The following is a 72,089-nucleotide window of genomic DNA, read 5'->3' as shown; positions in this document are numbered from 1 at the left end:
CTTGAACCACTATCTATACAAACGGCAGAACCCAAAACCATCAAAATCACTGACTCAACATTACTTAAAAACCTAGGAGAAATCCCAAAAGCCAGTTGCTCTTGGGAGCGCGTTAAAACTCTGAATCGGACCTGGACCGCACGTCGAAAGTCCGATGACCGCGAAACTATAGGATTATGACCGCCTTATTGGGCTTGACAACCATTGCGAAAATCGAGCCCAAATAGTGTTCAGAAACACACATCTTGAGCCCTGAGCGAAGTGTGTGAGAAACGTGAATACCTTAGGAAAATGCATTGAAACTTAAGTGAATTAGGTCATTCGCTTGTGGGTGAAATTAAATATTTCAGACCATCAAATTCTAACTGAACTTCACCCATAGATCAGGAAAATTTCCCTGCACATATCCGTATAACTGTGGCCTTGATCGAGCGAGAACGATCGTTGATCTGACTTGGGTCCTCCACGGTCGATCCGCTAATCCGATTGTACCAAAATTATAACCTGGCTTAGATCCATGGTCGGAGAACTTACTTTGTGACATAGAATAGTAATGGACCCTCAGATGAGTCCCGTTTACCTGAAAAAGGCATCCTTTGGCTATAACTTACGTATACCATGGCCTTGGGGCCATTGTGTAAGACCCGTGTCCTAATCAGTACTGTTCCGTTGGCTTCCGCGGTCCTTCCGGTCGAATTCTGGCAACCTTCGCACCATATCCGATGATTACGCGCAATCCTAAGCTGAGTCCTGCATACTGAAGTCGGCTCGAACCGAAACTTGTATCTTAACGACCGCATCATTGCCGCGGTTCCAACGCCGCAACTCGCACACCGAACTGATACCCAGGCCAGGAGACGTGGGCCTGCGTTCATTCTGAAGAAACACCGCGCATTACGATTATCGAGGGAATCTCTATGTTAAGTCCCATCAATCAATCAATCAATCAATGTCAAGTACAACCATACCTCAAGTACAACCAACCCATCCCTCCTTTTCCCTTAAGTCAACTCTCTCTCCCCTCACCATCCCTCTTTTACAATTTTTCAAACAAACCCATCCCCTTTTTACAAAAAATTCAAACTCACCCATACCTCTTCATTACAACCACCACTCCATCCATCCCTTTAATCCCATCATTTCTCTCTCTCCCTTATTTCTCAAAACACTCTCCCAAGTAAAAAAAAAACTCCATACGTCCAAGCTTTTCCAAACTATCCCAAAGCAACAAGTGTGGCCTACCCTCTCATCTCCCATCTCAACCATTCATCTTTCATCAACCACCATTAAAAGTAAAGGCAAGGAGCTAAGGGACCAAGAAGAAGGAAGATAGGTGGGTGATCCACCGTTGATTTCAACTTTTGGGCCCACTTATTGGTGGGACCCATTATGATGTATGTATTGTGTTCATGAGGGGCCCATAGTGGTGGGGCCACCCTCCATCACCGTATCTCTCTCTCTCTCTCTCTCTCTCTCTCTGTTTCTTTCCCTTGAATGTTGTGGGCCCCACCGAATTGTGTTAGATCTAACCCATCCATCGGACGGAGTGGCTCACCACATATCAGGGAAATCCCACCCATTAGATCTAAACATATGTAATATATTTATATTACATATATATGTATAATATATATATATATATATATATATATATATATATATATATATATATATATATATATAAACATCCATGGTGGGCCACGTCCATGTGGGACCCACCATGATGCTCGTGTTCTATCCATGCCGTCCAGCATCCCTGGACGCTAGACAGACCATGGCTAACATGGTGTGCATGTACTGACATGGGTGTGTACTATTAAGCTAATAAAAAAAGGGTGCTTTTGAGGTGGGCCACTTATGTAGGACCCACCTTGATGTATGTAGATAATCCACGCCGTTTATTCCGTTGCTTAGCTCATTTTAGGCGTTGAGCCGAAAAATGAGTCCAATTTGATAATTGAGCGGGCCATACCATAGGAAATAGTAATTTTTACCGTTAAAAACCCACCCGATGATTTTACACACCGAAACATACCCAATATTGGGCTTGTTTTGTCAGTATTGAGCCATGGGATGCAATGACCGGGGCGAATTTTCCTGATGAGGGCCCACCTAGGAAATTCCTTAGAAAAATGATATTTCAAAAAAAATAAAAAATTTGCATGTGCAGCAGCGTCAGCTGCTGCTGTCAGAACGCATGCAGGCAGTGTCTGCGCGCTGACGTGCGGACGGCCTGACAGGGACCCACGGCCCTAGCCATGGGCCCCACTTTGATGGCTGTTGATGATCCACACCGTACATTAGTTGGGTCCCTCCTAGTAGTGGCCCCCTCCCAAAAATCAACCACATATGATGCTTAGGTGGCCCACATCATAGCGAATAGTGAAGATTGAACATCTGCCATTGAAACCCTTTTCGGGTGTCCAGAAGTTTTGGATTATTATGAAATTTGTTTTCCCACTTCATTTGGGTCCGTGTGACCTCATCAATGGACTGGATGACAGATAAACATCATCGTGGGCCCCAGGTCCATGTGACCTTATGATCAGTTTAGGTGGCAGATAAACATCACCGTGGGCCCCTGGTCAGTTTGGATGGCAAATAAATATTACAGTGGGCCCCCTGGTCCACGTGACCCTATCAACAGGTTGGATGGAAAACAAATACTATAATGGGCCCCATGTCCACATGACCTTATCAGCATGTTGGGTGGAAAATAAACATTTCGTGGGCCCCATGTCTGTGTGACCTTGTCAACAGGCTGGGTGAAAAATAAACATTATGGTAGGCCCCACATGGGACCCACTGATGTATGTTTTATAATCCACACCTTCCATAGTGTGGGCCGCACCATGAGGTATGTGCCTCATCTATGCCGTCCATCCTTCCCATATGGAATCCGCCATGATGCATGTGTTGCACCCAAACTGTCCAATCATTTTTAAGGCTTGAGACAAAAAATAAGACAGATCTATTTATCATGTGGACCACGATGCACGGTGAGGATTGAACATCTACCTTTGAAGTCCCTTGGGACCTTATGATCAGAATGAATGGGAAATAAATGTTATGGCAGGCCTTAGGGATTTTAATGGTGGGAATCATTATCACCACTTAAATTTGGGCATGCCCCATGAGATGTGGCCCACTTACCTTAATTATGGCCCATGTTATGAGGCCCATTGTAATGTATACAAGGCCCACTGGTGCGGCCCACTGGTGCGGCCCACTTGACGAATATAAGGCCCATGTAACCAAGCCCATCTTGATGTAGTTGCAGCCCATCCGTTGGGGCCTATCTTGATATATACAATACCCGTGTACATGAGGCCCATTTGATGTATTAGAGGCCCATGGGTCGAGGCCCAATAGGACGTACATAAGGCCCATTGTAGTGTGATTCTACCATGGTATATGTGTCGACCCTTATAGCGGGCTATGCTTTGGGAGCAATGATGATTTGATGTCCACATTGCAAGGATGATGTTGGTTAAATGTCCGCATTGTCACTCTCCTTAGGGCCCTTTGATAAGCCCATACCTGTAATGTGTAAGCCGTCTAGGCCCATCTTCGTTTTGATCAGAGCCCATCACCACATAACATGCTTAGTATAGATCCATGATTCATGATCATATGCATCATATGTATGCCTAATGTGAGGATTGACTTATCATTGCACATGCTTTCGGGTAGATTGTTTATGGACTCCCTGATAGGCGGAGTTGCCCTACATGAGCGCTCGGTACGTGCAGAATTGTTGCATGTCTGAAAGTATGATTCATGCACTTGCATTTATGTGATTGTGATTATTATATGCCCTAGCAACATCAGGGCCATAACCTCCACAGACACATCGTGGGTGGCTGGATTGGATACCGAAAATATTGTTACTAAGCATCGGTAAGCCATAGATGTCATTGGGTGAAAATTTCTAAACCCGATGGTACCAGAGGATTACTCCAACATCGAGACCGAGTGAACATATGAGCGCACAAGGGCCGAATACCAGGAGGCTGCGTCTCCCATTGTGTCGTGGTCGGTTGGAAAGGGGTGTGGCCTTACTCGCCCGAGGGTAGGGGCAATACTAGGCTGAGTTTGACCAGCTCGTGAATGGGTCCACTATCGACATGCCGGATAGGTATTGACAGACTATTGGTCAGGCAGATAGTGAGGTTTCTTACGCTCACTTGGACTGTGCGGCTAGGAGAGCGGCAGTGCCACTTGGAGTGTACTAAACTCTGGTGATTATCCAGAATGACAACTGTACTAATTTATGATGAGGATTGGCATGCTTGAGTTGCATCTCGCATCGCATGACTGGGTTATGGCCGATAGCATTCATATCTTACACCGCATAGCTTTGGTACGACTGATTGTATTCATGTACTCATCACCATGATTCCACATTACTGACATTGCATTCTGAGCACGCTTATATTGCGCACACACTTACAACACCCTCTAAGCTTTCTATAAGCTTATGCACGATCGATGCACGCAGGTGACGCCAGGACATAGTCGTAGCCTTGTCAGAGTTGGAGGGTGCAGTCGAGCTTTTGGAGTTCCTGCTATTATCATTACCTTGTATTTTTCTTTTACACACATTGTACTTAAAAGTTTTTGATCATCGTGGATTTTGTGATGGTGTTCTTATGGTTATTGTTTGTGGGTTATGCTTATGGTTATGCTCATTATGAATTAAATTGATATTAGAAATCCTCCTTTTAGCATCCCAGGATTGGAACCTGGTAAATAGGTGCCGGGAACCGAGAATGGGGTTCTACAGAGGCTTTCGGCACCGGATTCGGCGATCGGGAATTTTGTGAGCCCGGTTTTCAAGTTCGGGGTGTGACAGAAGTTGATATCATAGCATAACTTGGGAATAACCGAGAACAACACCACATGTTTGCTATGAGTTTAGGATGATTAAGTTTCGAGTGCGAAACCTTCCGATTGAATTCCCTATCGTGCGATTCTCAAGGTTGATTGGCGTCAATGTTCTTTTCTATAGGACATGTCGCCCAGGAGAGCGACCCAAGCGCACCCCCCTCTACCACCTGAGGCTCCAGCTTTACCACCTACGCCTCTCGTTCCACCCCTAGAGATCCCTGCTCCCCTACCTGAGGATGATGTTCCTCCACCCGATGCCGATGCGGATCCGACCGTGCTTGTGAGTGCCTCGCAGTTACAGCAGATGTTGCAGGCTGTGACTGCTACACTTCAGGGGCAGGGCAGGCGCCCAGTTGTTTCTCCAGCCCAAGCCAAGTAGGAGGGCGTGAGTGCCCTTCTTCGAGAGTTCAAACAGCTTGATCCCCCGCGTTTCCAGTGCGAGCCAGATCCGACTGTAGCCGAGAGATGGCGCTCCGATATGGAGAAGATCTTCGATACTATGTTATGTACGACCGAGCAACGGGTCCGGTTGACAGTATTTCTTTTCCAGAGCGAGGCCGAGCACTAGTGGACCTCTATTACCCGTGTTGCAGGACCTGATTATGTCTGGACATGAGAGGACTTTATCGACTGATTCGAGGAGCAGTACTTCCCTAACCACATTTAACGTCAGAGAGCACTGGACTTTGAGACTTTGGTGAAGGGGGACATGACCATGACACAGTACACGACCCGTTTTATGGTGCTATCAAGGTTCGCACCATATATGATTGATGATGAGGGGCGGAAGGCCTACAGTTTGGAGAACGACTTACGTTATGGCCTTTGAGGCTGTGTGATTGGGCACGAGCTCCTGACTTTTCAGGCAGTAGTGCGGAGGACCCAGATTTACGAGACTGAGTGGGCCGGCTCACAGGGTGATCGAAATCAGAGAAAAGGCCGGAAGAGGCAGGCTCCCTCCAGTAGCTCCCAGCAGCATCGACGACCACAGAGGTACATGAGCCACCCACCTGTTAGAGCACTAGCAGCCCCAGCAGAACCTCCAGCGTCACCCCAGCAGTCATTTTTAGGGGCTTGTTTTGGATGCGGTGGGACAGGGCACCGCCTGTCTGAGTTCCCTCACCCTCATCTGCAGCAGTCGAGAAGGCCACAATAGCTTCCAGCCTAGCAGCGGCCTCAGCAGCAGCCTCCAGCACAGTAGCGACCCCATCAGCAGCGACCGCAGCCACCTCAGCCGCCGAGGCCCCAGCAGCAGCAGAGACAGCAGTACAGGCCGCCGCAGAGGCAACAGCAGCACCAGGGACCTCAGAGGGGACAGGCACCTCCCCAGCCAGCTCAGGCTAGGTTCTACGAGACTCAGAAGGATCCGCAGTCATCTGGAGGAGTCATTGAGGGTATTCTTTCCGTCTCCGTATGTATCGCACGTGTACTGTTTGATTCCGATGCATCGCATTTGTTTATGTTCGAGGATTTTTGTCATTCGACTGGATTGCCGATAGAGTCTGCTCGCGAGGGGTTGACCTTGTCAACCCCCTTGGCAAAGACCACAATATTAGGCCATTTCTGTTCATCTTGCCTAGTTTTGGTTGGTGATATCTTTTTACCCACTGATTTATTTATACTACCGATGTCAGATTTCAACGTCATCCTAGGCATGGATTGGCTTGCCGAGTACCACACCATGTTAGACTGTTCCGTGAGGACCGACACATTCTTTATACCAGGCTTGCCGCAGTTCTAATTTGTTGCTGAGCCTAGAGGAGAGCCATTGTCATGCTTAATGTCCTGCGCCGTCAAGGAGCCTATTACCATTTGTATTGATCAGTGGCCGATTGTTTGCGATTTCCCCGACGTATTTCAGGAGATTCCGGGATTGTCGCCGCGCTGTCATATTGAGTTGCAGATAGATCTTATGCTTGGTACTGCGCCTATCTCGAAGGCCCCGTATCATATGACATCAATGGAGTTGCGTGAGCTGTAGTGGCATTTGGACGAGTTGCGTGAGTTGGGATTCATTCGTCCGAGCAGTTCACCTTGGGGAGTGCGGTACTCTTCATCAGGAAGAAGGATGGTTCGTTGAGGCTTTGCGTGGATTACCGCGAACTCAATCAAGTCACGATCAAGAATAAGTACCCGCTCCCGAGGATAGATGATTTATTTGATCAGTTGCAGGGTGCACAGTTTTTTTCAAAGATTGACTTGCGTTCTGGTTATCATCAGATTCGGGTTCGAGAGGAGGACATCCCGAAGACGGCTTTCAGGACGCATTACGGTCATTTTGAGTTTCAGGTCATGTCCTTTGGACTGACCAATGCACCCGCGATCTTCATGCAGTTGATGAATGAGGTCTTTCGTCCGTATCTCGATCAGTTTGTTGTGGTATTCATTGACGACATTTTGATCTATTCGAGGACCCGTGAGGAGCATGAGTAGCATTTGGAGATCGCTTTACAGACCCTCCGTACCCACCAGCTGTATTCGAAGCTGGAGAAGTGCAAGTTCTGGCAGGAGGAGGTGAGATTCCTTGGTCACGTGGTGATGAGGGAGGGTGTCGCAGTGGACCTCTCGAAGGTTGAGGCAGTGCGTCAGTGAGGTCAGCCCACGACTGCGTCCGAGATCCACAGTTTCCTTCATTTAGTGGGATACTATCGACGTTTCATTGAGGGTTTCTCCCGTATCGCAGCCCCGTTGACCAGGTTGACTCGGAAGGGCGCAAAGTTTATTTGGAGTGACACTTGTGAGCGAGCATTTGTGGAGCTGAAGGACCATCTGACGTTCGCTCCTGTCCTCACTCTTCCCTCTGGGAGTGATGGATTTGTTGTATTTGCCGATGCCTCACGTATTGGTTTAGGTGCTGGCAGGCCTGTAGCTTCGCGTCTCGTCGGCTCAAGGTCCATGAGCCGAACTACCCCACGCATGATTTGGAGCCGGCATCAGTTGTCTTCACATCAAGACACTCCATACGTCCAAGCTTTTCCAAACTATCCCAAAGCAACAAGTGTGGCCCACCCTCTCATCTCCCATCTCAACCATTCATCTTTCATCAACCACCATTAAAAGTAAAGGCAAGGAGCTAAGGAGGCTAAGGGACCAAGAAGAAGGAAGATAGGTAGGTGATCCACCGTTGATTTCAACTTTTGGGCCCACTTATTGGTGGGACCCATTATGATGTATGTATTGTGTTCATGAGGGGCCCATAGTGGCGGGGCCCCCCTCCATCACCGTATCTCTCTCTCTCTCTCTCTCTCCCTTAAATGTTGTGGGCCCCACCGAATTGTGTTAGATCTAATCCATCCATCGGACGGAGTGGCTCACCACATATCAAGGAAATCCCACCCACTAGAGCTAAAGATATGTAATATATTTATATTATATTTATATATATATATATATGTATATATATATATATATATATATATATATATATATATATATATATAAACATCCATGGTGGGCCACGTCCATGTGGGACCCACCATGATGCTCGTGTTCTATCCATGCCGTCCAGCGTCCCTGGACGCTGGACAGACCATGGCTAACATGGTGTGCGTGTACTGACATGGGTGTGTACTATTAAGCTAACAAAAAAAAAAGGGTGCTTTTGAGGTGGGCCACTCATGTAGGACCCACCTTGATGTATGGGACTGATCCACACCGTCTATCCCGTTACCCATATCATTTTAGCCGTTGAACCAAAACTTGAGACCAATCTGATAATCAAGCGGGCCATACCATAGGAAATAGTAATTTTTACCGTTAAAAACCCACCCGATGATTTTACACACCGAAACATACCCAATATTGGGCTTGTTTTGTCAGTATTGAGCCATGGGATGCAATGGCCGGGGCGGATTTTCCTGATGAGGGCCCCACCTAGGAAATTCCTTAGAAAAATGGAATTTAAAATAAAATAAAATAAAAACAACAACAGAAGGCAGCGCTGACGTTGCTGCTGCAGGGCGTCCGCAGGCAGCGCCAGCGGCTGGCAGACGGACGCATGATGGCTGTTGATGATCCACACCGTACATTTGTTGGGTCCCTCCTAGTAGTGGCCCACTCCCAAAAATCAGCCACATATGATGCTCAGGTGGCCCACATCACAACGAACAGTGAAGATTGAACATCTGCCATTGAAACCCTTTTTGGGTGTCCAGAAGTTTTGGATTATTATGAAATTTGTTTTCCCACTTCATTTGGGTCCGTGTGACCTCATCAATGGACTGGATGGCAGATAAACATCACCGTGGGCCCCAAGTCCACGTGACCTTATGATCAGTTTGGGTGGCAAATAAACATCACCGTGGGCCCCTGGTCAGTTGGGATGGCAAATAAATATTACAGTGGGCCCCTTGGTCCACGTGACCCTATTAACAGGTTGGATGGAAAACAAATACTATGGTGGGCCCCATGTCCACATGACCTTATCAGCACGTTGGGTGGAAAATAAACATTTCAGTGGGCCCCATGTCTGTGTGACCTTGTCAATAGGCTGGGTGGAAAATAAACATTATGGTAGGCCCCACATGGGACCCACTGATGTATGTTTTATAATCCACACCTTCCATAGTGTGGGCCCCACCATGAGGTATGTACCTCATCTATGCCGTCCATCCTTCCCATATGGAATCCGCCATGATGCATGTGTTGCACCCAAACTGTCCAATCATTTTTAAGGCTTGAGATAAAAATAAGACAGATCTATTTATCATGTGGACCACGATGCACGGTGAGGATTGAACAGCTACCATTGAAGTCCCTTGGGACCTTATGATCAGAATGAATGGGAAATAAATGTTATGGCAGGCCTTGGGGATTTTAATGGTGGGAATCATTATCACCACTTAAATTTGGGCGTGGCCCATGAGATGTGGCCCACTTACCTTAATTATGGCCCATGTTATGAGGCCCATTGTAATGTATACAAGGCCCACTGGTGCGGCCCACTTGACGAATATAAGGCCCATGTAACCAGGCCCATCTTGATGTAGTTGTGGCCCATCCGTTGGGGCCCATCTTGATATATACAATACCCGTGTACATGAGGCCCATTTGATGTATTGGAGGCCCATGGGTCGAGGCCCAATAGGACGTACATAAGGCCCGTTGTAGTGTGATTCCACCATGGTATATGTGTCGACCCTCATAGCAGGCTATGCTTTGGGAACAATGATGGTTTGATGTCTACATTGTAAGGATGATGTTGGTTAAATGTCTGCATTGTCACTCTCCCTAGGGCCCTTTGATAAGCTCATACCTGTAATGTGTAGGCCGTCTAGGCCCATCTTCGTTTTGATCAGAGCCCATCACCACATAACATGCTTAGTATAGATCCATGATTCATGATCATACACATCATATATATGCATGATGTAAGGATTGTTTGATCATTGCATATGCCTTCGGGTAGATTGTTTATGGACTCCCTGATGGGCGGAGTTGCCCTACATGAGCGCTCGGTACATGCAGGATTGTTGCATGTCTAAAAGTATGATTCATGCACTTGCATTTGTGTGATTGTGATTATTATATGCCCTAGCGATATCAGGGCCATAGCCTCCACAGACACATCGTGGGTGGCTGGATTTGATACCGAAAATATTGTTACTAAGCATCGGGGCGCCATAGATGTCCCTGGGTGAAAATTTCTAAACCCGATGGTACCAGAGATGACTCCAACGTCAAGATCGAGTGGATATATGAGCGCACGAGGGCCGAATACCAGGAGGTCGCATCTCCCACTGTGTCGTGGTCGGTTGGAAAGGAGTGTGACCTTACTCGCCCGAGGGTAAGGGTCAATATTAGGTTGAGTTTGACCAGCTCGTGAATGAGTCCACTATCGACATGCTGGATAGGTATTGATAGACTATTGTCAAGGCGGAAGTGAGGTTTCTTACACTCACTTGGACTGTGGGGCTAGGAGAGTGGTAGTGCCACTTGGAGTATACTAAACCCCGGTGATTATCCAGAATGACAACTATACTGATTTATGATGAGGATTGGCATGCTTGAGTTGCATCTCGCATCGCATGGCTGTGTTATGGCCGATAGCATTCATATCTTGCACTGCATAGCCTTGGTACGACTGATTGCATTCATATATTCATCACCATGATTCCTTATTATTCTGACCTTGCATTCTGAGCACACTTATATTGCGCACACACTTACACCACCCTCTAAGCTTTCTATAAGCTTATGCATGATTGATGTGTGCAGGTGACGCCAGGACGTAGCCGTAGCCTTGTCAGAGTTGGAGTGTGCAGTCAAGCTTTTGGAGTTCCTGTTATTATCATCACCTTGTATTTTCCTTTTACACACATTGTACTTAAAAGTTTTTTATCATAGTGGATTTTGTGATGGTGTTCTTGTGGTTATTGTTCGTGGGTTATGCTTATGGTTATGCTCAATATGAATTAAATTGGTATTAGAAATCTTCCTTGTAACATCACAGGATCGGAACCTGGTAAATGGGTGCTGAGAGCTGAGAATGGAGTTTTACGGAGGTTGTCGGCGCCGGATTCGGCGATCGGGAATTTTGTGAGCCCGGTTTCTAAGTTCGGGGCGTGACACATTGACATCAGTTCTGGGCCTATATAATGCCCTTAAACCACCCCATTCCCATATCATACGAATTTATCTAACCCTATGAGAGAGAAGAGAGAAGAGAGGAGAAAAGTGTGAGGGAAAGAAGAGAGATCCTTGGAGTTTGCTGCAGTGATTCGTTCCTGCTACTCTACACACTGAATCGCCTTTAGATCTAGCCGATCTGTTCTAACTACGACTTGGGTAAGAAATCCTAACCCTAATCTTGGTTTAGAAAACCGGATTGACTAATTGACGAAATAACTAACCTATTTCGTGATTTAGGTACCCGTTGTTTTGTATTGGGAACATAGGATTCGAACCACGTTCGAAACGAGAATTCCGACGGAAGGTGCTGACTATAAACGTTTAGGTTATGGTTTTCAAGGCTTTCAATGTCAGCTAATGATTTATTTCTGACTGGAATGCTGCCATATTGTTTAAGTTACGACGTTTTCATATATTATACATGTGTGAACTATGTTGAGTATATGATGCATTTCAAGTGTTTGTTGAAATGATTAAATGAACATGAAATTATTATTTGTGCTTATCATGACTGTAAACCCAGGATTCATGTTTGTCATTGGTATTACGATCACTCTATGTAAGGATTTGCCATAATACATGCTGTAACTAATCTAGTCTATGTATTTGGTATTGTGTAGTCTAAGTGTTTGATTAAATGTCTGAAGGAGAAATTGTTGATGATTTGTATTTAATAAGGGTATTGAGATAGGGTTTTCAATTACCTTATCTATATGTATAGCTTCCTTCATGTAATCTTAATTTCAGTTACGCAATTTATGGATGAAATGCGAATGGTTGGTAATATGTTTAATGTGTTCAATGAAATGCTCAAATGGAGAATTGATTGGAATTGTTTGTCAAATGCTGATATGATTAACACATGTATTTACATGCTATATTTGTGTAAGTTTGGGACTACGATGTGGTCCAGGCAATCAGTAACAGTTCCCGATTGAGTGACAGAATTAGTCTCGCCACATTCGATATGTTCAGTGAATCCGGGTCCTACGATGATTGTTGATAGTGGTTAGGCCACATGAAGTACTTATATGCTCCATGTCGATTAATTCAACGTGCGCTCGTACCAACCAAACTTATCTAATAAAACCGGTGGGCCTATTGTGTGTTTACCATGTATGGACATCTCTGCTTGAATCTAAGGTACCACCTTCCGATGAAAAGACCCAATTCAAGCATAGTACCACGATCCACTAAGACTCATGAGTCGGGCATAGTGGTATGGGACATCGTGGTCGAACTGTCGGCCTACGCTAGGGTGATGAGCCTCCCCGTAGTGACCAGTGAGCAACCTAAAACTCATGAGCCAAATACGGTGGTATGAGACACTGTATTCGAGCTGTTGGCCTACGCTGAGGTGACGAGCCTCCCCGTAGTGACCTTGAGTATAAACTCTTGAATTTGCCTATCCATTGCTTTCATTAGGGGTGATGTCCTACAACTTGCGTATCGTATATAATTAACTAAGATTGATGATCCTAGATAGATCTCTGTTTAGGGTTAGTGATATAAAGGGAGGTGCCTTAGCTTCCTAAATCTGCTGTATGAATAAGCCTAATTAAGCACTTGGCTAACATGACCATGCACCGCATTGCATGTGCTTTAGCGATGAAGGGCATGTTTAGGGAGTTTGTCATGCACGAATGATTAACTGAGTCGCTTGTGAGGGAGCTTCGTGTGAGTGTATGCATCATTACAGTATACCATCCATGCATTAACAAGAGTACTTAGGATATGATTGTTGTACTGCTTTATTATTACTACTTGACTGAATTGATAACATATTAACCTTTGCCTTATAGTACCACTGAGTTGATCACTCACTCCTACTCTGGGACGGTGTTTTAAAACACCAACCAGACTCTGTTGTAGATACAAGTGATGATGGAGTCTATACATCTGTGATGGATTTCTTTAATGAGGAGGAGTTCTCCTATGTACAGCTATTAGGCGGGTCTATATAGATCATGCACTAATCGACGGGATCACAGGGATTATATGGATTAGTCGGACATTCACATTTTGACATTTTGTATATTTTGAAACAAAACATGTATATATTCAGCCCGGTAACACACTCATACTCCGGAGGTTATGAAACACGTATATACTTTATATATTTATCTCAGTTTTCTACTTACTAAATTACATTAACTCTGGAGTATGATATGCTGATTTAATGTAATCCCTCTCATGTTGAATGCACTAATATGGACAACATTTAAACATCATTATCTATTTTGCATAAGTGATGCGTTAGATCTCGGGAGTTGAGCTTTGCTCGACCCTCGAAATTCGGGGCGTTACAACTACGATTGTCAATACGAAGTCTGAATATATAGTTGACTTTCCCCAAACGTCAACCATCGTCGTCGACTAAGGAGATGAAGAGGAAGAAATAGATGACAATCCTTGACCGTGACTCTCCAAAGCTCCAGAAGATGATCATCCTCTCGATTCACTCTTCCGTCTACTCAGCACCTTCCATCGATCATGAAACCTCTACTTGAACAAATTGAAGAACCACTCCACTTGAGAGCAACACATGAGGTCATCGTCTCTGACCAAGCAATGGAGGGGGTCCCAGTGACCGATGTCTCTCTTCCTCCCTTGTCACCGTAATGCCCTGGTTCTCGAAACCCGAGTATACTACTCATTTTTCAAAAATCCGAGTATTTACCTTTAAAGATAGCCAAATTTAACTTATATGTTTTCTTTTCTTTTCTTGTCTTTTTCATATTTAGCAGTTTAACGGAAGAGAAACAATCGAGCATAAAAGAAATTTGCATATGCATTCAAAATGTACGAGCGACTACCCCTAGGGCTTATACAAACTAATGTCTCAATATTAACAAATTCAAGGAATAAATAATGTAACATATAAAACAAAATAAAATGCATTTGGGCTTGAGTTGCAGAATCACGCTGCTTCTCTTGAGCAGATATAGCCATGCATCTTTGATATTGGTACCCGACTCCTCATTAATCTGAACATGAGTGTCATTGAAACCATATACACTATTTGTATAGTTATATGTTCAAAGAATAAGTGACCAGTTTAGTGTGAATTCCCCTCAAGATTACACACTATTGCATTAGTTAAGTATAGTTAAAATAAGCAGAAATAACAGTTCACATCATACAAACATTTGAGAAGTTTTGTTTAAATGTATGAATGCATGCACATGCTCACAGACATGGGGATGCACATCTAGCTAGCAAAAAGGTTGTCCAAGGAAAACTAGTCACCCGAAAAAGTACTCAAGGTATGCTTAAGGGCCACTAGACACCCGAAAAAGACCATGCAATGAGGACACCTAAGGCGAACTAACATCCCGAAAAAGTACTCTATGATACGACCAAGGAGAACTAGACACCCGAGAAAGTCCATGTGAGAAAGATAACCCATAGTAGCCAAATGCACATGACGATAACTTGTAAAATACTCAACGGTACGGCATATAGTGACCCAAGAAAACCTCGCGTCTTATATCAATCACCCAGTAAAATCCGCATGCCATAAAATGTATGATTAATCCAACCATTATTATTCCAATTGCAAATAGCCTTTTTAAGAAAGCTCAAATGTCACTATGAGGGCTCGTCACCTGGCACAGACTAACAGCTCGGGTATAGTGTCACCTGCCACCATCCCTGGCTCAATGAGACTCCAACTAGAATGTTTAATGGTAACCTCCTCAACTAGTGGCCAATTATAATGCAACAAGTGAAACTTATCATCACAGGGTTATACAAAATAATTCATCAAACCATATAGGGTAAATGTTCAACCAAAGCCTCATAGGCCAAATATTAAACCAAATCCACATAGGGCAAATGTTAAGTCAAAGCCGCATAGGGTAATTAGTCCATTCAAGGATGCGATAAAAAGGAATTATCCCCACAAGCCACAAAGGCATAAACAATCCATAAGATGGTAAGTCCACGATAAAATTTCATTTACTCCAATACACAAAATGGCCACTAAATCGAGGATCCATTGTAATCACAACCAATCGAGTAATATGCTAATATGGATATACATGTATAAGTAGAGTTTTCCATAAATTGATGTAACAATTTAAGTTTCTAGACAATCCATAAGTATGAGACGGTATTTAAGTGCAACATGTAAGTGTTTATACTAAATAATGTTGTGCAGCACTCCAATAATGCTAGTGAACCGAGATCCAATCTCCGATCTCACCCAAAAAATGATAAATAGAAAGAAATATAATCTAGAAAAAGAATTAAAGCATTCTAAACAAACCACAAGACATAATATACATGAAAAAACTCCAACAAGGGTAAAAAACCACAGGTACAAACTTCCACTATGAAGAACACGAGATTACAAGCAATATACTAACCTCTTGCCCTTGGATGTATCGAAAAAATCCTTTGCATACACCTTAGAATATTTTTTCCATCCCCTAGAATAACCTTAGGGCCTTTATTTATAGTTTAGGCAACTTTGCTTTCGCACTCTTGCGAAACCGCCTCAGATTTACGCAGTCCGCATCAAATCCGCCTACTAATCTGCGTAACCTCGACTAGTCGAGAGAGGTCCTCGATTGGTCGAGCAGGCCACTCGATCGGTTGAGCATGGGTCTCGACTGGTCGAGCACCACGGACCAAAAATCACTTTTGCTTGCTGGACTTTGAGTTGAGCGAACCCTCGACTGGTCTGTGGGATGCTCGACAGGTCGAGCAGTGCCCTGGTGTGGCTCCACACCTCAACAATCTCCCACTTGGAGACACATCATCATAAACCTTCGTCTTCTACATTCGGAGTGCACCACCTCCCCGTCTTCAAGCCTGAAGACCAATCAAACCTAAACAGAGCTTCAGCTTCTCCCGTGTGATCGCCTTGGTCAGTATATCCGCAGGATTCTCACTTGTATGGATCTTCTCCAGAGCAATCGATCCATCTTCCAGTAACAAACGTATGAAGTAATATCTAAAGTCAATATGCTTGATCCTTGAATGAAAGGCTGAATTTTTAGCCAAGTGTATTGCACTCTGACTGTCACTATACAGCTTGCAATCTGCTTGCTTCTTTTCCAACTTTTTCATGAAACCTTGCATCTACACCATCTCCTTGTACACTTCTGTAGCTACAACATATTCTGCTTTCATTGTACTGATAGATACTATTTTTTATAACTGAGAGACCCAATTGACTGCAACACTATCTAGAGTAAAGACATAAATTGTAGTGCTTCTTCTGCTGTCGATATCTCCTGCCAAATCTGAATCTACATAGTCCTGCAACTTGATTTTTGATCCTCCATAACACAGCCCTACATCCACAGTACCTACCAGGTATCTAAGGATCCACTTCATAGCTTCCCAATGTTCCTTCCCGAGGTTGTTCATGAACGTGCTAACAACTCTCACTGCTTGAGTAATGTCAGGTCTCGTGCTCACCATGGCATACATGAGACTCCCAATAGCTAACATATATGGGACTTTAGCCATGTATTCTCATTCCTCTTGCGTCTTTACACCTTGCTCATTAGAAAGATTGAAGTGGTTGGCTAATGGAGTGCTAACCGACTTAGCACCTCCCATACTGAATCGATCAAGTACCTTGGCTATGTACTCTGCTTGTGACAAAACCAGTTTCTTGTTTTTCCTGTCACGCTTTATCCTCATGCCTAGGATTTGTTTTGCAGCTCCTAAATCCTTCATGACAAATTCTCTAGACAGTTGTCTTTTGAGATCTGAGATGTCCTTCATGCTTGATCCGGCTATAATCATATCATCTACGTACAGAAGAAGAATGATGTATGACATATCAAACTTCTTCAAATAGCAACAATGGTCTGCATGACATCTCTTAAAACTATTTCCCAACATGAAATTATCGAACTTTTTGAACCACTGCCTCGGGACCTGCTTCAAACCATATAAACTCTTCTTTAGTGTACACACCTTGTTCTCCTTTCCTGGTGCCATGTATCCTGTTGGCTAATGCATATATATTTCTTCTTCAAGGTCCCTATGAAGAAAGGTTGTCTTAACATCTAACTGCTCTAGATGTAAGTCCTCTGTAGCCACTATACTCAAGACCATACGAATCGTAGACATTTTCACTACTGGTGAAAATATTTCAGTGAAGTAGATACCTGCCTTTGGTTGGAACCCTTTCACAACCAATCTGGCTTTATACCATTTCGATCCATCGCGGTCCTCCTTCAGTATGTAAACCTACTTGTTATGAAGAGTCTTCTTACCCTTAGGTAGAGTAACTAGCTCCCACGTACGATTAGACTCAAAAGAGTCCATCTCATCATCTATGGCCTGCTCGCACTTAACCCATGTATCTGACTGTAATGTCTCTTCAAAACACTCTGGTTCACCATTATCTGTCAGCAGTAGATAATGTAAGGAGGGTGAGTATCGAATCATGGGTCTCCTCTCCCGAGTAGACCTCCTCACAACCGGTGTTTGCGGTTCTACCTCATTATGCTCCTCTGCATGTTTATCCTATGACGCTGTAACACCCGTGTCCAGTAACTCTTCCAACTCTACGAATTCTTTCTCATCGGCCTTATTTTGCTGCACACTGTCCTTATGCATCACTTTTTCATTAAAGACTACGTCTTTACTTCTGATGATTTTTCAGTTTTCTGTATTCCAAAACGGTAGCGAAAATCATAATGCCCATAGCCTATAAACGTGTACTTCCTGGACTTCACATCCAACTTGTTTCTGTGCTCTGCATCAATGTGAACATATGAAGTGCAACCGAACACTTTAAAATGTGCAAGGTTCACTTCTTTCCTAGTCCACGTTTCTTCTGGTAGCTCACTATCCAATGGTACTGAGGGACTTCTATTGATGAGATATGCGGCAGTATTCACAACATCTGCCCAAAACGTCTTAGGCAACCCTACATGTAACTAGAGCTAGGCATCGGACCGAGTCAGATCAGATTGGGTCCAACTCAATTCGATCCGAAATGTAGGCAGGCTGATTCGAACTCGATCCGATCTGAGACTGGGTTCAGGAGTTCTGACTCGATCCAATCCGATTCTCGATTCGCATGACCCGAACCGAGTCCGACTCGATCAGGGAAACTGAGTCGGATCAGGTTGGGCACGATTCGGATCAAAGTTTTTAACAATGAAAATCATTATCCTCATTGCTATTTTCGGTGTGGTCCATTTGAGCTTTAGATATGATTCAAACTTTTCTCAAATTCTCTAAAATGATCACCAAGATTGAATAAACGGCATGGATATAATAAATACATCATTGTGGGGCCCATGTAATTTTCGTATCATTTGAGCCGTTCGTATAACTCGGAGCTTGAGGCGCATACTCCGCTCACCTTTACACAACACGTGGTGCAGACGTGCTGTGCACGAAAGCACAGTGGCAATGGCTTGCTTAGCAAGAAAGCACAGCGGTGTGCTGTGCACAGTGCATTGCACTATATTGACATTAGCAAGTTCTGTGGGTTTGATCATGGGGTATGTGTTATATCCAAACCGTTCATGCATTTGGCGAGCTCATCTTAAGGCTTGAGACTAAAAATAAGACAGATCTAACTATCAAGTGGACCACGCAAATTGTTCAAGTTGAAAATCATTATCTTTGGTGCTATTTGTTGTGTGATCCAAATGATCTTTGGATATTATTCATTTTTTGAATAATGTTGTATAATGATCTGTAAAAATATATAAATGGTGTAAATATAATAAATACATCACTGTGGCACCCATATAACTTTGATCTCCTTTGAACCGTTCGTACAACCCGGAGCTTGAGGAGCGTCAGACGTCACTCGTCAGTGCATCTTTGCAGGAGAGGGATTGGCTACTCCCCCTGCCACCAGCCAATGGCTGGTGGTCGGTGCTCTGTGGGCTCCACCATGATGTATGTGTTTCATCCATGACGTCCATCTATTTTTCTATATCATTTCATGATATTACAAAACAAATGAAGTATATCCCAATCTCAAGTGGACCACATTACAGGAAACAATGTTGAATGAACATTGACCATTAAAAACTTGTTGGGAGCCATAAAAGTATTGGATTAAGCTGATATTTGTTTTTTTTCCCTTCGTTTGGGTCTTTATGACCTAATCAACAGATTAGATGTCAAATAAACAGTATAGTGGGCCTTATGAGGATTTAAATGATGGATATCCAATCACTATTGTTTTCCTGTGGTGTGGTCCATCTGAGATCTATATCCCTCTTGTTTTTGGGATAAAGCCCTAAAATGATCTTTAAAAATGGATGAACGGGATGGATGAAATACATACATCATGGTGGGGCCCATAGAGCACCGACCACCAGCCACGGGGCTGGTGTCAGGGGGAGTAGCCAATCCGTTCCCTACAAAAGGCTTTCGCAGGAAGCTCCTGCACAAGTATTCTGGGTGGGGCCCACTACGATGTTTGTGAGAAATCAAACCCGTCCATCTATTTTTCAATCTCATTTTAGGACACATGAGAAAAAATAAGGTGGATCCAAAACTCAAATGGCCCACAAGAGATGAAAAAGTGGGGATTTATTTTTCACCATTGAAATATTTATATGGCCATCAAAGTTTTGTATCGGTCTAAGTTTTTAGTTTTCGGTGTTTTCACTTCATCCCAGTAAAAATGACCTTATAAGCAGTTTGGATGGCATATAAACATCAAGACAGATCCTAAGGTTTCAACGATAGGAATTCCTTTTCCCACTATTTTAGCTTGTATGGCCCAGTCGAGTTTTGGATCCTCCTAATTTTTGGTCACATAACCTAAAATGAGCTCAAAAAATGGATGGATGGGTTGGATTTCTCATAAACATCACGGTGGACCCCACCTTGCATCCCAGCACAGGAACTTCTTGAGAAAGCCTTCCGCAGTAGGCGACCTACAGCAGCTATATAGCTGGTGTGTACTGAGTAAACTCTATTGGGGCCCACTGTGAATGCATGTGGTTTATCCACTCTGGATTGGGTTGGGCCGGATCGGATCGGATCCATTCAGAATGGGTTTCGGATCGGATCGGTCCGGATTAACCACAATCCGAACTTAATCCGGAAAACATTCGGATCTGAATGACCCAACTCGACCCGCACCGATCTAGGTCGTCGGTTCGGATCGGATTAGGCCGGGTCGGGTCGGGTCGGGTCGGATCCACCGGATCGGGTCAGAAATGCCCAGCTGTACATGTAACCTCATGATCCTAGTGCACTCAAGGATAGTCCTGTTAATGCGCTCAGTCACACCGTTCTGCTGTGGTGTCCGTGGAATCATTTTCTGATGTTTGATTCCATTTGCTGCACAATACTCCTCAAACCTCTTATCACAGTACTCTCCCCCATTATCTGATCTGAGACATTTTACTGTTTTACCTGTCTCATTTTCTACCATTACTTTCCACTTCTTAAATACATCAAATACATCAGATTTATGCTTTAAGAAATAGACCCACAGTTTTCTACTAGCATCATCAATAAATGAAACAAAATAACATGAGCCACCAAGAGATGATACCTATGCCGATCCCCACACATTAGTGTCTATGGGTTCCAATAGATGTGTCTTTAGAGCGCGTCCTGTTTTTTTAAACTTACCCTCTTCTGCTTGTTATACGTGCGGTCCTCGTAGAATTCCAAGTTAATAGACTTTAGCCTTGGTAGCTTCCCTTTTGACAATAACACTTTCATTACTTTCTTACTCATATATCTCAACCTCTGATGCCATAACTGCCCATTTACTCCAGTTGATGCGACTGCGAGTGAACTATACGATCTTGAAGTCATGTACAAAGTACCTTCCTTCTTACCTCGATATATCACCAAGGCACCTTTTGTGATCTTCTAGGAATCACTAGTGAATGTCGTCACATATTCGGTATCGACTAACTGCCCCACTGAGAGTAAAAGCTACTGTGAATTGATGTCTGATGTTGAGGGTCAAATATTGCATATCAGACCCAGTTGTTGCCTAGATTTATGAACATGGTACCATTTAATAGCCCATTTTAATCATGTTTCTGTTGCAAGGTGGAATTGCAAGCTGGGACTGGATCGGGATGCTAAAAGCATGGAATTAACGTTCAATGATACCCAAGGTAAGGGACGGACTCCAGGGGACTAAGATCGATGGAATTACACACCAGAGATTCGAGAAAATCAAGTCATTCACGTTAAAGAGGTCCGAAATTGGTGAAGAATGCAAGATCACATAGTTCCCACCATCTAATTGGCTCAAAATTGCATGCATGGCCTAAGGGCCATAAATTAACCGTACATATCAAATTTCAGCCCTCGATCACTATGAAGTGGCCCAACAGCTTAGATCAGCCCATAGAATGATTTGGGGCCCACCGATCTCTGGATATGCCTTGATTTTGGTCTCATCTCCTTAAATTAGATGAGAAGTCGGATGGACGGAGCGAATTTTTGTAAAACATCAAGGTGGGCCCACTTTCAGAGGCATGCACACAGCAGGCGTACGCCCGCTGTGCATTAGACCAGGATCTTCCGGTTAACAAAGGAGACCCGTCTCCTTCTCCTTCTCGAGCACGGACAACCTGCAGACACCAGCGTCCGCCGATCTCACGTAGTGGGGTCCACCTTTCATCCAGATCATCCATCTGAACCGACCATCGAGTCCAGAGGGAGGGCGTGACCCTCACTTAGGTGAAATTTTGGCGCCATACACGTGTATACAGATTTTAACACTCCAAACGCAAGACGGACGGTAGGGAGAAAATTGTGGGCCACACTGAAATCAGCCCAAAACTGACCATCCACCTGGTTTTTCGAGAGGAAATCAATGGACGGTGTAGATTTCTTTGTAAAATCTGATAATGACCTCCACCGATCTTCGCAGAGGCCTCTGTTTCCGCAGGCCTTTTCGTCCGTGAAAAATGGCCGCTGTAGGCCGGTTCCGTGATCCCGATCACAGTCGGATTGATAATCCAGACCGTCCATTAGGATCCCACGGTCTCTATCATGAAAGCCTAGGTGACAGAATTGCAGAAGACAATGAATATCGATTTTCAACCGTTCAAAAGGAAGATGAACGGTGCAAGAAGAACTCTGTGGACCACACTGAAATCAGTCAAGAACTGTCCTTTCCCGACTAGTTTCTCGCCACGCTTCCAATGAACGGAGTGGATTTCTCCGTTAACTTCAATAATAGGCCTCGCTAGGTGAAACAGGGCTTGCACAAAGACCTGCTAAGTTCAGTTTCTCCACCGCCCCTGGCAGCCTATAAAAGAGAGAAGCCGATAGGAAGCTGGGAGAACGGGAGAGAGAGGGAGAGGTGGAGAGCAGCCGGGACAGGAGAAGGGAGGATCGGTTCTCGTTTTGGACGATTGAAAGGGTGAGCAATTGGCAGGAAGGAGGACTTGAGCTTGGATCTGGAGCAGGGAGAGAGATAGATAGTAACAGGTTTTTTTTCTTTTTTATCTTTGTTTAAGGGTTAGCCGCATCATGACGGGATATGCAATAACTGGGCTAAGAGGTGAAGCTTGTAGCCTGATGGGAGCTTTTTACTTATGTTTTTTTTTTTGTTTAAACTGAACTGATGTTGTTTTTAGTTTAATTAAAGGAATGTTTTTTTTGTCTTTAATGGTCTGTTGTGACTGAAATTACAATGGATCTGCAATGGCCTTGAATATCTCCTTTTCCCTTTTGATGTATATGACGTCAGGAAGCCCTGTTGTTCACCATCGTCTCCTGGGCATGGTCGGATGATGATACCCTTCCTAACTTTCATGCATTGTTGATTGGTTGGTAATTAGTTTAATTCTGTTGTTTGCTTTGCCTCCTGGGCATGGATTGATGATGGAATCCATTCTAATTCATATACTTTTCATCTCTTTAAAAACTATATTAAAAGAAGTTCAGTTTAGTTTACATGATGATGGCATAAGATCTCCCTGATCTCTACAAGTGGATCCTCTGAATCCCCAGTTTCCCTTCCTCTGAATTCCTTAAGTTTAGATTAATCTCTCACCATTATTCATCAACTTACATTGGATTTAGATTACATCTTTTTGCTAGTTCTATATCTAGTTAGTTTCAGATCACGTACAAGTTTCAGTCCCTGTGGATTCGACCTCGATCTTACCGAGTTTATTACTACATCACAACCCTATACTTGGGGAGTGAACATTCTTCCAATTTGGACTGACGGTTGCAATTCTCTAAAATTAATTAGGTTTAGAATTAATTTAATATTAGAATTTGACTAACTTTAGTTGTAGACTTTTTGATTTCTACAACTAACTTGTTTCGATGTTTTGTAGGATCCTGACATAAGTTCCTAAATTGGTAATTCCTTCCTAATTTCTCTACTTTTTCTACTTTTAAAATTAGGGTTTAAATTTTAGAAATCTTCTAATTCTAGTATTTTCCTATTTGTAGGAAGTAGTTTATTTTTAGAAATTTTCCTCTTTTATTTTTAGAAACTAGGTTAGTTATTTCCCTTTATAGAAATTAACTTTCTATTTTTATTTTTAGTAACTTTCTAATTTTAACTCTTTTAGAATCTAACTTTGTTTCCTAATTTACTTTTAGAAATTTTCTACTTGTAGAATTTTTGTTTAGAAACTAACCTTCCTATTTTGTAGGCCTTTAAGATAGAAATTTCTAATTCGGTAAGCTCCTTCCCTACTTTCTATTTTTCAGTTCTCTTTTAGTAATTTACTTTCTAGTTTAGGACTTTCCTAATTTATTTTAGAAATTTTCACTTTCTTTTAGGAATTCCTTCTTTTAGAAATCAGTTTACTGCTATCTTTCTTTTAAAGGATTGTTCTTCTCCTTTTTAGAATCTAACTTATTTTGTTTTATTTTGCAGGTTTTTAACTTAGGGACTCCAATTTGGTAATTTCTTTCCAACTCTCTCTTTCTTTCTAGATTTTCTTTTCCTTTCTTAGGATTAGGTTTTGAATTTAATTGAGGGCTGTGAGTGTTTCATGCCCAAGTGGGCCCGTGACAACACTCGACGTCTCTTGACTGAAGGAGGATTGGTTGAGGGGTTGACTATCCATCGCAGGACTAGACACCACTCGAAATCCCCTGAGTTAATTGAAGTTATGGCTGAAGACCAACCTCCTCTACTTCCACCCAGGGTGGAGGATACCCAAGATGAGAATGAGGTGCATCAGGCACTCCCGCCTCGTACTTTACGAGATTATCTACAACCGACGGGAGTGAGTACGCCCTCATGCATGATTTTTTCTGAAAACACAGGACAAATGGACATCAAGCCAGGAGTTATCCAACTCCTTCCCAAATTTCATGGACTTGAATCAGAAAGTCCATATTTACATTTGAAAGAGTTTGATGAGATTATAGCTACATTATATTTTCCTAATGTATCTAAGGATACAATCAGGCTGAAACTCTTTCCTTTTTCCTTAAAAGAGAAGGCTAAGACGTGGTTACATTCACTGCGTCCTAGATCCATTGGCACATGAAACGACATGCAGAGGGAATTCATAAAAAATTCTTCCCACATCATAAAACGATTACCCTCAGAAAAGCAATCATGAACTTTGCCCAAAAGGAAGATGAAACATTCTTCCAATGTTGGGAAAGGTTCAAAGATTTGGTCAGTTCATGCCCACAACACGGATTTGAAACGTGGCGCATTACAAATTTTTTCTATGATGGACTGACATCTTCCATGCGCCAAATGGTCGAGACAATGTGTAATGGAGAGTTCATTAATAAAGATGTTGACGAGGTATGGGATTACCTCGATAGTCTTGCTGAAAAAACACAATCATGGGACTATTACCCAAAGTCGAACACCACGTCTAGGCCGACTCAATTAAAGGAGAAAGGTGGATTATATCTCTTGAAAGAAGAGGATGATCTCAAGTGTAAAGTGACTACGCTCATAAGAAAAGTTGAGGCCATGGAAGGAAAGAAGGATAAGGTTAATGAAATTGTTTGCGGCATCTGTGATTGCAACATTCATACAACTGAAAATTGTCCTACAATACCCGCCTTTCGAGGAGTGTTGAATGAACAAGCTAATGCCGTAAACAACTATCAAAGACCTTTTACTGGACCTAACTCCAATACGTACAATCCTGGTTGGAAAAATCATCCAAACTTTAGTTGGAGGAATGGACAAACGGCTACCCCTCAAGGTTTCTTCAATCAAAATCCAAATCAAGTGAAACCTCAAGAGGAACCGGTTCAAAATTCCATATAAGAGCTGACTCAGGCAATGCGGGGAATTACAGATTTTATGCAAAAGATAGATTCTCGTATGACGGTTATAGAAAAGGGGATGCTTCCTGCACAACCTCTCCCCAACCCTAAACCGCAGTACGAGATTAGTGATCCCAGCTCTTCAAATCAGATGGGGCACGCTAAATCTATCACCACTCTTAGGAGTGGAAAGATCATTGATAAAACTCTTCCGGTTAGGCCCGAAATGCCTCAAGAATCGGAAGAGGACAACAATGATGGATCTAGTGATGCCCCGCAAAAATTAAAACCGGAACTTCTAGGGAAGCCAGTTGCTCCGTTCTCCCAATGGTTGGTTTCACCAAAACCTCTCTCTAACTCTCAAGATATCCTAGAGGTGTTGAAACAAGTGAAAGTCAACATTCCTCTACTTGATGTCGTGAAGCAAATACCTTCATATGCCAAATTCCTAAAAGACTTATGCACGACCAAACGACGGCAGAGTATTCAAAAGAAGATCTTCTTGACCGAGAAAGTGAGTGCCATCCTAAAGCAAGACGTGCCACAGAAATTCAAGGATCCCGGTAGCCCAACCATATCATGTGTAATCGGGGACCATCGAATTGATCATGCACTTCTTGACTTAGGAGCGAGCGTCAATCTGATTCCCTACGCGGTATACAAACAGTTAGGTTTGGGTGAATTAAAACCCACCCTAACCACACTACAACTTGCTGATCGCTCTGTTCGTGTACCAAGAGGGATAATTGAGGATGTGTTGGTCCAAGTTGATAGATTTTACTACCCTGTAGATTTTATCATCCTGGACACCGAACCCATCAATAACATGAGCACTCAGATCCCCGTCATTCTTGGTCGCCCATTCCTTGCCACCTCAAATGCAATTATCAATTGCAGGAATGGTGTTATGACTATGTCTTTTCGGAATATGACATTGGAGTCAAACATCTTTTTCAATAACGGCAGAAACTTAGAGGAGGATGACGATTTCCACGACATTAACATGATTGACTCTTTAGTGGAAGATACGACACCTCTAACCTTATCCTCTGACTCTCTAGAGACGTGCCTGGCCCACTCCCATGATTTTGATGATGACATGATTAGGGAGACGTGTGCCTTGCTTTGATACTGCACCGGTACTTGAAGTTATCCGGTGGAGGCCACAATTTGAAGAATTACCACAAACCGATATAATGCCTCTACCGTCTAACCTCAAGCCGCCGAAGCTTGACCTAAAACCTTTGCCCTCTGATTTGAAATATGCCTATTTAGGTCAAGATGAGACATACCCGGTGGTGATCTCTGCCCACCTGGAGAAAGAACAGGAGAGTATGCTCATATCTACTCTCATTGAGCATAAAGGAGCCCTGGGATGGACGATAGCGGACCTCAAGGGAATCGATCCCTCGATTTGTACTCACCGCATATATCTTGAGGATAATGCAAAAACCGCTCGGCAACCACAACGTAGACTAAATCCAAACATGAAGGAAGTGGTTAAGGCCGAGGTTCTTAAACTATTGGACGTGGGTATCATATACCCTATATCTGATAGTCAATGGGTGAGTCCAACTCAAGTGGTCCCTAAGAAGTCCGGAATCACCATCGTAGCCAATGCTAATAATGAACTCGTGCCAACTAGAGTCACTACTGGTTGGAGAATGTGCATTGACTACAAGAAGTTGAATACCATCACGAGGAAAGACCACTTTCCTTTACCATTCATTGATCAGATCCTGGAAAGGTTAGCTGGTCATTCCTATTACAGTTTCCTTGACGGGTATTCGGGCTACAACCAGATAGAGATAGCCCCTGAAGACCAGGAAAAGACCACATTTACATGTCCCTATGGCACCTTTGCCTATCGAAGGATGCCATTCGGACTATGTAATGCCCCTGCCACCTTTCAGCGATGTATGCTTAGTATCTTTTCTAATATGGTGGGGCAATATCTAGAGGTCTTCATGGACGATTTCTCTGTTTACGGTCCATCTTTCAGCAAGTGCTTGGAAAGTCTTAAATGTGTGCTGAAAAGATGTGAAGAAAAGAACTTGGTACTTAATTGGGAGAAGTGTCATTTCATGGTTCAGAAGGGAATTGTCCTTGGGCATATCATCTCGTCCAAGGGAATCGAGGTAGATAAGGCAAAAATCGATCTTATCTCTAACCTACCTCCACCCAAGAACATCAGAGACGTGCGATCCTTCTTAGGACACGCAGGATTTTACAGGCGATTCATAAAGGACTTTAGTCTTCTCTCTCGTCCTTTATGTAATCTTCTTCAAAAGGATGCTTCGTACGAGTGGACTAAGCAATGCCAGGAAGCTTTCACCAAGCTTAAGGGCATGTTAACCATTGCACCCTCATGCAGCCACCCAATTGGAGCCTTCCTTTTGAGCTTATGTGCGACGCTTGATTATGCTCTTGGGGCGGTTCTAGGCCGGAGAAAAGATAAGAGGCCCTACGTCATTCATTATGCAAGTAGAACTTTAAATTGCCCAAGTGAACTACTCGACTACGGAAAAGAAACTCCTAGCCGTAGTGTTCGCTTGGACAAATTTAGGTCCTACTTGATTGGATCCAAGATCATTATCTATACGAGATCATGCGGCACTTAAGTATCTTCTTTCTAAGAATGATTCTAAGCCCTACCGATACGATGGATCCTTCTACTCCAAGAATTTGATTTGGAAATTAAAGATAAAAATGGACAAGAGAACGTAGTGGCCCAACACCTTTCTCGCCTTAATACTTTTGATTCCCTTGAGATGACCCATATCAACGACATGTTCCCTGATGAACAGTGTTCAGAGTCTCCCATTCACCTTAGTTCGATATTGCTAATTATCTTGCTACAGGTGCCATACCGACACAGTGGACTGCGCAAGATAAGAAGAAATTTTTCACCGAGGTGCGCAACTTTTTCTGGGATGATCCTTATTTATTTAAATATTGCCCAGACCAAATCCTAAGGAGATGTGTACCAGACGATGAGCATCAGAGCGTCATCTCCTTCTGTCACTCACAGGCCTGTGGTGGTCACTTTTCTGCTAAAAAGACCACGGCCAAGATTCTGCAGTGTGGCTTTTACTAGCCCACTATGTTTAGGGACACTCATGAGTTTTGCAAAGCTTGTGAGCGTTGTCAGAAATTGGGAGCATTGTCCCGTCGAAATATGATGCCTTTGAATCCCATCCTTATCATTGAAGCATTTGATTGCTGGGGCATCGATTTCATGGGACCATTCCCCCAATCATTTGGAAATCTGTATATTTTGCTCGCTGTGGATTATGTCACTAAATGGGTCGAAGCAATTCCGTGTCGAACTAATGACCATCGCACGGTCATTAAATTCCTAAAAGAAAACATCCTTTCTCGATTCGGAACGCCTCGAGCCATCATTAGTGATGGGGGCTCACACTTTTGTAATAAACCATTTGAGAGCTTAATGAAGAAATACGGTATCTCTCATAAGGTGAGCACCCCGTACCACCCACAGACAAGTGGGCAAGCCGAGATTTCTAATAGGGAAATTAAACACATCTTGGAGAAAACGGTTAACCCTGATCGTAAGGATTGGTCAATCCGATTGACCGATGCCTTATGGGCATACCGTACTGCCTTTAAAACCCCTATTGGAATGTCTCCCTTTAGACTTGTCTATGGGAAAGCTTGTCACTTGCCTGTGGAGCTGGAACATAAAGCGTACTGGGCGATCAAAAATCTTAATTTCAATCTGGACAATGCTGGCTCGCTACGCAAACTTCAATTAAATGAACTTGAGGAAATCCGGAATGATGCGTATGATAATTCGAGAATTTACAAGGACAAGATGAAAGCAGTTCATGACCAACACATTTTGCAAAAATCATTTACGCCTAGTCAGAAGGTCCTTTTGTATAATTCTCGATTACATTTCTTTCCGGGTAAGCTTCGATCTCGTTGGACCGGCCCTTACATTGTTGTTGTTGTTTTTCCTCATGGGGCCGTTGAGATAAGAGATCCTGACAATGGCAAGGAGTTTAAAGTCAATGGACATCGATTGAAACCATTTGTCGAGAAATTTGATTTAGAGGACATGCCCATGCCCCTGACTGCTCCTGTTTACCAGGATTGATCTCCTAATCTGATGGAGGTATAGGTAGGTTTATCGCTTTCATAGGACTAGGGTAGTTGCTTTATTTGTCTGGCTGAAGACGGTAAACTTAGCGCTCCTGGGAGGCAACCCAGCTCTTCATTTCATTTCGTTTTTATCATTAGTTAGTTCAATGTTTGTGGGTAACATTACTGCAAACCCTCACGAGACTACAACTCGTCCACTAGGGGCAACCTAGGGGTTTAAAGGCTTGTTGCATACGCTAAATGCAATCGACAGCACCTACGAAAGTTGTATAGGTAGGATTTTATTTTTTGTTGTTTTTGTGTTGCCTTCTCTCTCGGGCTGACCGACGCCCATGCTACAATCTCTTGGAAAGTGTCTCTCGATTCATCATCCAGGTACTATCTTTCCATCACTTCATATTTACTTTTCGTTGTCCCAAGTGCATTGCATGCTCATATCATTTACATTGAGGACAATGTAGATTTTAGGTTGGGGGTGGGAGATCAGGTGACCTAATCAGCGTTTTCTTAGTCTTGAACAAAAACTTGTGAAAATTTTTAAATTTTTCTAGAATTTTTTGTGAATTCAAAGTGATTTTGACATCCAGCTGTGACTTAGAATTTCAAGATACGTGATGTTGGTAATTTATGACTCTGGGATTCAGTTATCTATTAGAGTTCACAATTAAGTTCGAATTGTTACTCCATAATTAGAAGTTTCAAACATTGATTGAGTCATGATTTCACAGGACACATCTCGCTTACACATTAAGATTTCAGTTCGACATTGAAGGGATAACTTGGTGATCATTAAACATGAAAGGAACCAACCTGAGAAATTGAAAGGATTGGGCGAATAATCTTCACCATAGGTTTGCTCCATATAGGTAAGGATTCGATTCCCCGTCTTGGCGTGAGTAAAAAAAAATAAATCAGAAATTAAAAGAATAAAAAGATAATGTGTAAGGCGAAGTTGGGTTATCGTGAATTTTCTTATTGGTTACCGATAATATCTTTAAATAGAGAGGTGAATCTTAATGTTGATAAGTCGAGATTAGACTATACATCCATGGAATTCAATGTTTAGAATTTTTCTAATTCCTGGAATAATACTTTGAACTTGATTATGAAGTTTACCGTGCGCCTGAGTCTAGGAGAAAGTAATACCCAACATTCATGAATCTGAGAATGCTCATATCTGGATTATTCTGCAAAAATCACTCGAGTTTATAGAAATTGTTCTGTAATTCTCAATTTACTTTTCGCATATTTTGCTCGGGACTAGCAAAATGCTAGTTGGGAGTTGGCTGTTGAGGGTCAAATAGTGCATATCAGTCTCAGTTGTTGCCTAGATTTATGAACATGGTGATTTAATCATGTTTGTGATGCAGGGCGTATCTACGAGCCTGGACTGGGAAAGGGTACTAAAAGCATGGATTTAACGCTCTAATGACACCAAAGCAAGGGACACACTCCGAAGAACCAAGACTGAAGAATTCACATGCCGGGGATCCGAGAAAATCAAGTCATTCACGTTAAAGAGGCCCGAAATTGGTGAAGAATGCAAGATCACATAGTTCCTGCCATCTGATTGGCTTAAAACTACATGCATGGCTTGAGGGCCAAAAATTAACCGTACATATAAAATTTTAGCCCTCAGATCACTATGGAAGTAGCCCAACAGTTAGATCAGCTTATAGAACAGCGATTTGGGGTCCACCTGATCTCTGGATATGCCTTGATTTTGGTCTCATCTCCTTAAATTAGATGAGAAGTCAGATGGACGGAGCGGATTTCATTAAAACATCAAGGTGGGGCCCATTTTACATGGCCGGTGTACACAGCAGGTGTACGTTGGACCAGGGTCTCCCGGTCAACAAAGGAGACCCGTCTCCTTCTCCTTCTCGAGCACAGACAACCAGCGGACCAGCATCCGCCGATCTCACGTAGTGGGGTCCACCTTTCATCCAGATCGTCCATCCGAACCGACCATTGAGTCCAGAGGGAGGGCGTGACCCTCACCTAGGTGAAATTTTTCTGAAAAAACATGGATCGGATTTTAACAGACAAAACACGGGACGAACGGTATGGAGAAAATTCATGGGCCACACCGAAATCACCCAAAATCGACCATTCCCGATTGGTTTTTCGAGGGGAAACCAATGGATGGTGTAGATTTCTTTGTAAAATTCTGATAATGACCTCCACCGATCTTCGCAGAGGCCTCTGTTTCCGCAGGCCTTTTCGTCCGTGAAAAAATGGCCTCTGTAGGCCGGTTCCGTGATCCCGATCACAGTCGGATTGATAATCCAGACCGTCCATTAGGATCCCACGGTCTCTATCATGAAAGCCTAGGTGACAGAATTGCAGAAGACAATGAATATCGGTTTTCAACCGTTCAAAAGGAAGATGAACGGTGCAAGAAGAACTTTGTGGACCACACTGAAATCAGTCCCGACTAGTTTCTCGCCACGCTTCCAATGAACGGAGTAGATTTCTCCGTTAACTTCAATAATAGGCCCCACCAATCAATCAACGCAAACACAGTAAAGAATTACGCACAGATCATCGCCTGCGTAAGAAAACTTACGCATGAAGTTTTTTTCAGCCGAGCCGATAGGAAGCTGGGAGAACGGGAGAGAGAGGGAGAGGTGGAGAGCAGCCGGGACAGGAGGAGGGAGGATCGGTTCTTGTTTTGGACGATTGAAAGGGTGAGCAATTGGTAGGAAGGAGGACTTGAGCTTGGATCTGGAGCAAGGAGAGAGATAGATAGTAACAGGTTTTTTTTTCTTTTTTATCTTTGTTTAAGGGTTAGCCACATCATGACGGGCTAAACCTCTTAGCTGGGGCTAAGAGGTGAAGCTTGTAGCCTGATGGGAGCTTTTTACTTATGCCTTTTTTTGTTTAAACTGAACTGATGTTGTTTTTAGTTTAATTAAAGGAATGTTTTTTTATCTTTAATGGTCTGTTGTGACTGAAATTACAATGGATCTGCAATGGCCTTGAATATCTCCTTTTCCCTTTTGATGTATATGACGTCAGGAAGCCCTGTTGTTCACCATCGTCTCCTGGTCATGGTCGGATGATGATACCCTTCCTAACTTTCATGCATTGTTGATTGGTTGGTAATTAGTTTAATTCTGTTGTTTGCTTTGCCTCCTGGGCATGGATTGATGATGGAATCCATTCTAATTCATATACCTTTCATCTCTTTAAAAACCATATTAAAAGAAGTTCAGTTTAGTTTACATGATGATGGCATAAGATCTCCCTGATCTGTACAAGTGAATCTTCTGAATCCTCAGTTTCCCTTCCTCTGAATTCCTTAAGTTTAGATTAATCTCTCACCATTATTCATCAATTTACATTGGATTTAGATTACATCTTTTGCTAGTTCTATACCTAGTTAGTTTCAGATCACGTACAAGTTTCAGTCCCTGTGGATTCGACCTCGGTCTTACCGAGTTTATTACTACATCACAACCCCATACTTGGGGAGTGAACATCGATGTCCAAAAAATATAACTAGGACACTTGTAAATGTTTATAAGGACTTAGAATGCAAGTCAAATTACATTCTAGGTAGACTCTTCTGAAGTCACTTGACACATAATCACGCAGAATTTCCTTACACGAAGTGGCATGAAACGAAGCACTTGAGTCTATGAGCCAAGACTCATTCCTCGCATCAAGAGATAAGATCAACACCTCTGTGTCACTCTCCTCAGATAGATTCACTGAATCATTCCCTCCTTGAGAGCTTCTTTCTTGTTTCTTAAACGCCCTGCAATCACGTTTCATGTGCCCCTTCTTCCCGCAATGCCAACATCCGTCTTTGTCTTTCGGTCCCTTGGACTTCTTCCTCGACTTAGAACATCTGTATTTATTGCCTCCTTTGTTCAGTGATCTTCCTCTTCCTTCAACATTTAGAGCATTCCCTAAATCCCTTAAAATTTCTGATGTCTTTCTTCTAGATTCTTCGCTGCGAATTAGACCGGCCACATCATCGAATTTCAGTTTTGTCGACCCTGAAGAATTGCTCACGGCAATCACCAAACCATCCCAACTATCTGTCAAACTGTACAGGATCAATAATGCCCTGACCTCGTCTTCAAAAACAATGCCAACGGATTCCAACTGGCTCGTGACTGTATTGAACTCGTTTAGATGTTCAGCCACGCTCTCACCATCTAACATCTTCATGTTGAATAGCCGTTTCATGAGATGAACCTTGTTGGATGCTGAAGGTTTCTCATACATCGTAGCTAGGGCATGCATTAATTCTTTTGTAGTTTTCACCTTGGATATATTGAAGGTGACGCTCTTAGACAAAGAGAGTCGGATCGTTCCTAAAGCCTTCCGATCCAATAAAAACCATTCATCATCTGTCATCTTCTCTGGTTTCTTCTCTTTTCCTTCTAGAGGAATATAGAGGTCCTTCTGATACAGATAATCCTCCATCTGCATCTTCTAGAAGGCAAAGTTTGAACCATCAAACTTCTCAATTCTAGTCTTCCCTTCTTCCGTCATCGCTCCCACTTGAACTAAACCAATAGCTCTGATACCAGTTGTTGCGCAGTACACCAACAACGCTAGTGAACCGAGATCCAATCTCCGGTCTCACCCACAAAACGATAAACAAAAAGAAATATAATCTAGAAAAAGAATCAAAGCATTCCAAACAAACCATAAGACAGGATATACGTGGAAAAATCCAAACAAGGGTAAAAAAACCACGGGTGCAAACTTTCACTATGAAGAAAATGAGATTACAAGCAATATACTAACCTTTTGCCCTTGGATGTATAGAAAAACCCTTTACATACACCTTAGAATACTTTTTCCATCTCCTAGAATAACCCTATAACCATTATTTATAGTTTACGCAACTTCTCTTCCGCAATCTTGTGAAACTGCCTCAGATTTACACAGTCAGCATCAAATCCGCGTACAAATCTGCGTAATCTCGACTAGTTGAGAGAGGTCCTCGACTGGTCGAGTGGGCCACTCGATCGGTCGAGCATGGGCCTCGACTGGTCGAGCACCATGGACCAAAAATAATTTTTGCTCGCTGGACTTTGAGTCGAGCGAACCCTCCACTGGTCGAGTGGGCTACTCGATCGGTGGAGCAGCACCCTGGTGTGGCTCCACACCTCAATAAATAAATGTTGAACATATGATTTGAGGATTAATTCTAATAAATAATGCACGTAATCATGAAAATAAAGATATCAATTATTAGTCAGAATAGATCACTTAAACTAACATGAAAATGGAAAGCTTAAAGGGGAAAAGTCATCATCTTAAGTGTCAAATCATCTACCAATGTCGCTAGGGTATGTGTGTGCCCTTAGAGTCAAATCATCAATCGACTTTGTAGTGACTCACGACCTCTTCCTCTTTCTCCTTGTTCTTTCTTCTTCCTCCTTAAAGTCACGGGCCAGGGGCACAACAACCGACCCAACTCGGCACATTTTGGTCCTGAGACAATCCAACTTAGCAGAGTTGAATCGGAGGCAAACAACAAACCCCCCTACTCTCTCTCCCTTGCATCTTCCTCTCAACCCGGCTTGAGTCGGTGAGTTTCAGCCGAGTCAATAAGGTGGCTGGATTAAACCAGACCCACTGAACTCGCTCTTAGACACAACCCGAGCTTGAAATGTTAGTCCAGGCCAGAAGCACAACAAGCTATCCTGGCCCATTGACAGCCCAACATGTTGTTAGCAACTAATCAGGTGAGTAGACTTTCAAGAACAGGCTGAGAACAAAGGTCACATGTACCTTTTTAACTTTAAATGCCATTATAGGATCCCTAACATGTAGGCTGTGCACAAAATTACTTTGGGCTTTCTGTTCTGATACGTGCAGACATGGTTCAGTGATCTAGACCATTGATCTGTTGGGACCCATTGTGGATGGAATATTCCCTAAGAATCACCAGGAAAGATAGGTACAACCTTTCAACATGTGGTCACAGCAAAAACAGGGTCGAAACGAGAAATGCAACAACAACATTTAAATAAATATAAAAACCTAGATCAGTGGTTAGGATCTTGTGGGAGATTTTAGGTATTATCCTCATTTTTGGGCACATGCCATAAAATAAGCCAACAAAACAGATGGACCGGGTTGATTTGTCAAACACATCATGTGGCTCCACGGATGTTTCAACAACTGCCATTTAATTCCTAATGTTTCATGTTCGTTTGTCCCACTTGAGGCTTCAGATTGGCCCCTTTTTTAGGTCATGCCCTAAAATGAGGTGGCAAAACAGATGGACGGAGTGGATTTGTCACAAAATCACGGTAGGCCCATCTAGGGTCGATCAACCCCGTCCTCCAGACTTAAATGTCCACCGTACATCTGGGTCATCAGACAGTGATTGGCATTGATTGCCCGGCCAACCTAACTCCGACTATACGTGAGAAATCCACTCCATCCATCTGTTTTTACAGCTCATTTTTGGACAAGGGCCCAAAGTGAGGCCATCGGAAGCTCCAAATGAGCCCCATGATGGCACAAGATGTTTCAATGGTGGACATTCAATCTCACTGTTTCCTGTCATGTGGCCCATTGGAGCTTCTATTTTTCCTCATTTTTGGACCCATCAACCAAAATGAGCAGGAAAAACAAATGCAGGGCATTCAATCTGCACTCTTTCTTGTTCGTTTGGCCCACTTGAGCTTTGTATTGACCTCATTTTTGCATCCAAGCTCCAAAACCAGATATCAAATCCCATGAACGGGTGGATTTGTCATTTTTGGCCCGTACCCTAAAATTTTGCAATTCACTGTTCGGCCTCACCATGTTGTTTGTATGTGTTATATTCACACCATACATCCATCCAAATTATTTCGGGACATGTTCCTTGAAAAGAGGGATATAAAGCTCCAGGCAAGCTGGTTTTAGAAAATAGTTTAAAAGCGGGAGGGCTTTTGGTACATAGCTAAAAAGTCATCGGCCATATGAAAAAATTCCCCAAAAAAAGGCTCAGATCATTGGTTAGGATCTTGGGGGAGATCTTTGGAGCCTTTGTGAGTACATGGTGCAATCCAATGTGGGCCCTACTTGCTGAACTGAGAACCTGAAGGGACTACCTCTTTGATGAACCATACAACCAAAACTGTAACATTTTGCCAAATCCCAATTGTCCATCTGGCAACTGCAGAAGTTGACTAGAACCGAGGGATAAGATACGGGGCTTATGCGACTTTCTGCTATGACACATCCTATAGCTGACCCATGAAAACCGTAGGTTGGATGGTCCACATCAGTGAGAAGGGTCATTTCTTGATTAGTGATATTTGCCTACCACATTACTATTTCTCCTAAGCCACCGTAGAGTCTTGAATCAAGACTATGAAATATTCTCAAGTATATCCACAGAGAGACATGCCACCAACTATTGAAATAGCAACATAAGCCGCTCAAAATATGGATCCAGTCACAATGTAACACAACCTAAAAATTTCATTTATCTAATAACACTAATAATTTGATTTAGGATAAATAATTAGTTTTCTTTGAATTGCCCATTTGATGATTATTGATCAGCAATGATAGTTGTTTCTTTATCTATTTCACCTCTAGTATCCTTATCTAAATTTACTTTACTTTCCGTGCATATTTTTATCTTTTGTATATACTTTTTTTGTTTTTTTTGTTTTTTTAGTTTTAAACTAGTCTTAATCTTTTATTTACTTTTATTACCTACCTCTATTTTCCTTGCTTAATTTTACTGGTTTGAAAAACTCATAGCAGTTCATTAGGAATACATGTCATTTTCTAGTTAACCTTCAATGACTTGAAAAATAAAAATAAAAAAATCCTTGAAATATCTTTGAATTCTATAAATAGGTCATGTTCTTTGAACTTCTTCTTCCATAAAAAGACTCTAAACAACATAAATGTAGATTAATAATTAAACATTGTTGAAAAAAATGTCCAAGGTTAATTACTTCGTATAAAGTTCATTTTCCATTTTAATTTTTTTTTTCATCACATTTCTTTTCTATGCAACTAAAATTTATTTTTAACTAAGATTTATATTAAATATTTTAAGATAAGTATACAACATTGTTATTAGTTTAAAAATCTAATATTACCATTACTTAAATATTAACTTTTATATATGTTTATTTTTATGTACAGATTAAAATATTTTAAAGTTAATTGAGAAATTAGAGGAAACAAAGAAAGGTAAACCATGAATACATATTCATTATTTAAAGAGAATTGAAAGTTGGTGGTTATCCTGAACAACTAAAGTTGAGAGAACTAATTGGTACAGAAAAAATAAAAATAAAAAAAAACAATAATAATCCCCCATCTGTTGTGGCCATTATGCCAACAGTTTGGTGTAAATAAACCATGAATTGTGAGAACTTGTCTAATCATGTGTTTCTCTTTGTTTCATAACAATCTCTATCTTTTTATAAGATTTTTGCATTTTAAAACTTTAAATTGGTTAGACAGGGATGTAAGTGGGCCTTCTGATATGATCCAGCCTTATCTACTTTGAAATTGATTTGTGTAGCCAATTTGAGCCCTAGGGCCCAACACAATTTATATTTTACACGCGCATTTTTTATTTTTATTTTTTTGGTTAGCTGGTTAGTACACCCCACTGTCATTTCACACATCACTGTTTAGCCACCCCCACCAGGGAATCGATACTGAGACCTCAATGTTGAAATGAGGTATCTTTCACTCAGTCTACCACTTGAGGTATGGATCAGGGTGTTTTACACACGCATTTGATCGCGAGATGCGTGTCTGCACACACTCATTTATTTTAAACGCAATTCAGTCGTTTGTAACATAAAGTTTCATTTATTCTTTTACTCGTTTCTTTTTTAAAGTCAATTAAGTAAAGAACAAATGCAACATGCCAATGTTTCAAAGAAAAATGTAAGGAAAGAAAAGCTCATCAGTAGAAAAATGCCTAAATTGACCCCGAGGAAAGAACGTTTATGCATTCCATCCATATTAGTATGGGAATACATATGACATGCATGATAATCAATTGGGAATTTGTTTTATTGTTGGGTGCGTATTTTCATGATGAAATTGCTGTTAACAGGTGTTGATTCACCATTGAGGTCTAGCTCTTAAGTAGAGAATCTTCTATTTATTTTATCTTATCTTATTTATTTATTTAGTATTTATTATTTTCTTTTACTATGATTCCTAGCACACATCATTATCTAGCACAAATTAAACTACTAAAATAAGCAGCATGTGCATGATTTAAACACACAAATTTACAAGCAAATAACACATTACAAAGCTCAGACAACCTATTAAACTTAGAAATCATGTAATGCCTAAGGCATTTATTGAAGCACACGAAATAAATTATACTTCTAAATCATTTATTTGCAGCTAAAAATGTTAAGAGGATGAAGTCATCATTGAGATGAAATAATTTGCAATGTAAACAAATAGAATACAGTGATATCAATGACCACATAATTCAAAGGCCACCTTCATTCATACAACAATAACCTAGACAAGACAAAATAAACAAACAACAGCACCTGTTCCTGCATCCATGCAATAAACAAAATATCAGAATAGATTGAATTGACTGAGTAGGATTGAAAAGTACTAAACTTTAGCAATACAAAATTCAAACAATAAAATTACAATGCATTCCCCTTGAAAGAACCCAAAGACTCTATCCAAACCTTATTATAAACTGTATACAATTAAAAAACAACACAAAAAATAAAAAATAAAAAAAATAAAAATAAAAATAAAAAAAGAAGAAGAAGAAGAAAAGAAAAAAGAAACATAATACTAAATTAAATAGGGTAAATGACCCTCTTTAGGAGACATTGCACAAAAGAATGGAAATTGCCCAAATGGTCATTGATTGGACAAAACTAATAATGTGAAGACACAAGTATGAGAATATGTACAATATACCTACCGGGCATTTATGACTCATATCAAACTATAATACAAGATATTCAAACCCGATTAAAATCACAAATCAATTTCTCCAGGCTTGGACAAACTGATATATCAGGTAATCATGCATCTGTCAGGCATCTGTCCACTCCCCAGATGCATCATAAATTCAACAATAAGCTTACATGACCTTGCATTCTGTAACAACAGCTGCTTCAAAGTTGCCATGTTGTATAAGAGATGAATCTATACAAATCATTTTTCATCGGGAATATAATTCGCTTGGCAACAACATCTCTTAGGATCCAGCAATGCACACAACAGAAGATCAACCATCTCCTTTAAGCAAGTCAAATATATCTCTAACAGACATGATTCTCACTACCTACCATCCAGCTTCCCTAATTTCCAAATTACGATAAATGACGTTAGAACTTCCTGCTTAATTTGTTACATCCTTATTTGCATGTGAATCATCAATAGGTGTGTTTAACGGATCATCCATATTTTTATCCACATGAGAGTTGTAAAAGTGAGGTGACAATGCTTCCGGATGTAAGGAGGAACCAGAATCTGTAGAATGTCCTGCGTGCCAATGCGCCTCGCTCTGAATCTTATAATTAGGAACCTTTAATGTACACATATTTAAAACTTGGCAATGAAGTCTTGTAGGCAATTCTTTCAAAAGGTCCGCTATGGCCATTTGATGCTTCCTCTTTAGGTCATCGAGTTCATTTTGTTGCTCCACCAAAAGTTGCTCTATTTTCTTGATGATGAATTTGACATCATCGGTCTCATTTTCCATTAATATCTTATTGTCCACCTCGGGTGAAAATGAATCATCACTAGCATCGTGTTGTTTTTCAATGCTCCCGTTTTGATTGCTGGCATCAAATACTTTCTTCTCATTATCAACATCAATATAACTAGAAGATGTATTTTGACAATCAAAACATCTTGATGATTCAGCATTTTCTGCACCTCCAGTCAAGAATGCATAATCTTTCTGCTGGCTGTGTAAAGATGCATCATTCCCATAATCTCCTTTGTTTTTATGATTATCAGCAGATTCCATCATTTGACTAACTTCATTCGAGCAACTGGCACTAGCAAGCAAATCCACTTCAGAAGATAAGTTAGGCTTCACTGGAGAGTCATCACTGGTTGCCTTGGGAGAATCAGACAAGTACCAGCGACCTGATGGAAACCGTTCCAGAATGAACACGCCTGAAGGTTGTTCAGGGTCATTTGCTAATGCAGAGAGCTTGTCTTTACTTTCATTGTCACATCCTACTGAAATCGCTGACTCGTTACCGAAATTATCTTCAAAAACTTCTCCCGGTATCCACTTTGGAACATGAACCTGTATTTCAGAATCAATCATTTCAGCAATTTTTGTGACATCTTGATCTGTAAGGTCCAACTCTGCAACCATTTCACTAGCGACACTGATTGCAGTATCTGCCTCAATATCAAATGGGAAGTGTATGTTCCGAACGTGACCTGTGAATCCCAACAGCAACATACATATAAGAGAAATTATCTTAGTGCTAATGAACAGATCATCGCGTGATAGTAAGCCCAAATAAATCAAAATAAAATCAAGAGAAATGTAATGACCTGTTGAATCTGCAATACGAAGCTTTAAAAATATAGTGTTGATATCTTTCCTTTGACCTTTCACCATGAAATCTCTGCTAGGCTCATGTGTGTCATCTCCAACTCTTAAAGAATTGTTGTTCATATCTGATTGGCCACAACTACCATCTGTGTGTGTGTTTAAATGTGAAAAAATAAATCAATAGCTTTAAGTTTTCTAAATTACAACAACAGACTCCATGGTAGAGGTGGGCTCTTGAAATTTCACCTGACAAGTTTGCATCTGAAAACAAAGAACGATCTACACTCTCATTCTCGCCATCTAATTGAAGGAAAGGATGCCTTAGCAGCTCTCTTGCAGGCAATCTCTCAGAAACATTGGCAATACATTTCTCGATGAATTCTTTGACTCCAGGATCCCTCACCTTCCCCAATGATGCAGGCTTAATCCCCTACACAATAAAAAAGGAAAGTAGAGAAGGCAAAACAATGGCATCAAGAACTCTACAATGGTTAATTGTCAAATAAGTTCATTGGTTTCTAACAAGAATTTCCCATCAAATGACACATGTTACTTCAGTCAAATATAACAAAATTGAGTATGAATATGTTTCATTTCATCCACACACATATATATATATATATATATATATATATATAGATACATAAAGAGAAGGACGAAAAACATTTACAAGATGGGCATACAGTCCCATATATTTATGTATGTATTTACAAATATACGAAAGTAAGGTAGAAAGAAGAAAGAAATAAAAGAAATAAAAGATTTTCTGCGTGATGGGCATACAGTCCCATATATTTATGGATGTATTTACAAATATACAAAAGTAAGGTAGAAAGAAGGAAAAAAAGAAAAAGAAAAAAAAGAAATAAAGGATTTTCTGCATGTATTATGTCAATAACTTGTCCAACTTCTATTGAAGTGTCCAAGCAACATGGTAAAATGACATATAAAGACTCCGAGGATTGAAAGAACAGGGAAGGTACAACCAGATAAAGATATGTAAGATCTAGAAACAACATGGAAAGTTAAATGAATTACAAATGTGAGCAGCCTCACCGCTGTAACTTTCTTGTATATTTGAGCTGCATTGGCACATTCTACATATGGGTACTCAAAGGTCACCAATTCCAGCAAGCACATGCCAAAAGCATAGATATCTACCAGCTCATTGTATTCTTCTTCATAAAGCTCTGGTGCCATGAACTCTGGGGTCCCTGTAGTACCAATTATAACAACATATGAAATTTCCAGCATGAAATTTCAGAAGCATATAACAGTTAATTAATTGGGCAATGCTTACCAATGACACTGTGAGCAGAATGAGCTTGGCGAAGAATGGCCGCCAATCCAAGGTCGCCAATTTTCACCTCCCCTTGATTTCCATTGACAAATATGTTATCACACTTCAAGTCCCTATGAATAACTGGAGGGTCATGACTATGGAGATAAAGAAGGCCTTGCAAGATTTGCCTCGACCAATTCTTCAAAGCTCTTAAATCTACATGCTTGTGTTTCTTCCGGTACCTAGAAAAAAAATGTCAAACTAAAGCTCTTGACAATTCAAGCAAAATCTATATTTGGAATCACTGCTTTCAAAAATTCTGTAGGAATGGCCCCAAGATGCCGACTATGTAACAGTACATACATGCCTACAAACATACATGCATGCATACATACATATATTAGAGTGCATGCATACATACATATATTAGAGTGCATGCATACATACATATATTAGAGAGAGATGCATGCTAAAATGGTACCAGTACGACAATAGCGCCACTATTAATAATGGATGTACGTCTATGCATAACATCTGCTCCGACCTTCAAGTGTGTTCTCCCATATTTTTTGCCCCAAGCCCAAAAATCGGGCCAATCCACAACTCACGTGGGCCATGCCATTGGGGACAGTTGGAAGGGGACAATCCGATTGACGAATTTGGTTGTCCTCTAGGTCCATAAACCCATTTAACGGGCTACCATACAAAAGCCACAATAATTGGATGGTTCTAACCAATCGATCAATTTCCTATAAAATGGGTCATTAACTTGGTTTACCAAAAAATGGGCCTAATCAACAATTTGAGCCATCTAATTATTGGGACCCATCATGGATTGCTTATGGTACTAAAGAATCACTTTTATTAGAGAGCCTTAACCATTCTATCCATGGCTTTGGAAAATGGATGAAAATGAAACGAAGGCCAACACATGGACTTTTAAAAGACAGCTCATGCCACCAAGGCAAACCATTGTGCAAAAATCTTGCCAACTAGATAATCCTAACCATTGGATTAATAGCATGAAGAAGAAGAATGGCAACCAAGATCAAGCAATGAAACAAAGCATGTACAATCACTATCATGAGACATCAATTCAATTGATTTGTTATGATTCCAAAGAAGCACCTTGGTTGATGATGCAAACCTCTTATTTGTGGCCTTAAAATAAATTTAAAAAAAAAAAAGAAAAAAAGAAAAGAAAAAAGAAGAAGATGGTTCTAACAAAATGGCCCATATTCAAAGGGTTAGGATCATCCAATAGGTGTGATATTTTGTATCATGGCTTCCTCTTACTATTACAAATGAACAGACAGTCCGAATCGGCAATTTACCATTCAACGTCACTAGGGCTTTGGGAATGTTGCTAACAATTTGATCACATCCACTCCAACCATCTTGCATGCATCCCTTGTTTGGCCATGTACCCAAAAATCAGGACAATCCATGTCTCAAGTGGGCCACATGAGTAGGAAGAGTTGAGAGGGACCTCCACCCCTGATTCTCGTAAAGGGCCTACTGTGTTGCGTATATGTCATTGATTCTATTGACATGAAGCATCTACCCTGGATGGTGGCATACCTTTAAAACCAAACCATTTTGAAACTTGGGTTGGGCCCAACAAATCAATGTTGGGCGTTCCCACTCATGTGGCCCACCAAAGTCATGGATTGGTCTGATTTTTGGGCCCCTGGCCAAATGAGGGATGTCGTACATGAACACATCAAGGTGGCGCCCACACAACTAATTTGCATTATAATTATAATGCAAACATTTATATTGGATCATGACCTGATGCATATGCAAACATGTATAGTGTGTGTGTGTGTGTGTGTGTGTGTGTGTGTGTGTGTGTGTGTGTGTGTGTGTGTGTGTGTGTGTGTGTGTGTGTTGAAATGGTCAAGAGTCACCCCACAAAAGTTGTGGAGTTGATTCCTAACAGGAACTTGGACAGTCCAACCAATCAACCTTGACTGTCTAAATCCAACATACATTTCATGCACCAACATGAAAATATCAAATTGATTGGATGATCAAATCCATCCATAATGTGTTCTTTTTTTAATTGCTAGTCTTTTTCCAAGCCACGTATGGCATCATGGTTAGGATGACTTGATAAAAGTGATTTTCAAGAAGTAAAAGCAATCCATGATGGCTCCAACAAATAATGAATCAAATTGTTGATTGGACCTAGGTTTACATAGAGGAGTTAAGTACTCCAGCACAGTTGATATGAAGGCACGCAGAAATTGTACACATGGCATGCACCAACTGACTCAATTGTATAACCAATCATCACTAAGTCAGTCCCAAAAATCAGATTGCTTGAGCAATTCCAACCTTTGATTCATTAAGACTATTTTATTGAAATATTACCATAGGATATTCTTCATTTTTAACTGTTAAATAAATGTCCACCAAACTAATAGTCAAATAACCAAAGATGTGTAATTTTTGGTTCATGATGCATCTAAACTGGGATCGATAATTTGGATAGTTTAATTTGAATTACTTGTATGCTACATAAGCATGTAATTTGTAAGTGCCTACATATCAACTATCACTCTCTACCAGAGTATCAAAGTTTTTCTCTTTTATATATATGATCTTGATTATCCATTTTACAAGCTATGACAAGATGGTTAAAAAAGGTCCAGTCAATGTGATTTGTTCAGAATAGCTCATGAAATATATGGACCAAACAGACAGTATAGATATGTTGTTTTGATTGTCCAAGTTCACTGATTGGGATTGACTCCAATCCATGTGATCATTTCCCATGTGTGCGCGTATGCATAAATAGATGCATATGCGAGAATGTCTCGCACAGAATCAGTTGTAGTCATGCAATTCACAAGGAGTTGAGCCCACTTTGTGTGTATGGCATCCAACCTGTCTAGCAGGGTTCCCCACCATGAAAATTGAATGCCCCAAACGAATAGGCAATGTTTTAAATATCGACGATATTGGCCGATATATCCACAATATATCTTGTATCCCTCCTGTGCAATACGAAACACACAAGTAGTGGGATATATCCCACATGTTCGATCCGGTGATCATTTTTTATTTTCGATCTTTTTTTTTTTCTATAAGTCATGTTAAATCAGTGTAAAATTGTTACAAATCCATGACTTTTCATGTTTTGCATGAAAAATCATGGATTGAGAGCCTCGATTTTTAGATTCGGAGGAGGACAAAATTGCGGAAAACTGAAAAAAATCATAAATTTCCCAATTTCTCGCAAATCAGTTGCAATCTTTGTGTCCAAACATAAAATCAAACATTTATGTAACCTAATCTAGTTATTCTTCTTTTGCTTTTGAATGTATTGCTCGTGTTTCCACACGTCTTCTTACATGTAAAAATTATATGAATTACTTACATCAATTCAGTTAGACAACCCATAGATTAGGACCCCAAACAAAGAAACCTATTATGTGCACTTGTTTGTTGTAATGTTTTGATTTGTAAGTATGTATTGGTGTCTTTTTTAACAATCACTGAAATTTTATTGAAAAATTCGACCAATTTCCAATGTTTCCCCATGTTTCCAACAACAACGATACATTACGCGATACAACCGATATATCCCATGCAATAACCAATACGTATCCGTATCCCATGGGTGTGATATGTAACGCAATACCGATATTTCGAACAATGAGAATAGGCAGATGCAACCATCAAATGGGTCCCCACATGAATTTAAAGGTTTAAGGGTGGTTGTCCGTTGTTTTCTATGGTAAGCCCCACCCAATGGTTGGATCAGCCTGATTCTCGAGGCATTGCATTTCATGTGGGGAGACCATGATGACAGGTTGGTTGCCATACATTGACCACAAAGGGCCCCACACCCTCCTAGCTGCACCCCGTTTTCTCATTGACAACTAGTTGCTTAAGAGACGTGTGGGCGTACATACATAGATATACTCACGTATGTATGTATTTGTGTTTCTGTTACTGTTTTTCTTCAAAAAAAGTTGTTCCTGTTTTCCCAAAATAACAGTTGTTATAGATGGGGAAACATTATATTGCCCATTAAAATGGTATAAAAGACAATATAATGCAGATTTTGGGCATTTTTCCTTGTTTTCTGTGAAGAAATTTAAATTAAAGGTAAATAAACCATAGAAACAACAACAATTTAAATCCATTCTTTTAAGAGAGAGAGAGAGAGAGAGAGAGAGAGAGAGAGAGAGAGAGAACCCACTGGCGCAATGTCCCCGATGTGAAAATCTCAGTTATGAAATTGATATTATCATGCTTCGTGTCGACCCACGAGCTGTAAAATTTTATTATGTTCTTGTGCTTGAGAGTCTTGAGTAAATGGACTTCAGAGTATAGACGTTCCAAATCTTCCGAATTCCGCAAGACATCAGCCACCTTAACCTGATTCCAAGCAACCTCTATACCTTCCAGTTCATCAAAAGCTTTATAACTGATAAATTGCAAACGAGTCAAGGATGCATGAAATTCTAGTAATAATCAATCATTTTAATCCAATTTTTTCACTTCTTATTTTATTCATTACATGGTGTATATTGTTTGCAAATGACATAGGTTTTCATTTTATCATGAGGCATTTACAAGAAGAGATCCCATGGTGCATATTGTTTGTAGATGACACGGTTTGGATTAACAAGACAAGGGAGGGGGGAGTGAATGTAGAGGACTATTGATGGCTACGTAGCCTACTTTCTTTTCTATTTTATTGAAAAGAGTGCTGAGATGATGCAAAACTACAAACTAGAAAGGAATACAATAATCTCTCAGCCCATTTATACAAGACGCCCATTCCACAACAAAGCCCATCACTGCCCTCCAAAACCCTCTTGAAAGCATCTGCTTTTCCTTTCTTCCCATAATGCCCAGAGGACAGCCAATAGACTTAGCCTCCATAGGGCCCTCTCCTACTTCCGAAGACCCACACCATGCCAAGCCATAAGAAGGCCTCTAGCAAAACTTAGCAGTCCATGAAATATTGGAAACTCCAAGGGGGTGTTTGGCGCATGGGAATAGATGTCATTAGGTGGTATTGGGATTCTTGATCCCGTGGACTAGACGCAGTATCTGTTTGCGTGGAACGTTTAATGTGATATTTGAAACGCCCTTGGATACAATGCCTGGCCTATGGTTTTAGGAAATCCTGCCTTGGAAACCCAACCGTCCAGATACACTTCCGCCGAACAGATAATGCGTCGTACCAGGGGAAGAGAGAAACTCATGGGTTTTCCATCGTCTCACTTATACGCTTCTGCAATCTTTCACAAGAGTCGACGGAGATCTTGTGGATTTGCTGGAGCAAAGCTACCGCCCTAATATTGTAGGTCGTTGGTAGCCATGCGATCTTCCAAGAGACATCCGACCTTTATATAACGTCGATGGAGAGGATGGGTGGAAATTATCTCTGGTTTCTTCCTTATTCAGGTAACTCTGTCGTCTCATCTTCTTCTTTTCCTCCTTTTTTTCTTCCTATGGTTTGGAATGTTGACACTAATTTACCATCAAATTCCGCTGTTTCAGACGTCACCGGGGGTTCACCTTGTGTGTAGTTGTATCAGGTTGACCGTTAACCGTAGCCCAACTCGGACCTGTCAAACATCACACAAGGTGAGCCATGAGATGGATTTGTTAAAACCCTTCCATCCAAACATCCTATGGGTGAGCCGTGGGATGGATTTGTTGAAACCATTCCATCCAAACATCCCGTCAGATTTGGATGACCCACATTCCTGTGATCCCATGCCATCCAAACACAACAGCACATGAACCTATGCAACCACAAAACCTATAGCATTCCACGACAATGACCTGACAACTGTCATCATTCCTTTTTTAAAAACCCACCCCCACCTAATGCCATCTATTCCCACGCGCCAGACACCCCCCAAGGAAACCAAACCATATTTGATGAGCAAACGAGCAGTGAACGAAGAATGGTTGAATGAGTCAGCATTTTCCATGCACATAAGGCAGATATTCAGAATCATCATTGACCGTTTCTGAAGATTATCTAAAATCAGAACCCTTTACCTTCCAACTAGCAAACCAAAAGCTGTAATCTTTGAGGGGGTGTTCGGCGCGTGGGAATAGATGGCATTAGGTGTGATGAGTTTTTAAAAAAGGAATGATGACAGTTGTCAGGGCGTTGTCGTGGAATGTTATAGGTTTTGCAGTTGCATGAGTTCCTGTGTCGTTGTGTTTAGATGGCATGAGATCACAGGAATGTGGGTCATCCAAATCCGACGGGATGTTTGGATGGAAGGGTTTCAACAAATCCATCCCACAGGATGTTTGGATGGAAGGGTTTCAACAAATCTATCCCACGGCTCACCCTGTGTGATGTTTGGCAGGTCTGGGTTGGGCTACGGTTAACGGTCAAGGTGAACCCTTAGTGACGTCTGGAATGACGAAATCTAACGGTAGATTAGTGTCAACATTCCAAACCATAGGAAGAAAAAAGGAAAAATGAAAAAGGAGAAGAAGAAGAAGATGAGACGACAGAGTTACCCGAATAAGGAAGAAATCAGAGACAGTCTCCACCCATCCTCTCCATCAACGTTATGTAGGGGTCGGATAATCTCTTGGAAGATCGCATGGCCTACCGGCGACCTACAATATCAGGGCGGTAGCTCTGCTCCAACAAATCCACAAGATCTCCTTCGAGTCTTGTGAAAGATTGCAGAAGCGTGTAAGTGAGACGATGGAGAACCCATGAAAACCCATGGGTTTCTCTCTTCCCCTGGTACGGCGCATTATCTGTTCGGCGGAAGTATATCTGGATGGTTGGGTTTCCAAGATAAGATTTCTTAAAACCATGAGCTAGACGTTGTATCCAAGGGCGTTTCAAATACCACATTAAACGTTCCATGCAAACAGATACTATGTGTAGTCCATGGGATCAAGAATCCCAATAACACCTAATGCCATCTATTCCCACGCGCCAAACACCCCCTGAGGAAGCTCCATAAGACCACATGCATCACGTTTGCACAAAGCCCCCTTCCCTAATTTGCTCTTGCATTACATAAAAGAACAAACGGAAAAACATCCAAATTTGTCAGTACACAAGACCATCTTATCCTATTCCCCACTAACCAGGTGGCATAACTAGGTATGATCTAGCAATCACAAACTCCTTCCTCCACTTCGTCATTGGTGAGGGGTCTATGACATGGAAGACCAGAAAACAAACTCTCCACAATAAGAATAGCAATGCGTAGCTGGAATATTGCGGAGCATAGACAAACGGGTAATTCTCAATAACGTATCTTGTAAGGAGGCATCACTGATTCAAACATCCTCCCAAAACCGTATCTTCTCCCCATTCCCAAGAGAGGAGCTGATCCCCTCAAGGAATTTGGCCTTCACAAATCTAACCAAACCCTTTCCAAATCGCCCCCGTTTAATAGTTGGAATTTTTTTCTCCTCCACACCCAGGCATAGAAATTTGCACCTCAGCTTCTCTAACCTTACAACACCACCTTTGAACATTCGAATAAAGACATAAAATAGATGAGTAAATTTGATAGTGCTACTTTGATAAGGTTGATTCAAATTCCAAAAGAAAGGTACCAACTCTCCCACCTAGATAATTTTCTTTCAAATCTTTCCACTACTATGTCTCATAAATTCCCAATTTACCAATATAAAGGGGCAGACTAAGGTAGGTGGAGGGAAAGCTCCCGCCCCACACTAAAAACACTAGCCAACCAATCAACTTCCTCCCTCGACATATGAATACCCAACATGACACTCTTAGCAATGTTAACCTTTAACCCCAAAACCGCTTTAAAGCAACTAATCACCATCCTCATCTTGTCCAACATAGCCTCGTTAGCATCGCAAAAGAGAACCACATAATCAACAAACTAGACACAGGAGATTTTTTTTAATTTTTTAATTTTTAATTTTTAATTTTTTAATTTTTTTTTGGGGGGGGGGGGGGTCCTCGACGTCTAAAGTCGTGGAAGAGACCAATCTCTTGCCGAAAATCCGACATTCTTTCTAAAGCTTTAGCCACCACGACGAAGTGAAGGGGAGAAAGCGAGTCCCCTTATCTCCTTATCTAATGCCTCTCTAACTTTTAAAGAAACCTTTCAGAGACCCGTTAATCAAAACCGAGAATATATGGCTGAGCCAGTGCACTCTCTCACCCATCCTCTCCATTTCCTCCCGCATCTGATACGATCAATATATAATCCAAGAAGTTCCAATGTATGTGGTCATAGGCCTTTTCAATATCCAACTTACACACGATTCCTCTTGCCACGTCCTTGTATCTCAAATCAATACACTCATGGACTATAAGGGCCCGTTTGGGCGGTGGGATTAGGAGGGATTAGGTGGGATGGGATTCAAAAAAACATAATTATTACCCATGGCAGGAATTGTACCTATTGCCATGGGATAAGATTAATGCCATGCTTTGTTGGTAATACGGTGGTACATTGAGCTTTAGATTTACCTGATTTTTTGGCTCATGCTCTAAAATAATCTCGAAAAATGAGTGGACGGTGTGGATATAGCCCACACATCATAGCGGGACCTACACAACTTGCTAACATTGAGTGAAATTGGCACGGGACCCAATGCAATTCCATCTAATCTAATTCCGAAGCTTTTCCGTTCTTCCCAAACATGGCATCCCACCTAATCCCTTCTAATCCCACTGCCCAAACACGCCCTAAGGGTACCATTCAAAATCCATCAACCCGAAATGAAAGTTACTTGGTTCTTAGAAATAACATGTGGTAACACCTCCCTGAATATGCTTGCCAAGACTTTAACGAGAATCTTGAATGGACTGCCAAGCAAGCTAATTGGTCTAACGTCTTTCAAACATTCTGCATTTATCACCTTGGGAATGATGGCCATGAAGAAGGCCCCCAATTCTGTAGAAAGCCACCCCCTTCAATAAATTTCCTCAAAGAAATTCAAGACATCACCTTTCATTACCTCCTAAAAAACCTGGAAGAAAGCAAAAGAGAATCCATCTGGGCCCGAAGCTTTTTCCCTTCCCAATAAATCCACAACCACTTCAACTTCCATTTTAGAGGAAGGCTTCTCAAGAGATTTTGCTCCTTCCCTAGAGAGACTTCAAAATGACAGATTATCCAACTTTAGTCTTATCCATCCCTCAGCAATCAGCAGCTCTTTATAGTGGTTAACCATCGTGCCACACACTCTTTCTTGTCGATCTTGTCACCTTCCACTACAATGCTACTAATCTTATTGCATCTTGTAAGGGCACTTGCTATACTATGGAAGAACCTTGTATTTTTGCCACCCTCCGTAATCCATGTGGCAAGCAAACGTTCTCTCCATTTGATGTCTTCCTCCTTTAGGTGACATGAATAGTTCTTTGGTTATTTACCATAACTGGCTAGATCTATAGAAGTTGTTATGAAATTGAGAGGGAGCTCTCCCCTAGAGACTTCTCAAGCTCAAGTTCTTTATTCATACCACCCTACCATGATTGTGCTAAATAGCTGATCGAGATTCATATCGTGCAGGGAACCGAGTGAACAAGAGTAGTCATTCACTAACTTTTCTTGAAGATCCTTATCTTCCTTTGAGAGGGACCCCACTTTTGTGACTATGTCGAGCTCATGTATCTCGCATAGAATATTTTCAATGTCGCTCTCCCTCTTCCCCAACACTTCCCTTTTCCACGCTTTGATTTTACACCTCAGAAACTTCAAGTTTGGGCTTTATTTTAAACCTATGAATCCTTCAACCCCAAAGAGATCCCCACCACTCCTTAACCAGAATAGAGAAACCCTCCACTTCCAACTACATCAGCTCGAATTTGAAGGGTCTTGGGCCCTAATTTTCTTCCTTCCAACAAAATTGGACAATGATCTGACATTGGTTTCAACAACCCATGTTGAGAGACCAAAGGGAATCTTTCTACCCACGAAGTTAAGACAAGAAATCTATCAATCCTGGTCATAATAGCATGATCTTGCTCTTTGGACTAGGTGAACTTCACATTCCCCACCAAAAGGTCGATCAGTACATGTGTGTCCACCCGATCCAAAAACGCCCTCATGCTACTAGATATTCTCCCCCCTAAAGACTTTTCAAAGAAAATTTGATGGCGTAAAGTCACCACCCACACAACAAGGATAGCCACCTCTATCCTGAGCCATCGACAATTCATACCAAAAATCCGCACCTCCCAACCAAACGCCAATGTGTTGGCACACTTGTAGAGGCACTCCACTAGCTTGTCCCTAAATAGAGCACCCCCATAAGAACCCTATCGATTTCCACCTCCAGGCTTAAGGACACCCAAACCTCAAAAATCAAGAGGGGCTTGAGGATGCACTAATGCTCCCCTACCCCTCCACTTTCACTCAACCACTCCTATTCATGGACGTGCCTTTCTTCCTCTGCGCCACCAAACTCCATTGAAGCATCCTCCACCACCAAAGAGTGGACCCTCACAGTTGACTCCTCTCCTTCCACCTCCATCCATAGCCCTTCTGTCCTTTCCCAAACTTTCTTAAGTCACATGTTTCTGCTTCCCTCCAGCCTCTCTAACCTCCCTAGCTCATCCTCTTCTTCTTTCCCTCCCCACTCTCCTCCCTGAGATTTTTTCAACATTGCATCCTTGTAAGATAATCCTACCCTTGTCGCCCCTTTTGCCTAATTTCCTTCCGCATAAGACCCCTACCCCCTACCTTTTTCAATTTGCCTATGTCCATTTTTCCTACCCCGGTTCCTCATTATCTGGTGATTCACTGAGACTAGACCATACTTGGCTCTTTGAATTGAGAGTTCCAACTCCTCATACTGTCTCTCATTCAATGACTTAAACACAAAGGATATCTCGTCTGCATTCTCTAGACAAACCCAAACCCCCTGATCTCCCAAGTATCTTTTTGCCTTGGAATCACCACCTCCCTCACAGTCGCTAACCTTTTGAAGACCCTTTTGAAGTTGAGCTCAGACCATCCCCCAGAAAATCTTCCATGAAGAGAGTTAGAAGCACAGAGATAGGGCGAGACTTCTCGAATGATTCCAACTCAATTTACTTGTGCTCACCTCCTCAATGATTGCTCTCTCTTGTTTCTCCCATGATTCCTTAGATAGGCTACTTAGCCTATTTTAGAATCTAAGGGCTTTAAAATTAGCTGACTAGAAACAGAGTTAACAAAATGCAATTTTAGTAACAATAGGAGTGAGAATGAGGAATGAGTTAACATTGTAGACCAAGACGGACTAATAGGGAACCTGTAGCGCACAAATTTTGTATGTTTGAGGCGCATGGTTGGGTTATCCAGACCATTGAGATGGTGGCTCTCGTCATGGAAGAATCATCTCAAAAAAAAAAAAAAAAATTTAAAATTTAAAATTGGACAAATCTAACCTTTTGATTATTGACATGAACATATGTTAAAAAGAAATATCCCAACCATCTACATTCAATGGAAACAAGGACAGGATTGGAGATCTTCTAATTTGGCAGATTTTCATGGCATGTTCCACCCCTGAGAATAGTTATTAAATCATTGGATTGGATGTTTGGTTATAGTTGAAAAAGAAGATATATGATGGATAGGACAGTAAAACAATCACACTGAGAAAGTGAAACTAGTCATTCTATTATTGTGGATGAAATGGAAGGTAAAAACAATAATGCTCAATGGAGAAATTTCCATTGATTTGGCACAAGAATTATCTAATTAATGTGATTTGTGGGCCACCCACCATCCACAGCCATAATTGGAAGGATCTGGATTGTGTGCACTTTTGCACGTGTACAGTGGATGAGTGCATGAAATGATTCTGCCATTCCATCTACCAAAGTATTCACAATACATCCAAATCTAATTACATGAATTTTCATCAGGATTGAGCATAAAAAGGGGGGAAAAATTAAGTGAGAAAAAGGATACACTGTTTTGAAAGCGCCTTTCCCTAATACTTCTTTGTACTGCAGAATCAAAGATTAGAACAAAGATCAACGCCATTAATCCGCCGATAAGCTAATTGAAGAGACTCAAACATAAATCACGACCATAGATTACAATATCAAGAAAACGGTATGATTAGAATATCAATACTGAAAAGGAAAAAAATAAAAATGAAGGATTGTCCTAAAATTAACAGTATCTAAGAATGTTCAAGAGAAAGGAAAAAAAGCGCTGACCCGACCGTAGCGACCCGAGGGATCGATCTCAACCAACTGCGAATCGGAATCGTCCGGGTCTTGTTCTGACGAGGGATCTCCCGTCATTGCTGATCGTCGATCCAACGGTCCAGAGAATCCACGACACCAGAGATCCTATTCGTACTTATAGGAAAGGAAAAGGACAAGATCGAATGGTCGACCTCAGGTTATCAGATCTCATACCTCTCAACGAACAAAACATAACAGATTTTTGTCTTGAAAATGAATCGGGCGTTTGAAAATCGGATGCCATCATCCAGGGGGACGACGGGGTTTGAAATAAAGAAGGAAAGAAATCGTGTAAAAGAAGAAGGAGAAAGGGTGCGCGCGCTCCAGTGGTACCGTTACCACCATAAACCTTATATTGGTAACTGGCAGATATGAGGCCCACTGGATGTATTCAGACCATCCAATCCGTCTATCGGATTTTCAAATTAATAAAATCTTAAAATTCATCGAAATAAAAGCTAATTTGGACCAAAGGAAAAGGAACGATCAAGTAGGGAACGCTCACCCTTGGATTTCACTGGGGCACACATGATTCATAAAACAGAATAAATCATGTCACAACCCATCATCTGGATTAAATGAAGGCTTTGAACGGTATGGATCATATATTAATAACAATATTATATATGATGAACACTGTAGGCCCCTCTAACTAATCAACGGTGAGTGTTAACTATCAATACGTTCTCTGTTGTGTGGCCTATAGTAGCTTTTGAACGGTTTGATCTAAGCTATCTGAGGTTATGCATCCTATGGACGGATTCGATTCCTTAAAAACAGCACTGAGATCGGTTACCACAGTAAGATTACGGTGGTAACGGTAACACTGGAGCGCGCCACTTTTACGGGCAGTAAAGGAGAGCAGAAAGTGGCCGTGCGTGTGTAGTAGAAAACAGGGAACTGCAAAATCCAGTGGAGGTCTATAGAAGTGGCCTTTCCGCACACATGATAAATTCTCACACTTATGAGAGATCCAGTCCATTCATCATGCAGAAACTACCTTTATAAATTCAAGAAGAATTTTTTAGATTATTCTATTATTATTTTATGGGAAGAAAAAATTGTAAGACTTTGTTTTTCCCTAATAATCAGTTTTGTCGTACAATTATAGCATAAAATAACTATGTAATGACTTAAATTTTGATATTATATGCTTAAAAATTGTTATACGTATGATTAGTGGACCAGATCATTCACATAACAGCTAAGATCGTGTTTCTTCTTCGAGGCCATTTCGCTATCTTACTCGCTCGATTCCTTCATGATGGTCAACAGGAAAGAAAGCGTTCTCCCAACAACGAGGGGAAACGTTCGTTTCGTTGGCTATCCGAAACATTTATTAAAGGCCATCGGATTGCCTCTTACATATCTCTGTCCCCGGAGCTGTGGGGCCCACAGAGATGTCCGTGGAAAATCCACTCCGTACAATGTTTTGAAAGATCACAGTAAAACAAGATTCTAAAAATCAGGCAGATCCAAAACTCATGTGGGCTATTCGGACGCGGTTGTTCCTAATATTATTGGTGTGGCCTACCTAACTTTTGGATATTCCAGATTTTTTTAATCCTGCTGTATTGTGGTATTTCAAAATATATGGATGGAGTGGATTTGTCACGGAAGCGGGTACCACACAGCCCCAGGGACAGAGATATAGCCGTCCCCGGGTCACAGCGAATCAGGTGTTGCCGGAATACATCCCACGTATTGCTTTTATAGGATACGTCAGGACTTGACCTTTTGGATCTGTGTCAATTTCAAACGATCTAAACCGTTTATACAACGGGCATCACCTAGAAAAAGAAACAAACTTTTAGGTTAGGATATTTAAAGCCTTCTACCATTCAACTCTTTTCAAATGAATATAGACCGTCACCCCGTACTTTGAACTATCAAGGGTTGAAATATTTCAATAGGACAGTAATTCTTAATTACCTTACATCCACGTTGAAAAGAATCATGAGCCGAAGAGAAATTCAAAGATACGAATCACGGTATCATATGGTGCGAGTGGGGCGTGGCATCCACGCCAGTTATCGGATAAGCTACGCCTGTACACCACCAGTGTAGCATTTGGCAGTGGTACTGATTGTCTTGATATACCCACTGCCTGCGGACTGATTCGTGTTCGTGGTGGACCCCACTGATGATTAATTCCTGGAAGCGGATTGGCTGGTGAACCTCACACCAGCTATATAGCTGCTGTATTCAAGACAGAAGTTCTGTCTTAAGGCTTGCAGTGGGGGATTGAACGTCTACCATTGAAACCCTTTCTGGGGTCACCGTAGTTTTGGATCAATATAAAATTTGTTTTTCCTCTCCATTCAGTTTTTTGTGGCCTTATGAACAGATTGGATGGAAAATAAAAGTCCCCCACGCGTGCCAGATTGGTACGTCTGCAGCTTTCTCTGGCTCCTGGCGGACAGTGACACCACCGGTGGCACCTCGGTACTGATCGGTGCTGGAAAAGCTTTGTTGGCGCCACCACATGGTATGCGTTTTATACACTGTTCATTCATTTTTACAAGATCATATTAGAGAATGAGCTGAAAAATGAGGTAGATCCAGATCTCAGGTGGACCGTATCATAGGAAACAGTGGTGATTGAATACCCACCATTAAAAACTTATGAGGGCTAAAAAAAAGTTTTTGCATCAAGCGGATATGCTGTGTTTTTCCTTCTTCTATGTTTGTAAGACCTGTTGTCTACGTTTGTAGGACCTTTTCAACAGGCCTGATGGCAAATAAACATTCCGGTGGGCCTAATTAAGCTTTCAATGGTCGGCGTTGAATCATCATTCTTCCTGTGGTGGTGTAATCCTTCTGCCAGCACCCACCTCAGCACCGGTCGATGATGGAAAAGCTTTTGTAACCCTACCATGATGTATGTATTTTATCTATGCCTTTCATCCATTTTGCCTGCTCATTCTACGCTACCGTCCATCCAAATCTAAAGTGGATCAGGCCATAGGAAACAGTGCGGCCACTTTAATGGATGGAACTACTGTTTCCTCTGACGTGGTCCACTTAAGATATAATTTATTTTTAAGATCATGCCTGAAATTGAGCTGGAAAAAACTGATGGATGGAGTGGATCTACAACACATACATTAAGGTGGGTCCCACGGTTAAGGAGTAAGTGAGCTATTACCATTGGCGCCATTTCCCACGCCAGTGGATTATCATTCCTTGACACTTCTTATGAAATCTAATCAGGAATCATTTGTCGACTTGCCAAATTCTCAGCCGGCCTACTCGTCAGTGCACCACTCACTCACTCATGGAATTCCCTCTTTTGGTTCAAGTCCACGTGAGCAAGAGTATGCGCACTGATGCTTGTATTACAGTAGCCCACTGGGCCTTCTTTCTTTCTTTTTTTCTTTTTTTTTTTTCCACTGACACGGAGTTCACTAGGTTTCCTTGGGGTGGATTGCGTGCGACCCGGACCACATGTAGTTCCTTTGGTTGTAACCTGGGTTGGTCTCACCATAATGCCTGTGAGAAATCCACCCTATCTATCAGTTTTTGCAACTTATATATTAAGACATGAGCCCATAAATAAGACAGATCCCAAACTCAACTAAGCCACACCACAAAAAACAATGTGGATTGAACACTCACCATTGGAACGTTCATGGGCCACAAGTTTTGGACCAGGCTAATATTGTTGTGCTCTCAGTTCTTGCTGTGCAAATGATCTTATGAACTGTTTAGATGGTATATAAACATTTCATTAGACTCTTATAAGGTTTCAATGGTTGTCATTTCCTTCTGATACTTTGTCCGTTGTGTATCCCACTTGAGTTTTGGATCTACCTTATTTTTTGCTTATGTCTTGACAGCAGGAAAAATGAACATGCATTGTGAATTTCTCGTAAACATTAATGTGGGCCACAGCTAGGTTCAGATCGCAGGAAAACTCCCATCCAAGGTTGCATGCAATTTGTGTCCAGAGAAATTTACCATTGTACGACCCATTTATGGCCCACTTACCCTTTCGAGCCCACTTCTTTTTACCTCACCTGAATAAGCCCCACCTGCACGGACAGCTTTTCTTAGTCGAAAATGCCCCTGCTTTTCCGTTCATCCGATCGGCTGGTGCTCGAAGACGAGCGCTGGTGCTCCTCGAACTCCGAGTTGCATGAACGTTTCAAAAGAGATCAAAGTTACATGGACCCACGGTTATGCATTTATTATGTCCACAACATTGATCCATATTTGGAGATCATTTCAGAGCATTATAAAAAAATATAAAATATAAAATATATATATGAAAAAAAACCATATCCAAAGATCAACTGGACCACACCACAAAGAGCAGTGGAAAATTGATTTTCACTGTTGAAACCTATGTAGGGCCCACCATAACATTTATTTTCCATCCAATCTATTCATAAGGTCACAAAGACATGGACAAAGAGGAAAAACAAATTTTATAATGAACGAAAGCTTCCGTGACCCCTAAAAGGGTTTCAATGGTAGATGTTCGATCCTCCACACCCTTTTACAGTGTGGTCCACTTGATAGCTAGATCTGTCTTATTTTTCGTCTCAAGCCTTAATATGAGTTCGCCAGATAGATGGACGGTTTGGATATAACACATACCTTGTAATGGGACCCTAAAAAATTGGTGGGGATTACAATAGGAAAAATAATAATAATAATAAGAAGCCAGCGAGCTGGGGTCGACCGGGTTGAGACCAGTCCACTGGGTTAGACCTGGACCTATGGCTACGGATTATAACCGTAGCCATAACGGTAGTGTTATGCACGATTTCTCTCTTTTTTTATTTTTTATTTTTTATTTTTTTATTTTTTACATGGAGAAGTTTATTCTACCTACATTTTTCTCTAATAAATATGTATATATAAGCATATAAATTTTTTTCATGGAGAACTTTATTCTACCTACATTTTTCTCTAATACATATTTATAACGATAGCCATAATCGTAGTGCTATGCGCTTTTTCTTTTTTTCTTTTTTTTTACATGGAGAACTTTATTCTACCTACTTTTTCTCTAATCATATTTATATAAATATGTATATATAAGCATATAAAAAAAAAAAATCACTCTTTTTTTTTTTTCATTTCTTTCTTTATTCATTTAACAAGAATATCTTTTAAACCAAAATTAGTTATTTGGCGTACCATGCATGATTTTAGGGTAGGAGAAGCTGCTTTAGCCAACCAACCTGGTTATTTTCCAAGATTCCATCAGGTCGGTGATCGAAAATCCATTTCATTCACTTCGCGGTCAATTTCAATCAGTTCACAGTCAATTTCATTTATTTCATTCACTTTGTGGTCAATTTCATTCACTTCGCGGTCAACTCAATTCATTTCACGGTCAATTCCCTTCATTTCACGGTGAATTTCATGCATTTCGTGATCAATTCATTTTACTTCACGGTCAATTCCATGCATTTCACGATCAATTCGCTTCACTTGACGGTCAATTCGCTTCACTTGACGGTCAATTCCCTTCACTTCACGGTCAATTCCGTGCATTCCATGGTTAATTCACTCCACTTGACGGTCAATTCCATGCATTTTACGGTCAATTCCGGCAATTCCCCTTCACTTCACGGTCAGTTCCCTTCACTTCACGATCATTTTCATGCATTTCACAGTCAATTCCCTTCACTTCACAGTCATTTTCATGCATTTCATGGTCAATTCCGACGATTCTGCTTCACTTCATGGCCATTTCCATGCATTTCACAGTCAATTCCCTTCACTTCACGGTCAATCCATGCATTTCACGGTTAATTCCCTTCACTTCACGGTCAATTCCATACATTTCACAGTCAATTACGGTGATTCCCCTTCACTTCACAGTCAATTCCATGCATTTCACATCAATTCCCTTCACTTCACGGTCATTTTCATGTATTTCACGGTCAATTCCCTTCACTTCATGGTCATTTCTATGCATTTCACGATCAATTCCGGCGATTCCGCTTCACTTCATAGTCATTTTGATGCATTTTATGGTCAATTCCCTTCACTTTACGGTCATTTCCATGCATTTCACGGTCAATTCCCTTCACTTCATGGTCGATTCCATGCATTTCATAGAAATGACCGTGAAGTGAAGGGAATTGACTGTGAAATGCATGGAAATGACCGTGAAGTGAAGGGAATTGACCGTGAAATGCATGGAATTGACCGTGAAGTGAAGGGGAATCGCCGGAATTGACCATGAAATGCATGGAATTGACCGTCAAGTGAAGCGAATTGACCGTAAAATGCATGGAATTGACTGTGAATTGAAGGGAATTGATCGCAAAATGCATGGAATTCACCGTGAAGTGAAGGGAATTGACCGTGAAATGAATTGAGTTGATCGCGAAGTGAATGAAATTGATCGTGAACTGATTGAAATTGACCGCAAAGTGAATGAAATGGATTTTTGACCATCGACTTGATGGAATCTTGAAAAATAACCAGGTTGGTTTGCTAAAGTAGCTTCTCCTACCCCAAAATCATACGTGGTACGTCAAGTAACTAATTTTGGTTTAGAAGATATTCTTGTTAAATGAATAAAGAAAGGAATGAAAAAAGAGAGAAAATTTTTTTATATGCTTATTTATACATATTTCTATAAATATGCATTAGAGAAAAATGTAGGTAGAATAAACTTCTCCATGCAAAAAATAAAATTAAATTTTTTTTTTTTTAAAAAAAAAGAGAAAATAGTGGATAGCACTACGCCTATGGCTACGATTATAATCTGTAGCCACTTGCTATTCCCCTCTTACAATCGGCGTCTTATTGCTACGGTTATAATCCGTAGCCATAGGGACACCCAGCTTTCTCAAAAAAATGAAAAAACATTGGCATTTTCGACCCGTGGCAAGTTGTCCGTATAGCTGGGGCTTATTCTGGTGAGGTAAAAAGAAGTGGGCATTAAAAGGTAAATGGGTCATACAGTGGTAAATTTCTCGTTTCCTTCTACTACTTTAGCGGGCGTAGGGGCCACTACTTCGCCAATTGCCGGGGATGAGAATCAACCACAACACTAACCCATCAAAAACCCAACAGAAGTAATGCTTGGCTAGGTTAAGTCAATTCCAAGATTGGAATGAGTTTTATTAACCCGATAATTTAATAACCAAGTTTAAAATATATTTGGCGTGGGATGTTCAATCATCGATCCATAAGGTTCATTCAATGGTACCAATGGGAGAAAGTCATGGTGCAAAAATCACACTGATCAAATAATCCTAACCACTTGAATGGAACCAGTTTGTTAAAGTCATCCCTAGTTTATGAACCATAACATAATTAGAATCTTCAAACTAAAAGTACTACTTTGGAATTATAGGAAATAATATTAGAATTTATGTAGTACATGCTTCAATATGATTATTAGAGCTATTTTGTTTCCTTGTATAATTGCGTGGTCCACCTGAATCACATGTGTGGCTGATTTTTGGACCCAGATTAACATGGAGTGAGACACTTGGTTGGGGTGAATTTCACATAAATATCATGGTGGGGCCCACCCAAGCCATTGACCATTTGGTAGATTTCACATAAACATTATAGTGGGATGTACCCAAGAGACAGGTCCCTTTGCTCACACAACGGGCCTCAACTTCTATTAAAAAATCTAATGGCCCCAACTTCTATTAGGAAATCTAATAGAAAGTACTCCGTGATAATTATTTAAACTAGTAGGGTGGCTTATTGAAATCATTTTTGAAAAAGTACTAGAATATAATTAGGTTTTTTTTTTTTTTCCCGTAAGATTCCATTGTTATCATCATCATAACTAGTTGGGTGATCCTAATCCTTTTGTTTCCACCTCTTATATCTTGGTCCATAATGCCAACAATTTTGCATGATTTTGTCTCCATAATTAATTTTTATTAGATTTCTTAGTCTAAAAATCAAGGATAAAAGAGAAAATTTCAATGGAGGTTGGCGTATTTTGGCACAGAATATTTGTCATCAACCAAGGTTATTTTTTGTCATTTTTAACATTTCAAAATGGCCTTTAGCACCTAACATAGCTCTCTTGATAAGTCTGTTCCTTCCCTTCCATGTGCAACGTCCGAGCCATAGCCCTAGTTGTGTTAAAAGTTAGACTTAGGCTTCGCCAACCATCAATGGCAGGCATGAAACTCTAAGGGGCATTTGCATAGTAAGTTACTTTGGATAAGTCACTTATCCCGTAAGTAGCTTATCTTGGTTTCTACTTGTTCGGTGGATAAGCATACTTGGTATACAACATGCTTTTCAGCTAAAATTTAGAAAAGCTTTTTTCATTTCCAACATCATAAATAATTATCCCTTAAGTTTGTTTGGTTCTTCTCACATCCACCATCCATCATATGGAGCCAACCGTTGATGCAGACAATTCATCGTGTGGGCCCGACCTTCAATTTGGGTCATCCATCATACATGCCCACCTTTGATGTGGGCTATTCGTCATTAAGGGCTGACCTTTAATGTTCACTGTTGATTATGTGGGGGCCACCTTTGATGTTGGCCATTATCATGTAGGGCCCACCTTCAATATCCATTGCCCATCATGTGGAGCCCACCTTTGATGTGGATCGTCCATCATATGGGCCCCACCTACGATGTAAGCCATCCATCATGCGGGGCCTACCTTGGATATGGACCACTCATCATTAGGGCCAACTTTTGACATGGACTGTCCATCATGTGGGGCCCACCTTGATGCAAATCATCCATCATGTGAGACCCACCGTTATTAATTGCCCATCATGTGGAGCCCACCTTTGATGTAGATTGTTCATCATATGGGCCCCACCTTCAATGTAGGTTGCATATCATGCGAAGCTTGCCATGGATGTGGGCCATTCATATTAGGGCCCGACCTTTGATGTGGACTGTCCATCATGTGAGGTTACCTCAATATAATATGGGCCATCCATCATGTGGGGCCCAGCTTCAATGTCCATTGTACATCATGTGGAGCTCACCTTCGATGTAAATTGTCTATCGTGTATGCCCCACCTTTGAAGTGGGTTGTCCATCATACCAACCTACTTTGGATGTGAGCTATTTATTATTATGGGCCGACCTTTGATGTGGATCATCCATTATGTGGGCCCACATTAATATGGGGTCATCTATCATGTGGGGCCCACCTTTGATGTGGACCCTCACACAAGGCCCGCCTTTGATGTGGACACTCTAACATTTGGGGCCTCTTTTGACATGGTCATGAGAGAATCTCCTTTTGACATAGACAATAAGAGAGAGAGAGAAATAGAAAAGTAATAAGTTAAAAAGTTATTAAAAAGATAAAAATACTCATTAAGATTAGTAACTTTTAACACATAACTTACTTTTAGATGCTTATCAAACTAACTTAGAAGAAAAAAGTAATTTAATGTCTTAACATGTAACACCCTGACTTTTCAGGACCCGAGTATATGACCCGTTTCCCAAAAACTCAAGTGTTAACTAATGGAGAGACGAATTCCATACATAATTTTTTTTTTCTTTCATCAGAGTTAGCAATTTAGCGTAGCATGGACAAATCATATATAATGGAAAATTTACACTTATATTTATAATGTGCAAAAATCGCCCATAATGACTTATACAAACCAATGTCATCATTCTTACAATTACAAAACGAAACAATATCACATGTAAAACAAGGTAAATTACAATAATCTTAAGCCGTGAAATCTTATAACAACCCTTAATAAATACAGTCATGCACCCTTATCAACCATAGCCTGCTCCTCATCAATATGAACATGAATGTCGTCTGGGCCACCTGTGCTACCTGTATGGTTATATATTGATGGATGAGTAGCCAACTCAGTGTGAATCCTCCTTAAGATTACACACCGCCGCATTAAGTAAGCATAGTTATAAAATGAAGCATACAAAACAATACATGATGCAGGTCTTATTAGATGCATGGATGCGTGAATGCAGTCATCGCCCCGGGGATTCACATCCGTGTGAAAGTTGGGCTCATCACCCATACAATCATCGACCTGAGAAAATCATCCAGTCAGATAGAGGTTAATCGTCAGAGAAAGCATATTACGTGTAGCATAATGGCTGCCTATTGTACATCACGTACATTAGCGATAGATACTGGTCTGTGCCATGTATGCATGATTAGTCAAATTATTATTAGTTCGGTTACAATCAGCCAGTTTAAAATAAGCTCAAGGTCACTACGGGGGCTCATTACCAGCGTAAGCCGACAGCTTGGGCATAGGTCCCATACCACCATCCCCGACTCATGAGACTACCATCTTAGGATGTTTAATAGAAACCCGTTGACTAGTGGCCAATCATATTACAATATATGGGGCTTTCCATCGTATAGTTGCATAATATAAATCATCGAACCCACATAGGGAAAATACCAAAATAAAGCCACATAGGGCCAATATCAAAACAAGCCACATATGACAAATATTAAAATAAGTTACATAAGGCGAGTATCAAAACTCTGCGATAAAATACCATCCTTGAAAACCACCTAGACACAACAACCCTAGATGGTAGGCCCACATCAATGATTCATTTAGACCACCACTCAATAACCATTAAGCCGAAGGTCCATTTCAATTACAACCAGTCGGGTTACATCCTAAGTATGGGTGTACATTTATAGGTGGGGGTTTCCCAGTACTGATGTACCAATTTAAGTTCCATAAACAATCCACAAATAATACACAAGCATGAAATAAGTATGCAGGATAAACGTTAAGCATGAAATATAGTAATTCAATTTCCACCAATCATCACCTTACGAATCGAATCACCCACTAATGTTGCTAGGAAGCGCGTGCGTGCCCTTAAAGTCAAATCCTACGACAAGTTATGAAATTGTGCAGTTAGATTAAAGTTCTTCACACTATCTATGGTTAAGGTTATAACTTGAGGTTTTGATTACCTAGATTTATGATTTTCATCTCAGAGTTTGGTTTTAAACTTAGATTGTTGGATTTAAATGCTAATTTATGTAAAATTAATTATCACGATAGTTTATAATTATAACATAATTATTAATATTAATGATAGAATTAATATTAGCTAATCGTGGCAATAATAGTCATTATAATGGTAGAAATTAGTATACTTCTACTACCAATGACAATATCTAAAAATGGTGAGTAAAACCCTAATAACTAAAGTTGTGGTTTTATTTATACTAACTAATACTAGTATGAGTAATCTATTAGTGGCTAATCATGTCCATAATAAAAATTTTCATGATAATAGTAATAAGGATGGAAATTGTAAATCGAGATCCTTCTAATTTGGTGTACCATTAATTACAATATAAACTTAATAATTACAAAATAATTATTAGCATTAGTGTTATGATTTACATTAGCTAACATGGTAATAAAAATCATTATAAAGGAAATTAATAATTAGAATTACAACTGATGATAGTAATAATAACAACATTAATTACTACATTGTAATAATAATCATAATTTCTAGTCAATAGTATTAAAATGAAAATTCTCACCTTGTCGACTCGGTTCAAGTCAACTCGACTCCCACTCCTCTCCTCATTTCTCATCCTCTGTCCCTTGTTTTCTTTCTTTCACATTTTCCTTCAATCAGACCTGCATCCTAGCAAGCTTGCTGGACCAAACCAAGCACCAAGCCCAACCTGACCGAGTCAAACTCGGTTTCAGCCGAGTTGACTCGGCACAACCCACCAATTTTCTTCTTTCTTTCTCTTTTCTTTCTCCCTTTCTTCCTCTTTTCCATCATCTACTCCTGCTTCTGGAAAACTCCAGCAAGAAGGCTGACTGGTTCTAGCTGTGACTCGAACCGAGTCGAGTCCACTTGACTCGCCAGCAAACCCGACTCAACCCCCTGCTTTCCTTTTTCTTCTTTCTCTTCTCTCACTCTCCCTGTCCTTTATTTCTTTCTTTCTTCTTCCATTTGCTTCACTTTTCTTTCTTTCCCTTTTTTTTATTTCATTGCAGGTGGGTCCAACCAGCACGCCCCGAGCTTGTGAGGCTCGGATTGAGCTGCTGCCGCACAGGGCAGCCGCTCACTCCCTCCCTCTCTATCTATTCTTCTTTCGTCCCGTTCTTCTCGCTTTCTTTCCTCCCAGATGGAACGTCCAGCAAGGGACGTCATCCAATGAAACCGCACTACCCAAACCGATTTCGAATCGGTTTGAGCGGTGGAGAAGATGAACGCCATTAGTGGCGGATCTCCAATGAAGGCTTCTTTCTTCATTCCGACAAGATGGGATGATTCGAATGGATGTCCGGGAGCTCGTGGACGAGAGGTTTAGAAGCTCTATATGCGTTTGGGTGGTGGGTTCGCACTTGCAAGGAAACGTCCGATCCTCTCTCCATAGAAATACCCTACTGCTCAGTTGAATAGCTGGCAACAGCACAAGCTATTTTCAACGGCCAGGATTTGTTTTCCATCGATGGCTGATATCAGCCAAAGACCCCTCACGCGGATCGTCCCCCTGGCAGACAGAAATGGAAACGGGAATTTTTCCGTTTTTGGAAATGCCGCACGAGACTCTATTTGGGCCTAGTTTGTGCACACACACGTGTGCATAAACGTGTAAGGACGGCATGGATTTGGTCAGACGGAATTTTTCTGTCAGATGAACGGTTTGGATCAGCTCTAGGTGGCCCACATTGATCACGATGGGCTGGTTTTGGAGAGGCTAGAAGCACAATCTCGCCCGTACGTCAGCCTTGTTTAGTTGAAACCGTGCGCACGCTTGTAGGTTTCAACGTACTAAAATTACTAAGTTTTGGCAAGGGTCATGCCCTAAACATGATGGATGGATTGGATCATTCAAGAGGATGGTCATGGTGGCCCATTTACAAATTACATGGATGGCGTCCGTTTGAAAATCCCGTAGGCGGGAACTGCAGAAAGAGAGAGAGATTTCTCTCATTCTCACAAACTATCGGGTCAAAGGACTTTTGACCCGACCCTAGGTCTAGTGCACCTCTGTTGCACACAAGACGTGTACACACGTCACATAGTCTGGGGTCCACAGGATGTTTGTGATAAATCCACTCCATCCACTTCACTTGGCGGGCCTTATCAATGCCCTCTTTACCAAATATGGGGCAAATCCAAGGTTTTGGTGGGCCTTACATGCTAATTTAGTGTCTGATTTGTGGTTTGCGCGGCCCGTAGTAACATCAAGTGAAATCTGGCCTGTCCATCAAAACCCATGGATCCAAATGTTACCCCTGACCAAATATCAGGCTGACCCAAAACCCAGGTGAGCCATAACATTTGGTTTGTGCGCCACGAGAGGCATTTTCCAACCATCTAATGGTTGGATTCCTTTCACACATGATCATCAACATGCCTAATTGTTTGTAACCCAATCTCGGGCAAGTTCGGCAGCCATTTCTACTATTAATCACCCCTAACCCTCAATTGAACGAGCACTCATGGGTTTGAGTGGGCGAATTATATTAGGATGGATCATCGGTTTGTCCAAGAGTCCCTTGAGGTGTTTTGATAAGATCTTAAGTGTACCTGATTAGTTAATATTACAATTCATAATGAGAATCACACGATCTAGTGTTAGATCCTTGAACGAGATGTCAACTTGGTAAACAACGGATATGGCAGTTAAGATTTCCAAATCTGAGGTGAATGATTGATCTATCCAGGAGATGGAAACATTGAAAATATATTCTGACGTCAATGTGGAGGTCGATCTTAAATAACAATGGATCGATAGCTTGATGCATGGGTGGTGATCGCTTCCAACGGTCGGATTTAGATTAAAATGAACGTGAATGTCCACTTAAGCCTGGCTTGTATTTATACCAAGTTTGGTTATACGGTAATACCCGAGTACTGGAAGGTACGGGGTGTTACAATCTACCCCCTTTAAAGAGAATTTTGTCTTCGAAATTTCGTGCTTTTATTATGATGATGATAATATTCATTATTTCCATATATGTACAAACGTATGCCACTAGGCACCCGAAACTGAGGTCGTTACAATTTACCCCTCTTAAAGAAGAATATCATCCCCAAGATTTAACACTTCAACTATGATTGTGAACGGTAACCTATTTTACGGTGTCTTCAACCCTTAAGTCTCTGGTCTAGTAGATCGACTAACGTGTTTAGGTCCTACTAACAGTTAGAAATCATCCCAGCATTAACGAGAAACTAGGGGATCATCCTATTGCTTGCCAACAATAGAATTTCTTATAGTATTTACTAAGATTATAAGTTTATTTGGGTGGCTAATAATCATTTCTTGTCTTTACTCTCTTTTACTCCTAATTATAGTTCCCTGTTATCCAAGGTATGATATAATTTCCATTTTTCAGTGTTCAGGCTGACATGAATAGATGGTCGTAGTAGGTTTGAGCCCATCGATCATCTGTCTGCGCAAGACAGGATTTGGTATCCATTCGTAATCCTGTTGGACCTCGATCCTTTGCTTGACCAGGGCATCAGAATCATTGAGATTTACTAGGACTTAGAATCTGAGTCAAACCACGTACACATCCCGTAAACATGATTCCATCAATCCATGATCCCGATTATCCCAGACTCACAGGGAACATCATGAAATCTTCTAACCTTTTAATGAGAGCGTCCGAAGTTTTCGTGAATAGACGCAAATGACCATCACGCTTCCAGCTGCGCACTCTGGTCACCTAGTGTACTACTTAAAAGTTTCATGACCAAAATTTCTACATGGTAATTTAAGTTTGAAATTTCCCAAGTTCACCTAGGGTTTCAAATCTAGTCTCGACATGCTAAGACTATGGTTAAACATTTACTTAAAATCCTATAACTTCAATTATTACATACTAGAGTTTATGGAAAATATTATTTCTAAGTAAGGAGACGTAATAGAGAATCCAAGCTACAATTCCTAGTGTGATTCTTAAGTTTAGAGAGCACTTGTGTCCAATCAAATGTACAATATGGTGGTTAAGGAAAATTTCTACAATTCCAAGTTAGTTTCATTTATCAAATCTTATAACGATATTATTTAAGAATTTTTTTTTTGAAACAGTTCAAATTCTAAGTTTTCTAAGGCTTGTTTATTGAGAGTCAAGTTCAAGGAATGTTCATAATAATTCCCATTTGCATCATAGCGGGCACTTGTTCCCCACAATACCTAAGCTTAGTTTCTAAGTTCAGACAACTATCCTGTCAGTTTACAAGAGAACCGAAGTTTCCATTTCTAAGTTTAAATGACTAAACCTAAAATGTTTAAAGGTCCTAAATTCATTTCTAAGTTCTTTGGTCATCCAAACAAGTTTCTAGGGGGTCTAAAATTCTGAGTTTTGCTAAATCTATCTAGGATTCAAATCTAGTTCCAATATGCTTATGCTAGGGTTGCAATTCTACCCAAAGTTTTATAACTCTACTTCTAATAAATTTTGTGTACTAGAATTTTTAAAAGTATTATTTCTTAGTGAGAAGATGTATTATGGAATTCGAGTTACATTCACAATATGATTCCCTAAGAGTATTATTCCTAACTTATGAAAGTTTTTGAAGTTCATATCCTAAGTTTTAAGGAAATTTTCGTTTGGAAGTATAAAGAATATTCTTAAATTTAAATGATTAAATCTATAATCCTCAAGGGACTTAAGTTCAGTTTGTAAGTTCTAGGACTATCCAAACAAGTCTACATGGAGCTTAGAACCTTAAGTTTCTACGTTCTCAACTTCTGCTAGCTGCAAGGAGATTTCACCTAAGTTCAAATAGTTGCTCTAATAATTTCAAAGGGAACCTAGGTTTTGAATTCCCACATTCTCAAAGCGTCCTTTGCTCAGATGGAATTTCATATAAGTTTGGATTGCCATCCAAGTCACTTCTAAGGGAACCTAAGTTTGGGTTTCTACATTTCCAATCATTCTTCTATATCTAGGGGAAATTATCCTAAGTTCAATTTCTAATTTCAAACATCCTATGTTGAGACATTCAAAGCTTGTATAAGATCATTTCCCAAGGCCTAGTTTGTCCAAACTATGCTCTGATACCAACTGTAACGCCTCAACTTTTCAAGACCCGAGTATATGACCTGTATTCCAAAAACCCGAGTGTTAACTTATAAAGAAACAAATTCCATACATAATTTTTTTTTCTTTCATCAGAGTTAGCAATTTATCATAGCATGGACAAATCTTACATAATGAAAAATTTACATTTACATTTAAAATGTGCAAAAGATCGCCCATAATGACTTATACAAACCAATGTCCCCATTCTTACAATTACAAAACGAAACAATATCATATGTAAAACAAGGTAAACTACAACGGTCTTAAGCCGTGAAATCCTAAAGCAACCCTTAACAAATACAATCATACACCCTTATCAACCATAGCATGCTCCTCATAAATATGAACATGAATGTCGTTTGGGCCACCTGTGCTACCTGTACGGTTATATATTGATGGATGAGTGACCAACTCAGTGTGAATTCTCCTCAAGATTACACACCGTCACATTAGGTAAGCATAGTTATAAAACAAAACATGCAAAACAATACATGATGCAGGTCTTATTAGATGCATGGATGCGTAAATGTAGTCATCGCCCCGGGGATGTACATCCATGTGGAAGTTGGGCTCGTCACTCATACAATCATCGACCTGAGAAAATCATCACTAGTCGTCAGCGAAAGCATACTACGTGCAGCGTAATGACTACCTATTGTAAATCACGTACGTTAGCGATAGATGCTAGTCTATGTCATGTATGCATGATTAGCTAAACCATTATTAGTCCAGTTATAATCAACTAGTTTTAAATAAGTTCAAGGTCACTACGGGGGCTCGTCACCAGCGTAGGCTGACAGCTCGAGCATAGGTCTCATACCACCATCCCTGGCTCATGAGACCACCATCTTAGGATGTTTAATAGAAACCCATCAACTAGTAGCCAATCATATTACAATATATGGAATTTTCTATCGCATGGTTACACAGTATAAATCATCGAACCCATATAAGGAAAATATCAAAATAAAGCTATGTAGGACCAATATCAAAACAAGCCACATAGGACAAATATCAAAATAAGCCACATAGGGCGAGTATCAAAACTATGCGATAAAATACCATCCTTGAAAACCACTTAGACACAACAACCCTGGATGGTAGGCCCACATCAATGATCCATTTAAACCACCACTCAATAACCACTAAACCGAAGGTCCATTCAATCACAACCAGTCGGGTTACATCCCAAGTATGGGTGTACATTTATAGGTGGGGGTTTCCCACTGATATACCAGTTTAAGTTCTATAAGC

The 72,089-nt window shown here is 41.0% G+C and overlaps 1 protein-coding gene and 1 non-coding gene across 2 annotated transcripts; both read right to left on the bottom strand.

The window, feature by feature from the left end:
- Positions 1-25,018: 25,018 nt before the first annotated feature.
- LOC131241585 (small nucleolar RNA R71) lies at positions 25,019-25,125 on the bottom strand. Its single transcript, XR_009169145.1, has one exon. It is a non-coding gene; the product is annotated as a small nucleolar RNA R71 (small nucleolar RNA).
- A 14,541-nt stretch (positions 25,126-39,666) lies between these two features.
- Positions 39,667-55,107, bottom strand: LOC131239851 (probable serine/threonine-protein kinase WNK3). The gene is made up of 8 exons (XM_058237735.1): positions 54,796-55,107; positions 54,542-54,579; positions 46,846-47,073; positions 42,651-42,874; positions 42,407-42,564; positions 41,597-41,780; positions 41,350-41,496; positions 39,667-41,232 (listed from the first exon to the last, which is right to left on the bottom strand). The coding sequence occupies exons 1-8, from the start codon at positions 54,880-54,882 to the stop codon at positions 40,172-40,174; spliced, it is 2,127 nt and encodes a 708-aa protein (XP_058093718.1). The 5' UTR covers positions 54,883-55,107; the 3' UTR covers positions 39,667-40,171.
- Between the last annotated feature and the right edge of the window lie 16,982 nt (positions 55,108-72,089).

This window comes from Magnolia sinica, chromosome 3 (genome assembly GCF_029962835.1).
Source record: "Magnolia sinica isolate HGM2019 chromosome 3, MsV1, whole genome shotgun sequence".
Classification (NCBI taxonomy): domain Eukaryota; kingdom Viridiplantae; phylum Streptophyta; class Magnoliopsida; order Magnoliales; family Magnoliaceae; genus Magnolia; species Magnolia sinica.
This window is presented reverse-complemented; position numbering and strand designations above follow the sequence as displayed.

Bases quoted from the DNA above. Each gene is read 5' to 3' on its own strand.
- LOC131239851 (XM_058237735.1), bottom strand. From the start codon at position 54,882: ATGACGGGAGATCCCTCGTCAGAACAAGACCCGGACGATTCCGATTCG. The intron at 41,781-42,406 runs GTGAGGCTGCTC...TTTATTGTGTAG, and splicing joins TATACAAGAAAGTTACAGCG to GGGATTAAGCCTGCATCATT. The intron at 41,233-41,349 runs GTCATTACATTT...TGGGATTCACAG, and splicing joins TCGTATTGCAGATTCAACAG to GTCACGTTCGGAACATACAC.